The sequence below is a fragment of the Schistocerca cancellata genome, chromosome 6 (genome assembly GCF_023864275.1).
Source record: "Schistocerca cancellata isolate TAMUIC-IGC-003103 chromosome 6, iqSchCanc2.1, whole genome shotgun sequence".
Taxonomy (NCBI): Eukaryota; Metazoa; Arthropoda; class Insecta; order Orthoptera; family Acrididae; genus Schistocerca; species Schistocerca cancellata.
The window spans coordinates 195,967,872-196,039,960 of NC_064631.1; positions in this window are offsets into that span (position 1 = coordinate 195,967,872).

Here is a 72,089-nt window from a genome sequence, read left to right on the forward strand (position 1 = left end):
ACCGCGGCATTATACACTCCTGGAAATTGAAATAAGAACACCGTGAATTCATTGTCCCAGGAAGGGGAAACTTTATTGACACATTCCTGGGGTCAGATACATCACATGATCACACTGACAGAACCACAGGCACATAGACACAGGCAACAGAGCATGCACAATGTCGGCACTAGTACAGTGTATATCCACCTTTCGCAGCAATGCAGGCTGCTATTCTCTCATGGAGACGATCGTAGAGATGCTGGATGTAGTCCTGTGGAACGGCTTGCCATGCCATTTCCACCTGGCGCCTCAGTTGGACCAGCGTTCGTGCTGGACGTGCAGACCGCGTGAGACGACGCTTCATCCAGTCCCAAACATGCTCAATGGGGGACAGATCCGGAGATCTTGCTGGCCAGGGTAGTTGACTTACACCTTCTAGAGCACGTTGGGTGGCACGGGATACATGCGGACGTGCATTGTCCTGTTGGAACAGCAAGTTCCCTTGCCGGTCTAGGAATGGTAGAACGATGGGTTCGATGACGGTTTGGATGTACCGTGCACTATTCAGTGGCCCCTCGACGATCACCAGTGGTGTACAGCCAGTGTAGGAGATCGCTCCCCACACCATGATGCCGGGTTTTGGCCCTGTGTGCCTCGGTCGTATGCAGTCCTGATTGTGGCGCTCACCTGCACGGCGCCAAACACGCATACGACCATCATTGGCACCAAGGCAGAAGCGACTCTCATCGCTGAAGACGACACGTCTCCATTCGTCCCTCCATTCACGCCTGTCGCGACACCACTGGAGGCGGGCTGCACGATGTTGGGGCGTGAGCGGAAGACGGCCTAACGGTGTGCGGGACCGTAGCCCAGCTTCATGGAGACGGTTGCGAATGGTCCTCGCCGATACCCCAGGACCAAAAGTGTCCCTAATTTGCTGGGAAGTGGCGGTGCGGTCCCCTACGGCACTGCGTAGGATCCTACGGTCTTGGCGTGCATCCGTGCGTCGCTGCAGTCCGGTCCCAGGTCGACGGGCACGTGCACCTTCCGCCGACCACTGGCGACAACATCGATGTACTGTGGAGACCTCACGCCCACGTGTTGAGCAATTCGGCGGTACGTCCACCCGGCCTCCCGCATGCCCACTATACGCCCTCGCTCAAAGTCCGTCAACTGCACATACGGTTCACGTCCACGCTGTCGCGGCATGCTACCAGTGTTAAAGACTGCGATGGAGCTCCGTATGCCACGGCAAACTGGCTGACACTGACGGCGGCGGTGCACAAATGCTGCGCAGCTAGCGCCATTCGACGGCCAACACCGCGGTTCCTGGTGTGTCCGCTGTGCCGTGCGTGTGATCATTGCTTGTACAGCCCTCTCGCAGTGTCCGGAGCAAGTATGGTGGGTCTGACACACCGGTGTCAATGTGTTCTTTTTTCCATTTCCAGTAGTGTATATAAGAACGCTGCGCGAGAGAAAGAAGGCCCCAGTTCTCTCCAGACGGTGAATAGCACACCACCTGTGCCGGAAGTCGCGTCGCGTCGGTATCATTGCTATAAACATCCTCGGATGCCGTAATAAGTTACTCGGGATACGCGTAACCATGAAATAGTTTTCGAGTGAAGTGTTAATTCTGGGATGACTTTAATGATCTATCTTCAGTTTGCGTGTGTCGCACTTTCACGTGCCGCTGCGGGACAGACGTTCTACCATTATATAGCGTGGCGTTTGATGAATATTATCATCAAATTATGGCGAGCATTCACTTAAACATTTAATTTGAACAGTTATAGTTGCATCAGCGCATTAGACCCTGAACTGTTCTAGTAGTTGGATTGTGTGAATTATTTTTGGTCTGTGACTTTCAGAATATAGTGAACCTTTTATAGAGAATCGTTTTTGATTATGAATCCCAGACAATCTCCTAATTCCTCAGAGCTGTAAGCTGTAGCTATAAGTGTATTTCTCAGATGAAGTGGGCACTAGGAATTCTAATTACAGGCTTCACGTTTTGCTAATCACTTTCTGGTTGCCAATGTTGTAGTTAGAGAGCCAGTGTCTATTATATCTCTTAAAAGAAAAAAATAATGTTATGTTGTTTATTTAGTTGAAACACTCTCCTAGTAAATTTGTTTGAAAATACAAAAGAGATATAATAAGCAAAATAATGAATTTCGTAGGTTGCCAATTACGTATTATATCTGGTTTTATCGAGCGCCAGGCTCCCTACAAATTACTGTAAATGCAATAGCGTAGTAGTATTCAGCTCTGAAATTATTACTATCACAGAAAATAGACAAGTTTTAATAAAATTATTTCACTGGATTACTTCAATTAATCTCACAGAATATTTTTACATAATTTCTTCCGCTCCGGCTATTACATATAGTGCTGTGAAAAAAATATTTTTAAATGTACCGCGTAATGACGGCTAATTATTAACAGTCAGAGGATTACTGTTACTCGCTCCGCAGCAGCTGGAAACATGCTAAATAATTTTCATTAAATATTCTTTTCATAAGATAAATGTGGCGTAGGTTCTTGAAATAACACACGGAGATCACTTTATACTAATATATTCTTACTAAGACACAGTTTACACCATTAAATATCTGCAATTACGTTACGACAGAAACAAATGCTAGCGCTGCACAATAGCTTGCGTACCTTATTCCAGATCACACCAGAACGAACAGAACAAAACAGACTAGACAGAAGAATGAGCATTGCATTGTATTTTATACTCTATCAAAGATAATCACATTATACTCTCATACAATAAAAATAATGTCTTTTCTGCATTTATCGATATATATATTGTATATTTTTACAGTTAAATCAATGTTTGCAATTAATTTTGCGTCACATACTGTCTGTTTTATTTATGTTTCACCTTGATAAGGGTGAATATCGCAAAAGGGACACTACACGGCCCCCTGGGCTACAAGGAACACACTACTTAATGTTTGGTCCTTGTAGACCACGAGTGTCACTTTTCTTTCGTTCGTTGATCACTTTCAGTTCGCTTTACCGTGTATTAGTTCATAGGTACACATTCATTTTGAGTCTTTTTACATAACATGGCTGGGGACAGTTACAATATAACAAGCTCTACCATTTGGACGAGGGCCGCAGGGAAACCCCAGAAAAACCTCGGCAGAGCTGATAGATTTAACCCTTTGTGTTACTTACATAAGTTGGTTCTACATGTTTTGGTACTACAAGTATTTACATCAAATATAAAATTTTCTGAAAGAGAAACAAACATATAGTTTTTATATGAAAGTGCTCATCACATTTTTTTATTGTGTTGGTAATATTTTGAGTTTTTTTTATTTTTGTCGGCGCATTTCTAGTCGTGTGGTGTGGATGAAGCTGTATGTCGCTACCGCGATGCCTCGTGCCCGTTGCCATGGAGCGTCGGCTGGAAACTGTTGTCTTCTTTCTTGTCCGTAGGCGGCGGTCAGGATGTGGAGTACGGAACGACATTATTTTGTCTGCGTGGTGCGTCTGCATTGTTGCGCACCGCTCGTTAAGGTTTTCAGCACGGGAGAGGATGTTGACTCGTGCAAATCATGAAACAAATGCACATATGTTATAGAACGGATTTTGTAAGATGTTATGGCTGTGGGTAAGAATTGATTAGTCAACATTATTGCATCATCGAGGCACAGGCTCAGTTACTTGGTATTTTCGTGTTCGTTTGCACGTACTGGTGCTGAACGATGCAGGAGATATGATGCTGAAGTAAGCACTGCACATCCCTGTTGTCATCCCTTCGTATGGAATATTTATGTTTCACTATTTTTGTTTGACGGCGTTCCACCGTAGTTGCCATTGCAGTAACGTCCTACTACGTGGTCCGTGACGTCATATTAATTGTTGGCGCACAGGAGGTAGCGTCCAAACTGAAAATGTTGTCTGTACAGTTTCGAACACACACTGATCACAGTTTTGTGTTTTCGGTCACTGCACACAGATATGTTTTGTTAATGTTTGTACCTCGCGTTTTTTCAGTCGTACAGCACATAAGTGTTCACTGTCCAAGTTGATCACTAATACAGTTCTCAAAGTTCACACTTCCTCCGCGCATACCAACACACTATTATAGTTCCTGTTAGTATTGCTTACAGCATGACTTTGATACAATTGTATTACATGATTACTGGTTTTTTTTATATCACATAGTGACACAGATGTCTGTTCGTTTACACAATATGTTACAATGAAATTTCACAGATCAAAAGCACTTTTGTTCTGTTATTGCATACAATTAAGTGTTACATCATACATGCAACGGATTCTGGCCCGACTTGCAATATTTTTATATTTAAGCATTAATAAATTTGTCATAGGGTATATTCATTTGGGGATTAGGACCGCTGCGCATGTGCTAGCTCCATAAGCTGTTAGCGTAATCACGTATCCTATAAAAGGTTTGCAACTGTCAAAAACAGGCTCTAAAGTAGAGCTCTTATTTAATCTCAAATATTGTGGCTAGATGCTTATACTTTCTCTTTTACGGTCAAAGCACAGCATCACAGATGTCACATGGTATGTGCACAGTCTTTTGCATATACCATTTCTATTCATTTTTCATGTGACAGATTAGAATATTTAGTGCATTCTTTAAATAAACATTTATCACACAGCATAATAAAATTTATAGTTACTAGCTCTGATAACCACTGAAAAACATCTTACACTTACTGATTATGTTTCTAAACAAATACTATCATTGGACTGATGGTCCTTTAGCTTCTTTTTACTCATTTTTGAAGGCTGATGTGTAAATCATTCCTTGACATAAAGACAAAACATCTTACATACTAAGCACAAACAAAACATCAAATTCTTACAACTACACAAAAATATATATTGAAGTCTGTGCAAAACCTACATATTACATAAAAATATGGTAAACCATTCATGTCCTATTGTCAGGTACCACAAATTTCTTTAAGTCCTTATAGGGATACAATCCTTTGATCTTCCCGCTCATCACATCAGCTATAAGGTAGCTACAACCGTGCGGTATTTGTATAATTTTAAAAGGTCCATTATACAGCATTTGCCATTTCTTGTTCTTCTTTGCTATGAGTGGCGACTTAGGATGGTTTCTTACCAAAACTAAGTCGTTTATCTGATATGGGACTGTCCGTTTTATTGACTTGTCATATCGACTCTTTCGTTCGGATTCAGTTAGATAACATGATTCTTGTGCTTTATTGTTAAGGGATTCGGTCCATTGAAGCGTTTCGTTGTGAGTTGTGTCCGAATAATATTCTCCCTGGCCCCTTAAATTGCTGCTTAATTGAAATATGGGCATCTCTTCGCTTTTTACCCGTACGCTCGGGCAATCTTTACCGGGTGTACTTACTGTTCGTGTTAAATCCAGTACAATCTGCTTATTTTCATTCAGTAGGGAGATCTTCCCGCGGGAGAAATCAATTTTTGCTTTTTTCTCGCTCAGGAAACCTCCCCCTAGGATGCAGGTTACTCTCAATCCTTTGACTACGAGAAAGATACATTTTACGTTATCCTCTCCCAGGCATAAATCTACCAGCACCTGATACTGAACTTTCTGTGCTTGTGCTCCCATGGCTCCAATGACACAGCAGTTTTGTACAGGAAATGTCGGTAAGTTGCGGTTTTGGCTCAAGGTTTTGAATAGATCATAGCTCATAACATTAGTAGTGGCACCTGTATCTATGTATATTTCTACTGGCAATTCATTAATTCTAGCTTTTATGATGGTTTGTACTTCAGTTATTTCTTTTTTGTTACATTGGTTTGAATCCATAAGTAAATCATGTTGTGTACTGTTTCCATCTTGGTACCTCAGTAATAATACATTATCTTGTGTATTGTTTCTAGCAGTGCCCCCTGTTTTTTCGCCGGCCATCAATTGGGAGCTTATTGTGGCCGTTGTTCGTTTGACGGTCTTGAACTATGGTGGTTTCCGTCCGTGGGCATTTCTACTATCCTTACGTTGCTATTCGAGTCTGTCCATGTTTGTGGTATTGCATTAGTATTCTGCATAGAATTCCTATTGTCACACTGGTACTGGTTACCGTTAGGAGGCGGAGGTGGTGGAATAGAAGTTTGCATCCACTGCACCGGGTAAGTGCGGTTGTTGGCACTACTGCTTTGTTGTGGCCATTGACCTTCATTTCGACGTTTGTTATTGTAACTATTATTACTGTTACTGTAGCCGGGATGTCCTCTATCTTCCCACCTACGTTTTTGATTGTAAGATGGTTGACCGTTTCCGTTCTTCCTGTTTTGTTCTGCGGATTGATCTTCCTTTCCATTTCCGTGGCTTCCAAAATTGGAATTGTTGTTGCCATTTTTAAACTTGCGTGGTGAACCTGTGGTGTCACCGCCAGACACCACACTTGCTAGGTGGTAGCTTAAATCGGCCGCGGTCCATTAGTACATGTCGGACCCGCGTGTCGCCACTGTCAGTACTTGCAGACCTAGCGCCACCACATGGCAGGCCTAGAAAGACGGACTAGCACTCGCCCCAGTTGTACGACGACTTTGCTAGCGACTACACTGACGAAGCCTTGCTCTCATTTGCCGAGAGACAGTTAGAATAGCCTTCAGCTAAGTCCATGGCTACGACCTAGCCAGGCGCCATTATCCTTACAGTGATTGTAATTAACCGTATCTGGAGATAGTCTCATTTGTATCGTCAATAGCGATGTACCACAAGGATGAATTAAAGTTAAGTATTCAAGGAGCTGCATACTTTTCTTATAGCATTAATTAAGTATCCTGTTCCAGAACTCACGCCAGCCGGCGTGTGTGTACGCGTGCCTTTCGGCTACCTCATAGTGGCGTGGCTATTTTGCTACGCCACAACAGAACCATTACTGTTCTCCCGGTCTTTATTTATCCTATTTTCTTCCTGGGAGAGATCGATATCGTCCAGCACAGACAAGTACCGTTCCAGGTCATTTTCGGGTACATTTATTAATTTGTCTCGTATATGACCGGGCAATCGTAATTTTAAGATTCTGATCACATCACGGGCTGATATGGGGTCATCCCAATATCTAGTTTTGTTGATATATTTTTCAAAATATTTACGGAGTGTACCCTGTTTGTGATTGTACATTTGCGGGCTGTATACTTCAGTCCTCAGGCGTTCTTGAATAGCCTTAGACCAGTATCTGTCTAGAAAAGATTTTTAAAATTGTGCCAGGCTATGGCAATTTTCTATGACTTCATTTGCCCATAAGGCAGCGTCGCCTTGTATATGTGCGATTATGAACTGAATTTTTTGGCATTCATTCCAGGCACTCGGTAATACATTTCGGAATCCTTTTATGAAGATTACCGGATGTACTGTCTTCTTTTCCGCGTTAAATACTTGGAATTGTCTGTGTTTTATTAAGCTTTCATCAATGTTATTGCTTGTGGAAGTGGAAGCTGCCCCCACGGGGTTATGAATAGGAATGCTTCCTGTAAATTGTGTTTTCTCTTTCCGAATCGCTTTTTTGTTGGTATAAACTGTACGTAATATTCTCATTACCGTACACGTTCGTAACAGGCGTGCCACAGTTGTTAAGCATTTGCAAATGTGCACGCTCGATTTTGGCAATCTTGTGTGTCTTTACTTGTTACCATTTTTTATTATTTTAAATGGACTTGTTACCACAGCAGTACTGACAATTTGTATCTCGCTTCGCTTTTTTCACCTGCGAGTGGTAGCGTGTCTACTGTGGGTTGTTTACATACAGCTGCTCCGTTAGTTAATTTTTGCAGAGCAGACTGTATTTTGCTTTCTACACGTTTTGAGATCTGGCTTTCTTTTTCAGTGAGCCAGTCATGGAACTCTTTTTCTACTTTCTGGGCTTGATCATTTAAATGCGTTTCTATGGTTTCTTTTTGTGTCATCTTTAAATTGTCCATTCGGTTCGCAAGCTGTTCTACTTCGTCCCGGATGACTGTGTGTGCCGTCTGAAGCGTTTGCACATCTTGTGCTATGTTGCTTACAATGTTAGGCAGTTCGGCTTGGGCTTTCTTTATTTCTGTCATTTCTGAATATATCTGTTCGAACATTGTACCTATACTTTCTATTAAGACCTTTTCTATTTCTTCGCTTTGTTCTCTTATCTGATTGACTAGCTGTTCGTTCTTTTTCTCTAATTTCCGTAAACATTCAGCAAATGGATCCGGTATTGGTGAGCATACCGGTGTGGTAGTTGTTCTAATCATTGGAAAATTATCACTAGCCCTGCTAGTAGCACCTATCGGTTTTACTGTTTTCGTCTGCTGGCTACTTCCTGGCATATCACCGGAAACTACATTGTTTACATTTTCTCCCCCTCGATCACTATTAATATTTAGTAAGTCAGTGTCACTATCCATATCGCTCAATAATTGCACATTATTTGTAACATTGGACACATTATCTGGTTGCAAATCTAACACACGTCCAACTTTTCCCATAATGACGATAACTTTCACTGGGCTAAATACAAAAATTGTTCCTAACTACAAATGCGGACTAAGTTCAAAAGTCAAACTGCTCATTGTTTCCAAAATCACACAATATTAATATCTACAACACTGTACACCATGTACCATCTATGATACTATACTTTGATGATACGGGCCTATGTAGCAAGCTTTTATGCATAGTGGCCCTTACCTTGATTTCTTTTTTCTTTTCTTTTCTTTTTGCTATCTTGTCCTCCCTGGGTCTATACAGTTCTTCTCCGCTTTCCTCGTTCAAGTTTATACATGAAATGGAATTTGATAGACATTAGAATACATACAATACATGTTAACAATTACATACATACAAACCCTAAAAAAAATATTTTATCTCTTCGAGCCCCACGTAACAGGGCGCTATTTAATATATCTCTTAAAAGAAAAAATAATGTTATGTTGTTTATTTAGTTGAAACACTCTCCTAGTAAATTTGTTTGAAAATACAAAAGAGATATAATAAGCAAAATAATGAATTTCGTAGGTTGCCAATTACGTATTATATCTGGTTTTATCGAGCGCCAGGCTCCCTACAAATTACTGTAAATGCAATAGCGTAGTAGTACTCAGCTCTGAAATTATTACTATCACAGAAAATAGACAAGTTTTAATAAAATTATTTCACTGGATTACTTCAATTAATCTCACAGAATATTTTTACATAATTTCTTCCGCTCCGGCTATTAGATATTGTGCTGTGAAAAAAAAATATTTTAAAATGTACCGCGTAATGGCGGCTAATTGTTAACAGTCAGAGATTACTGTTACTCGCTCCGCAGCAGCTGGAAACATGCTAAATAATTTTCATTAAATATTCTTTTCATAAGATAAATGTGGCGTAGGTTCTTGAAATAACACACGGAGATCACTTTATACTAATATATTCTTACTAAGACACAGTTTACACCATTAAATATCTGCAATTACGTTACGACAGAAACAAATGCTAGCGCAGCACAATAGCTTGCGTACCTTATTCCAGCTCACACCAGAACGAACAGAACAAAACAGACTAGACAGAAGAATGAGCATTGCATTGTATTTTATACTCTAACAAAGATAATCACATTATACTCTCATACAATAAAAATAATGTCTTTTCTGCATTTATCGATATATATATTGTATATTTTTACAGTTAAATCAATGTTTGCAATTAATTTTGCGTCACATACTGTCTGTTTTATTTATGTTTCACCTTGATAAGGGTGAATATCGCAAAAGGGACACTACATGTCGAGAACGGCAAAAGACTGCATAAATAATAGGAACATTTTTATAACAATTAATTCCACCCGCCGCCCCACATATGGTTAATCGGCCGGGGAATGCATCTTTTCTACATAACATTCCTAAACCAATTAATTCCACCCGCCGCCCCGCACATGTTGCTAATCGGCCGGGAAATGCATCTTTTCTACATAACATTCTACTTATATTAACAATTTGATTCCACCTGCCGCCCCACAACTAGTTTCGCTAGGAAGTGTTTGATCACCCACAATATAGCCCTTAATTGGCTCTGTCTGCCCACATGAACCGCTGGCAGTCGAGACAAAATTTTGGTACAGACAACTAGCTGTACACAGGCGTAGACAAATGGCGGAAAGCACAGGCTGCCTTCTATGACAAGGGTAATGGAAAGTTGGTACAACGCTACGCAAATGTCTACGTCGGAGCGGCGATTATGTAGAGAAGTATCTGGAAAGTGTAGCTAACACTTTCAAATAAAACATTTTGGATTTTCACAGTGGTTTCCATTTCGCGACCGATCGTTGCTTTCGGAATACGATCAGTGGTTTCCATTTCGCGACCGATCGGCCCTTGCTTTCAGAATACGATACTGCAGTGCCTGTGTTACTCTGAACAACGATGCATAGTTCCTTTGGACACTGATGTATGTCCAAAGTAACTTTGTATCTCACTTCAAAGTAACACAGACACTGCAATATTGTATTTATCCGCCGACACCGGGCAAGCGACTTTCAAGTAAAATGTCTTACCTCTATGAGAATATACACAACGGATGCACGAGTACAGGTTGTAGACGCATTGTTCAGGACATTTGTGTGTGGCAGTGAGTTGTGCACGGATAGCCGCGACAAGCGAGAAATACAGGTTCTTCATTCCATTATACGGCTGACATTTAATGTATTAAACAGCCCTCGTATACTGCATGGGGAAGATACTGATTTCTCTCTCGCTTGTTGATTACAACCGGTAGGGCTGGTTTAAGGGCCAAGCGACCCAAGTCGCTGCTTGGAGCGTCAGGCTGAAAGGGACGGCAGGAACGCCACAACTACACTACTGGCCATTAAAATTGCTACACCACGAAGATGACGTGCTACAGACCTCTTGTTCGCATTGACGGCACTTGACGAAACCCTACATTTCAGCAGGATAATGTACGACCGCATGTTGCATGTCCTGTACGGGCCTTTCTGGATACAGAAAATGTTCGACTGCTACCCTGGCCAGCACATTCCCCAGATATTCCGCCAATTGAAAACGTCTGGTCAATGGTGGCCGAGCAACTGGCTCGTCACAATACGCCAGTCACTACTCTTGATGAACTGCGGTATCGGTTTGAACCTGCATGGGCAGATGTACCTGTACACGCCATCCAAGCTCTGTTTGACTCAATGCCCAGGCGTATCAAGGCCGTTATTACGGCCAGAGGTGGTTGTTCTGGGTACTGATTTCTCAGGATCTATGCACCATAATTGCGGGAAAATGTAATCACATGTCAGTTCTAGTATAATACATTTGTCCAATGAATACCCGTTTATCATCTGCATTTCTTCTTGGTGTAGCAATTTTAATGGCCAGTGGTATACATTCTTAATGTTAGACAATATTAATACAAACAAATTTAATTCTCGCAGCTAGTAAATGGTTTTTTGTCAAAAGACTGGCGAAATGTATTGCGGTAACTTTCTACAAGGACCGGTTGACTGTTCCTCTCATTAATTTACGTCCTCGTTGGGTCACATCAGTTACCTGTGCATCCCTGGCCGAAGACTCAGGAACAGTATCATCTGCCCGTGCCATCGGGTGAGTGGTAAGGTCTTCTGTCATTTCCTCAATGAGACTTGGCGACTGCGGGGATGCTTCGCATGAGACAGGACGTCGTTCGTCGTGTTGCTCAGCGGAGGCCAGCCCAGGGGGAGGACATGCGTGGAGGCGTGCATAGGAAGTTCATCGTGGTACTGAGAGATCACATTGGCTTGCGAATATGGCGCACCGGTTAAGGCGCCTCTTATGCCTCTTTGGGGGTCGCTGTTTCAGAGTGGCCATCTCTGTGTCAAATAATGGGAGTGGATCACTACGTCCAGGCAGGAAGGCAGCCATATGCACAACCATCACATGAACATACCACCATTCAGCTTATCTTCAGATCCTTCTAAAGCCGACGGAGCGAGAGGGGAGAAGGTGTTAAGGTATCAGCAGCCTCTCCTTATCCCATCTTGACATCACCAGTAGCGGGAGGTCCTATAGGGGGTCAGGCCTATGCATCTGATTGGGATTCATCCACAGCGCCAGTACATATGTGAGAGGTACAGATGCTAGGGTGATGGAAGGCATCAGATCCGTAGCCCAGAGTTGGGCCACCCATCACTGTAGACACTTTGAATGAACATGGCCCCCTTCTCCGTGACCCGATCAAATCTTTGGCCGACCGTCATATGTCACCTCTCTGCATATCCCGATGTAAAGATAGTATCGAACATGCTTACTGAGTTCGATGTGTATCTGTCACACTCCATTCAGTACAGGTTAGGTGGTGAATTGTGACCAATTCCCCAAACGTGGCTGTGAATTGTTCAATAGGGCCTGAGTGCTCCTGTCACATCGTCTGCTGGCATTTCGAATGGGAGTTCGAATACGTAGGTCGCCCTGAGACCGAGTTTCGCACAATACACAATCATTGCACCGATGTTGCTGCCCAGTGTCAGTTCATAAGCCCATCCCTCGTCCTCTCTAAAATTACGTCTCATGCAACCTCAGTTACTAGTTTAATGTAAACAACTCTGCTCATAGTGGCGTGGTGAATTTTAACAAGATCAGTATAGGGGATCTCCACATCGTCTTGAAAAAATCGTTCTTCTCCAGTGCTTTGGGACATGTATATTGCCGTGTTGACTTCTGAGATGAATTGGCCATTATTTCGAAAGACATTCACTCACGCAAAAGCCACTGAAGCACATGCACAACTCTGCAGCCAAAGGCAGAGTGTCTGGTTTGGCTGTACGAGCATGACGAACGACCAGACCCAAATTTTCATACGTCGTCCATGTATCATACCTGTACTCGTAAACCGCATCACTGTCTTTGCCGTGAGGTGGAGTCATCCAGCTAATGTCCATCAAACTTGCTACACCAAGAAGAAATGCAGATGATAAACGGGTATTCATTGGACAAATATATTATACTAGAACTGACATGTGATTACATTTTCACGCAATTTGGGTGCATAGATCCTGAGAAACCAGTACCCAGAACAACCACCTCTGGCCGTAATAACGGCCTTGATTCGCCTGGGCATTGAGTCAAACGGAGCTAGGATGCCGTGTACAGGTACAGCTGCCCATGCACCTTCAACACGATACCACAGTTTATAAAGAGTTGTGACTGGCGTATTGCGATCACCCAGTTGCTCGGCCATCATTCACCAGACGTTTTCAATTGGTGAGAGATCTGGAGAATGTGCTGGCCAGGGCAGCAGTCTAATATTTTACGTATCCAGAAAGGCACGTACAGGACCTGCAACACGCGGTCGTGCATTATCCTGCTGAAATGTATGGTTTCGCAGGGATCGAATCAAGGGTAGACCCACGGATCGTAACACATCTGAAATGTAATGTCCACTGTTCAAAGTGCGTCAATGCGAACAAGAGGTGACCGAGACGTGTAACCAATGGCACCCCATATCATCACGCCGGGTGATACGCCAGTATCGCGATGACGAATACACGCTTACAATGTGCGTTCACCGCGATGTCGCAAACACGGATGCGGCCATCATGATGCTTTAAACAGAACCTGGATTCATCCGAATAAATGAAGTGTTGCCATTCGTGCACCCAGGTTCGTCGTTGAGTACACCATCGCAGGCGCTCCTGTCTGTGATGCAGCGTCAAGGGTAACCGCAGCCACGCTCTCCGAGCTAATAGTCCATGCTGCTGCAAACGTCGCCGAACTGTTCGTGCAGATGATTGTTGTGTTGCAAACGTCCGCATCTGTTGACTCAGGGATCGAGACGTGGCTGCACCATCCGTTACAGCCATGCGGATAAGATGCCTGTCAGCTCGACTGCTAGTGATACGAGGCCGTTGGAATCCAGCACGGCGTTCCGTATTACCCTCCTGAACCCACCGGTTCCATATTCTGCTAATAGTCATCGGATCTCGACCAACGCAAGAAGCAATTTCGCGATACGATAAACCGCAATCGCGATAGGCTACAATCCGACCATTATCAAAGTCGGAAACGTGATGGTACGCATTTCTCCTCCTTACACGAGGCATCATAACAACGTTTCACCAGGCTACGCCGTTCATCTGCTGTTTGTGTATGAGAAATCGGTTGTAAACTTTCCTCATATCAGCACGTTGTAGGTGTCGCCACAGGCGCCAACCTTGTGTGAATGCTCTGAAAAACTAATCATTTGCATATCACAGCACATTCTTCCTGTCGGTTAAATTTCGCGTCTGTAGCACGTCATCTTCGTGGTGTAGCAATTTTAATGGCCAGTAGTGTATTATTTGTAAGTCACAAGTCCAGTATCGGCCGATAAATTCGTAAGTGCAGTGTCTGTCTTGTGGAGAACAACGATGCGTTGTTTCTTTGTACATGTAAGCATTTCTGAAGGAGAACTGCATCGTACTTCTTCACAACACAGGTACTGCAGTTTCATATTCGAAACTATTCTAAACGTGCTTGCATTGAGCTTCGTTCATATTTTGCGTTTCTTCAACGCCAGTAACCTCCCACCTCCGATTCTTAAAAGAATCGATCTCCCACTTGTAGAACAGCTCTAAACGTTTTTTCAGGTTTCACGAATCTCAACGTTGATAACGCTGTATCATAGAATGACATAGTTTTACAAATACGTTCAGTGGTATATGTGGATGCTGTCTGTAAAACTGTTGACAACAGAGTCACTAGTAGAGGAATAGTGAATTCAAACGTCATGCCTGTTGCTGAAGTTCTACTGCACTAAGAGCGAAAATGTAGTAAGCCACGAACTTGTGCCCTTCCATTATTTTGTGGTGCTGGCAGCAATAAATATTTGGAAATTATGTTTGAAATTTGTTGAAAGTCGCTAAGTGTTCTCATTCTCAAATACTGGATGAATATAGTCTGCGTAATTTATGTGCTGCCCCAATACATGTTTCTAATTTTTATACTTGTCTTGTTGCCGCGCGGGATTAGTCGAGCGGTGTAAAGCGCTGCAGTCATGGACTGTGCGGCTGGTGTGTGTGTGTTTGTCCTTAGGATAATTTAGGTTAAGTAGTGTGTAAGCTTAGGGACTGATGACCTTAGCAGTTAAGTCCCATAAGATTTCACACACATATACCTCTAATAATATAAGGCCATATTAAATTTTGTATGAAATACTGAAAACGTTTTTGTCGCCCCTGGAAGCCGTTTGATAGTCAACAAGAAACTTGGATTATGTGAGCGATTTAGTCGTTTATTACCGTAATATAGATGACAACACCTGTAGCAACCGAAACTACTTCCTGTGTGGGCAGCGTTCTGTAGCTGGGAAGTTGTATAGCAACACGCCGACAGGCGGCAGTGCACCTACCGTGAGCGGGTCGTGGGCCCTATGAAACAGAAGGACGGTAGCGAGAAGCGGTTCGCTGCATCCAGATGCCATGCTGCTGTGCAGAGGGGGCCTTAGCCACTGCATGGTAACAAGGGCGTTATAGGACTGCCTGTGTGACAGCGACAGGGTCTGATATGGGCACAAAACAAAATTATTTCTTGGCGTGGCCCTATTTTAGGTCATCGCATGTTGTGAGTTTTAGGCCTAGTGTGGTGTATAGATGGTTCCACGATATTTAGAACGAGTTAACTGCCTAGAATTCAGAATCGCAGCCGGCAGCTGTGACCGTTGGTTCTAGGCGCTTCAGTCCGGAACCGCGCTGCTGCTACGGTCGTAGGTTCGAATCCTGCCTCGGGCATGGATTTGTGTGACGTCCTTATGTTAGTTAGGTTTAAGTAATTCTAACTCTAGGGGACTGATGACCTCAGATGTTAAGTTCCATAGTGCTCAGAGCCATTTTTGAACCAGAATCGCAAACAGAGTCCTGCAGGCAAACTTTCGTAATACGCTTGATAACTGTTGATGTGGCGCTTAATAGGGTCACATATCGGTCTCTGCAGTACATCATTCCTGGGTGTACCGTTACGTTAGTCTTCTAAAGAACGAGGGACACCATAGGCTATCAAACGCTCCAGATACACTGAAGAGCCAAACAAACTGGTACACTTGCCTAATATCGTGTAGGGTCTCCGCGAGCACACCAAGTGCCGCAATACGACGTGGTATGGACTCGATTAACGTCTGTAGTAGTGCTGCAGGAATTGACACCATGAATCCTGCAGGGCTGTCCATAACTTCATAACTTCGTAAGAGCATGAGGGGGCAGAGATCTCTTCTGAACAGCACGTTGTAAGGCATCCCAGATATGCTCAGTAATGTTCATGTCTTGGGGGGGGGGGGGGGGGTTGGTGGACAGTGGAAGTGTTTGAACTCAGAAGAGTGTTCCTGGAGCCACACTGTAGCAATTCTGGACATGAGGGGTGCCGAAGGGTTACACTTCTGTCACGTTGAAATAATTCTCTTCGGCCGTCGTTGGTCCCGTTCTTGTAGGATCTTTTTCCGGCCGCAGCGATGTCGGACGTTTGATGTTTTACCGAATTCCTGATACTGACGGTACACTAGTGAAGCGGTCATACGGGAAAATCCACACTTCGTTGCTACCTCGGAGATAAGGTATCCCATCGCTCGTGCACCACTTTCAAACTCATTTAAATCTTGACAACCTGCCACTGCAGCAGCAGTAACAGATCTAGCAACTGCGCCTAACACTTGCATTAAGCTTAGTTTACACGACGACACTAGGTTGCAGGCAACTGCACTACCTGTCACTGCGCATGCGCGCCGCGCGTTTGCGCAACTCACTACTGCAACTAAACACTTTCGGCGTGTTCCAATATTGGCGACACTAGTTGCATGAGTTTTCAGGTTGTGTGTATTCGTAGAGTGTTGACAAACTGAAATATGAAGTGGGGAACGGAGAATAATGTTCGCTTTTTGGATATCTATGCTTTGCATACGTGTTTGTGGGATTTCAGTGATGCTGATTACAAAAATAGGCAACATATTGCTGCCTCTGAGACCATCATGTGCGATCATAACATAGATGGTTTGACAGTATCTGAGCTGGAGGGCAAACTTTATTGAGTTACGAGCACATATACAACTGAATTAAGAAAAATACAAGCAAGTGTAATTCTTTCTAGCTGTGGCAATGATCTCGTCTAAAAGACTAAAATCCCATCGTTCGAGTTGGCCAACTCTTTGTTAAGGAATATTGTTGACAGGAGGGAAGACTATACTAAATCAGGAAGCTGCATTCCTTATTCAATAATTATCTGTTTAAATCGTCGCTGCAGTGCTCCCCATTCACATACACTCCTGGAAATTGAAATAAGAACACCGTGAATTCATTGTCCCAGGAAGGGGAAACTTTATTGACCATGCACAATGTCGGCACTAGTACAGTGTATATCCACCTTTCGCAGCAATGCAGGCCGCTATTCTCCCATGGAGACGATCGTAGAGATGCTGGATGTAGTCCTGTGGAACGGCTTGCCATGCCATTTCCACCTGGCGCCTCAGTTGGACCAGCGTTCGTGCTGGACGTGCAGACCGCGTGAGACGACGCTTCATCCAGTCCCAAACATGCTCAATGGGGGACAGATTCGGAGATCTTGCTGGCCAGGGTAGTTGACTTACACCTTCTAGAGCACGTTGGGTGGCACGGGATACATGCGGACGTGCATTGTCCTGTTGGAACAGAAAGTTCCCTTGCCGGTCTAGGAATGGTAGAACGATGGGTTCGATGACGGTCTGGATGTACCGTGCACTATTCAGTGTCCCCTCGACGATCACCAGTGGTGTACGGCCAGTGTAGGAGATCGCTCCCCACACCATGATGCCGGGTGTTGGCCCTGTGTGCCTCGGTCGTATGCAGTCCTGATTGTGGCGCTCACCTGCACGGCGCCAAACACGCATACGACCATCATTGGCACCAAGGCAGAAGCGACTCTCATCGCTGAAGACGACACGTCTCCATTCGTCCCTCCATTCACGCCTGTCGCGACACCACTGGAGGCGGGCTGCACGATGTTGGGGCGTGAGCGGAAGACGGCCTAACGGTGTGCGGGACCGTAGCCCAGCTTCATGGAGACGGTTGCGAATGGTCCTCGCCGATACCCCAGGAGCAACAGTGTCCCTAATTTGCTGGGAAGTGGCGGTGCGGTCCCCTACGGCACTGCGTAGGATCCTACGGTCTTGGCGTGCATCCGTGCGTCGCTGCGGTCCGGTCCCAGGTCGACGGGCACGTGCACCTTCCGCCGACCACTGGCGACAACATCGATGTACTGTGGAGACCTCACGCCCCACGTGTTGAGCAATTCGGCGGTACGTCCACTCGGCCTCCCGCATGCCCACTATACGCCCTCGCTCAAAGTCCGTCAACTGCACATACGGTTCACGTCCACGCTGTCGCGGCATGCTACCAGTGTTAAAGACTGCGATGGAGCTCCGTATGCCACGGCAAACTGGCTGACACTGACGGCGGCGGTGCACAAATGCTGCGCAGCTAGCGCCATTCGACGGCCAACACCGCGGTTCCTGGTGTGTCCGCTGTGCGTGCGTGTGATCATTGCTTGTACAGCCCTCTCGCAGTGTCCGGAGCAAGTATGGTGGGTCTGACACACCGGTGTCAATGTGTTCTTTTTTCCATTTCCAGGAGTGTATGTTAGAATTTTGAAATATTGCCACTGTACGGCTCTATCTTCAAGAGAGTAGTTTACAAACCATTCTCTTCTTAATTCGGCCTGTTTCGAATTATTATTGTTCCTAATGTTAATAATTATTAATGTTAATGTTAATAATTATTGGTGTTAATGAAATAGCGTCATCACCAACTAAAACCGTATCTTGTAGCATGACGAGTGTTCTCGATTGTAATGCACGCAATTATATGTAATTTCAGTTCTGACGACAATGCTTCATGCATTATAGTACCTTTATTCCTTATCTCATGATTAACTCTGTTTAAAAGAGACGTGAACAATTCTGGAGATATTCTAAGATAATTAAAAGAACTTCTTGGAACTTCCGTTATAAATTATTTCAGCAAGGATGCTGAGCAACCGAGTTGACGTCTTTTCTTCATCCAGTGACGAATCGAGACACATTTCTCATTTTTTTTCTTATGCAGCGATTCCACGCAACAAGATTGAACTACATCACAAGTCGTGCGACGTGGAGCTGCCAAAATTTTCATTTGAGACACGACTCAGGGACCCACAAAACGACGGGACTGAAGTATATACTGGTGTCGCCGTGTCTACAGTCATACATGAAACCACTTGCATGCGACTCATTCCATGCAACGAGTGGCGCAACCCAATGCCGTCGTGTAAACTAGGCTTTATATAGACGTTGCCGACCGCAGTACCGTGTTCTAGTTGTTTACATACACTCAGTCGCAAAAGTATTCGGACAGTGGGTAGTTTCGCAATGAGTACTCGAGAAACACTGACTATGAAACCCAAACATATTTATTAGCAATATATATGCGTAACAACATTAATTACAAAAGAATTATTGCATTATTTCGTTTCCAAAACATAAATAACAGAGAAATTAACAACAAAAATGAAACTTCCTCCACACCCTGCTGCTACAAAAGTATTCGGACATAATAAATGTTCATAAGTTGTACGACGCAAATGTCAATACCTTGTGGGTCCACCTTTCATTTTTAATACCTCCTCCAATTTACTAGGCATACTTTCCACGAGATTTTTCGTGAAATCTGGGCCTATATTTACCCATTCTTGACGCAGTTTCTCTTTCAAGGTCTCCTCGTATAGATGTTGTCCGCGCGGAGGGTCCGTTTCAATTTACCCCACAAATGTTCGATTGGGTTAAGGTCTGGTGATTGGGGAGGGGGGTGCAATACTTTCGGGAAATTGAAGAGCAACCAAATTTGTACAATATGCACGGAATGCTTGGGATCATTATCCTGATAAAAATGAAAGTTGTCCGCAATACCTAGATGTCGTGCACTCTGCTTCGAATGTCCTCGCAGTATATTCAAATACGCTTTCTTGTTCATCGTATCATCCATGAACACTAAATCACCCACACCATTGCCGGACATGCATCCCCGCACCATGATGTTCCCACCTCCAAACTTTACTGTAGCTTTGAGGTTCCTGGGATTCAGCTCTTCATTGGTCTTTCGCCACACGTTTGCCTTTCCGTCGCTTTACCATAATGTAAATTTACATTTGTCGCAAAATATCACCCGATTCCACCAAGCCTGATCGTATTCGGCGTATTCCCTCGCAAACTGCATACGTTTCTTCTGGTTCACTGCATTTATGAATGGCTTTCGCCGTGCCACTGCGATCGTCGTAGTACTCTCCGCACGGTTTCGGGATGAACTTTTATACCAAGGTCTCCCTCCACCTCACTTGCAATTCGTGAGGCAGATATTTTCGGATTCTGTTGTACCTTTCGCACAATCACACGTCCATCTCTCTGTGAAAATGTCCGTGCCGTCCTGTACTGCAAGGGAATTCCAATCGGTCTTCTTTCTCGAACCGTTTAATAATGTCGTGAACTGTACTTTTCTTCATGTTGACTATTGCGGCAACTTCCCTGCAGGTTTTCCCCTTCGCGTGATGATAAACGACAAGTTGCCTTTGCTCGAACGTAGAACACTTCCCTCTGCGTCCCATCGCCGACCTGCACAGGCTCGCGATACGTGTTTACTTATCATCGCTATCGTCTCGCGGAAATGTCGGACACACTGCAGTCGCTTCACCCTCTGTGCGTCTCGGAATGAACTATTCTCTCACGTTGTCCGCCTTTGTCCGAATACTTTTGTTGCACCTTCCCATGCCGTTTTCAGGAAATATTACGCAACAGACACATGTCCGACAACAATTTTTCGTATTTGACGCGTGTTTCACGTTGCGATATCGTACCCAGAGTCCCAAATACATTACAAAGTGTAATTTCTGTATTTGTTCGTGCGGCAAACTGGAAAATTATGCGCCGTTACGTGCTGTCCGAATACTTTTGCGACTGAGTGTATCTCTGTATTTGAATAGGCAGGCCTGTACCAATTTCTTTGGCACTTCAGTGTTGTTGTTGTTGTTGTTGTGGTCTTCAGTCCTGAGACTGGTTTGATGCAGCTCTCCATTCTACTCTATCCTGTGCAAGCTTCTTCATCTCCCAGTACCTACTGCAACCTACATCCTTCTGAATGTGCTTGGTGTATTCATCACTTGGTCTCCCTCTACGATTTTTACCCTCCACGCTGCCCTCCAATACTAAATTGGTGATCCCTTGACGCCTTAGAATATGTCCTACCAACCGATCCCTTCTTCTAGTCAAGTTGTGCCACAAACTTCTCTTCTCTCCAATTCTATTCAGTAGCTCCTCATCAGTTTGCCGATGACATTGTAATTGTGTCAGAGACAACAAAGGACTTGGAAGAGCAGTTGAACGGAATGGATAGTGTCTTGGAAGGAGGATCAACAAAAGCAAAACAAGAATAACGGAATGTACTCGAATTAAGTCGGGTGATTCTGAGGTATGTATGTCTACCATGTATGTATGTCTACCATGTATGTGTACCATTATACCTATAAGATGTTTTGTGGCTCCAGCATGTGTTAGTTTCCTCGAGTCATTAAGTGCATCGTCGGTACATTTCTGCTTACTGACTGAATCAATACTGAGCACGATGGAAGACAGCCACAGCACGGATGACGTAGTGCGCAGCTTGTGCCACGGCTGCGCTCAGTGGCTGCTTTCGTTGCCACGCTCGGTTTGATTCGGCGGGCTGTCTTGAAGCAGTAGAGCTTTTGGCACCGAGCCAGAAGAATTTTTCGGAGGGCCCGCACGATCCGTTCGCCCGGTCGCCCTCCCCAGGCGCGGACTTGGGGAAACATGAGGGCATAATTGGCCGGGAGGCAATTTCGGCGGCGCGGCCAAGTCTGCGGGCGCCCCACCTGCAGAGCTGAATCTGAAGTGGCCGGGCGTTTTTTGCCGGCGCCAGCGCCAGCGCCAGCGCCGCCGCCGCCTGCGGTCCGCTTTCGCGGCGCCATTAATCTCTGGGCCCGCCACCGCCACTCTAGGGCTGGCGGCGCCTGTACACGGCGAGGCGCGGAGACAAATTGGCTCGGGCTAAATACCGCCCTGATGAATTCCGGTCGCCTCCTTCGGATGATGAGGGTGACGTGACCGCCGGGCCACCTCCTCTTTTTTTTTTTTTTTTTTTTTTGCCTCCTCCCCTTGCGGCTCAGAGCGGAGACATATTGGCAGTATTTCTCCGCAGAGGGCCAGCCGCTCCTCCGGCTTTCTAATGGGGCGCGTGCCCGCCGCCCGCGCCGCCCGGGCCAAATTAGAATCTGTCTCCCTGGCCGAGCCTCCGCCTCTCGCGCCTGGACCGCAGCGCGGCCGAGAGACACTCGGGGAGCGGTCCAGGAGTGCGCCACAACCGAGAGCTAGTATCGAAACTCGTTTCATTAATACGTTTTTTACACTACTGGCCATTAAAATTGCTACACCACGAAGATGACGTGCTACAGACGCGAAATTTAACCGACAGGAAGAATACTTTGTGATATGCAAATGATTAGCTTTCCAGAGCATTCACACAAGGTTGGCGCCGGTGGCGACACCTGCAACGTGCTGACATGAGGAAAGTTTCCAACCGATTTCTCAAACACAAACAGCACTTGACCGGCGTTCCCTGGTGAAACGTTGTTGTGATGCCTCGTGTAAGGAGGAGAAATGCGTACCATCGCGTTTCCGACTTTGATGAAAATCGCATTGTAGCCTGTCGCGAGTGCGGTTTATGGTATCGAACATTCCTGCTCGCGTTGGTCGAGATCCAATGACTGTTAGCAGAATATGGAATCGATGGGTTCAGGAGGGTAATACGCAACGCCGTGCTGCATCCCAATGGCCTCGTATCACTAGCAGTCGAGATGACGGCATCTTATCCGCATGGCTGTAACGGATGGTGCAGCCACTTCTCGATCCCAGAGTCAACAGATGCGGACGTTTGCAACACAACAATCATCTGCACAAACAGTTGGACGACGTTTCCAGCAGCATGGACTATCAGCTCGGAGACCATGGCTGCGGTTACCACTGACGCTGCATCACAGACAGGAGTGCCTGCGAAGGTGTACTCAACGACGAACCTGGGTGCACGAATGGCAGAACGTCATTTTCTCGGATGAATGCCGCTTCTGTTTACAGCATCATGATGGTCGCATCCGTGTTTGGGGACATCGCTGTGAACGCACATTGTAAGCGTCTATTCGTCATCGCCATACTGGCGTATCATCCGACGTGATGGTATGGGGTGCCATGGATTACACGTCTCGGTCACCTCTTGTTCGCACTGACGGCACTTTGAACAGTGGACGTTACGTTTCAGATGTGTTTCGACCCGTGGCTCTACCCATCATTCGATCCCTGCGAATCCCTACATTTCAGAAGGATAACACAGCTCTACAAAATAATTTTTTTTTTCGTTGCCAGGGAAGTTTGAACGAAAATGGGATATTGTTATGATACTCATTCCGAGTATATTTGTACTTTTTCCAAATTGGCTCTGGTTTTTGAGATATAGGTTATTTGTGGAAATGAGAGTTTCATGTGGATAATATCGACTGCAGGGTCCATATATGGTGTAATGTATTTGCTACCTGTTTTTTAATTAGTGATATTGTACTATCTTTATTAAACAATTGTGCTCAGGGAGTGCATCTGTGTGGTTGAGGATTACATCATGCAAACATCACACTGTCAGCATGTGTTCAGTCCTCTTGTGCGGTGCGTGTGTTGAAGATATTGAGGGTTGTGCAGATTTGAATTCGGCGGTACTCGACATTCATTTGTTGGCCGAGGTAATCCCCGCGACAGCCGATAGGTAGCGTTCAGTGTAAACAAGAAAAATGGCGATGGTCGAAAGTCACACACATGTGCAGTGCAGCTTCAAGGAGATAGAACCTTTTCATCGTGACGTAGCAAATAAGAGGTGAGTATTCATTTCACACAAAACAATTAATGATGTTTGTTGGATGTGATTGACATGCAAATACAAGAAAGTTCTGCATAATATGTAGTATTTGTGCAATTTTGTTTTAGGAAAACATGAGTTCTTCACGCCGTCTTTGCGTGAACCATCCAGATGAGTTCTGCTACATTTGTGGTGAATACGTTCTTCAAAAGAACAGGAAGAATATCACTCCTTTTGTGAAGGAAGCGTATCTGGCATATTTCGGAATTAAACTTGGAGATCAAGACAAGGCGTGGGCACCCCATAAAGTTTGTAAATGCTGTGTGGAGTGCTTACGGTAGTGGACAAAACGAAAAAGGAAAAGCTTAAACTTCGGAGTGCCTATGGTATGGCGAGAGCAGAACCATACAGATGATTGCTATTTTTGCATTGTTAATGTGAAAGATTTTAATAGGTTCAAAAAACGAAAGTGGGAATATCCCGATTTGGAGTCAGCAAGAAGACCGGTGGTGCACAGCAACGATGTTCCTGTACCAACCTTCACAACATTACCCACGCTAACATCATCAGATGACGAGGTGCACGGCGAGGAATGTACAAGTAGTGGTTCGGAATACGAAGGACGTGAGACACAACCCCAGCAGTTCGACCAGAAGGAGCTCAGTGACTTGATACGAGAACTCAATCTTTCAAAGCAAGCATCAGAAGTCTTAGCATCCAGGCTTAAGGAAAAGAACTTTCATCCAAGTGTTAAAATAACAGCTTACCGGACGAGAGAAGAAAACCTTCTTCCATACTTCAACCAAGAAGAGGTTATAGTGTATTGCAGCATATACCTGGACTTTTACTTGAATTGGGGCTGCCGGAATATAGACCAGAGGACTGGCGTCTCTTCATAGACAGTTCCACTAGAAGTTTAAAATGTGTTCTCCTACACAATGGCAATCGTTACGCATCTATTCCAATTGCCCACTCAACAAAACTTTGTGAAGCATATGCTAACATCAAGATGGTTCTGCAGAAAATTCAGTATATGCAGCACCAGTGGTTGATTTGTGTTGATTTGAAAATGGTGAACTTCTTGCTTGGACAACAAAGTGGATACACAAAGCACCCATGTTTTATCTGCATGTGGGATAGTAGGGCAAAGCACGAACATTGGAAGCAGAAAACATGGCCTCCAAGGGAACATATGGCTGTTGGTGAAGCAAACATCATTAATGAACCTCTGGTTAGTAGGGACAAGATTTTTCTTCCACCATTACATATTAAGTCAGGACTAATGAAGCAATTCACCAAAGCTTTAGACAGAAATGGTAATTGCTTCACATACATCTGCAATACGTTCCCTGGACTCAGTAGTGAAAAACTTAAGGCAGGAATATTTGATGGTCCTCAAATTCGCAGGCTCATCAACGATACCAATTTTACAAGTGTCATGACTGTCACTGAAGCATCGGCCTGGAACAGTTTTGTCGCTGTTGTAAAATGTTTTTTGGGCAATCATAAAGCTCCAAATTACGAGGAACTGGTCAAAAACATGCTCACTAACATTCAAAACTTAGGAGCTAACATGAGCATAAAATTTCACTTCCTTCACAGCCACTTGGATCGATTTCCTCGTAATCTAGGTGATTTCAGTGAGGAACAAGGAGAGCGGTTCCATCAAGATATGAAAGGAATAGAGGAAAGATATAAAGGAAGATGGGACAGGCATATGATGGCAGATTATTGCTGGAATCTGCAACGTGACTGTTCTGAAGAGACCTATAAAAGGAAAGCGTGCAGGAAGCGGTTCGTCATGGACGGAAAATGATATACTTATAGAGAAACTTTTCAATTATGTTTTATACGTGGACAAATGCCTATCAGGTTTTCATAGAAGCTATTTATAAAGATTATTTTCTTTTTTCATTGTAGTTTGTAGCGCTCGAGTTCAGTATTAGCAATTTTTTCTAATTTTTTGAATAAATCATGCATTATCTCAAAAATTAGAGCCAAACTGCATAAATGGTTGCTATATTCGTCCTCAGCACCACTAACCCATCCTAAAGCCACTCAAATATCCTTGGCAAGAAAATGAGTGTTGACCAGTGTAATGCATGACCGCATGTTGCACGTTCTGTACTGGCCTTTCTGGATACAAAAAATGTTCGATTGCTGCCCTGGGCAGCACATTCTCCAGATCTCTCACCAACTGGAAACGTCTGGCCAATGGTGGCCGAGCAACTGGCTCGTCACAATACGCCAGTCACTACTCTTGATGAAATATGGTATCGTGTTGAAGCTGCATGGGCAGCTGTACCTGTACACGCCATCCAAGCTATGTTTGACTCAATGCCCAGGCGTATCAACTCCGTTATTGCGGCCAGAGGTGGTTGTTCTGGGTACTGATTTCTCAGGATCCACGCACCCAAATTGCGTGAAAATGTAATCACGTGTCAGTTCTAGTATAAAATATTTGTCCAATGAATACCCGTTTATCATCTGCATTTCTTCTTGGTGTAGCAATTTTAATGGCCAGTAGTGTGTTACTACTCTGTTTCCTCCACAGAGGCACGTAGCTGAGACGCGTTGTTATAGCTGACAGTCCGTTCGCATCTCCACACGATGCACACCTTTGCGTTAAGGTGTCCCGCTAGACAGCGAGGCACTGAAGTTACCACAGAGAACTCGTGAGTTTTACGAGAAGGAGAAAGAACATGCAAGTACTCATGGGCACCAATAAGTTCCTGCCGCTAAATTTGTCGAAAGAACATCAAAAAATCTTTCAATTAGTGCAAGGACAGTAGTAAGCGAGGGAATGGTATTGGAAAAGTTAAAAGATGTAGATGTGAGGCGTAATAATTCCCAGCCGTCTGGATGAGATACTATATTTTTAGCGACTCCTGAACAGAAGAAAAAGCAGCCCCATCCTATCATCGACTTGGATTCTTTCAAGACTGGTGCATTTCGCAGTCATATTTACGAGGTGCAACAATAAAGTAATGAGACTCCAGAATGAGATACAGAATGAGATTTTCACTCTGCAGCAATGATACGCCAGCTGAAAACTTAAAGTTCAATGTTTAACTTAGATCGTTAGAATTTTAAAAGTTTTGTCTGATGGGTCATGTAGACCGTGGAATCTCATTTGCTGTAAATGATTTCGAGCATCACTCAAAAGCGTCCCAAATGTTTATACAGGGTGTCGGTCAACATTCCGGGATGTGGCAGGAATGATCATTCGAAACAAAAGATTCAAGTAAACATGGGGTCTAAGTCGCATACCTTAAGAGCTATGAGTAAATCTTGATCTTCGATCCTGTGAAATAGATCTCTTATACGGCAAGCTCTTTGCTTTTCACATGTTGGGAAATGGTAGTACGAACCAAAACAAGAAAAAGTGTCCAGTAAACGTTTGCTCTAAAATGCAAACCTTATAAGCAACGAGCACTTGTTCGTCTTCGCTACTTTGAAACACAACACTTATAATGAACAGGTCCTCATAACTTTTAAGTTATACATTTTAGAGAACATGTTTACTGGACTTTTTTTCTTGTTTTGGTCCATACTACCATTTCTCAACATATGAAAAGCAAAGAGCTTGTAGTAGAAGAGATTTATTTCACAGTATCGAAGATTAAGAATTGCTCATAGCTCGTAAGGTATGCGTTTTAGAGACCATGTGTGCTTTTTTGTTTCGAATGATCATTCGTGCCATACCCCTGAATACTGACCATCATTTTTGAAACGCCCTGTATAACCCATTTTATTTCCTTGTGCTCTGTCGTCCAAACAAGACATAGCCAGGGCAAAAGCACCGCAGGCACAATTATGCGAGCTGGTGCCAGTGACACAGAGACTCGACACTTGCGCGAGCTCCACTAGTGCCAGGGATGGCGCTGATGATGATGATATCGACTTCGCCTCGGCCAATAGCCGGCCGAGTACAATCCGCCAACGACCGGACGACAACGGACAGAAGCCTACTCGGAAACAGAAGAGAAGCTGTCGCCCACTTGTTTACACATCATCATCCAGGGCTGACTTCGACAGGGAACGATGTTAAGTGAACTCTTAGAACTAAACAGACAATTGTTGTACTTGCATTTGCTACGTACTGTGAAGTTTACCTACGATTATTTGCACAGCCATTGAGGGCCTTTTTTGTGTGTTTTATTACAAGCAGTGTTGCAGACTTCATTATTCAATAAGTCACAAAGATAAGTAAACCTTTTAACTCATTTCCAGAATGAGATTTTCACTCTGCAGCGGAGTGTGCACTAATATGAAACTTCCTGGCAGATTAAAACTGCATGCCGTACGGAGACTCGAACTCGGGACTTTTGCCTTTCGCAGGCGAGTGCTCTACCATCTCAGCTACTCAAGCATGACTCACGCCCTGTTCTCACAGCTTTACTACTGCCAGTACCTCGTCTACTACCTTCGAAACTTTACAGAAGCTCTCCTGCGAACCAGGTAGGACTAGCACTCCTGAAAGCAAGGATAATGCAGAGACATGGCCTAGGGGATGTTTCCAGAATGAGATTTTCACTCTGCAGCGGAGAGCGCGCTGATATGAAACTTCCTCGCAGATTAAAACTGTGTGCCGGATCGAGACTCGAACTCGGGACCTTTGCCCTTCGCTAGAGCACTTGCCAGCAGGGCACTGTTAAAGCTGCTGGAGGCTCTGTAATGGTGTGAAGCGTGTGCAGTTGGAGTGATATGGAACCGCTGATAGGTCTAGATACGACTCTGACAGGTAACACGTTCGTAAGCATCCTGCCTGATCGCCTGCATCCATTCGTATCTATTGTGCATTCCGACGGATTTGGGCAATTCCAGCAGGACAATGCGACACCCCACACTTGCAGAATTGCTTCAGAGTGGCTCCAGGAACACTCTTCTGAGTTTAATCACTTCCGCTGGCGAACAAACCCTCAGACATGATGATTATTGAGCATATCGGGGATGTCTCGCAACGTGCTGTTCAGAAGAGAACTCCACCCCCTCGTTATGGACAGCCCTGCAGGATTCATGGTGTCAATTCCCTCTACTACTTCTGACAATAGTCGAGCCCATGCCGCGTCGTGCTTCTGCGTGCTCGCGGGGCCCTACACTATATTAGGCAAGTGTAGTTTCTTTCGCTCTTCAGTGTATGTACGAGGGTGAGTCAAATGAAAACATTAAATTTTTTTAAAAATATTATTTATTGTGCAGAAGTGGTACAGAGCTGTATCACTTTTCAACAGAATTTCCGCCACGCTCAATGCAAGTCCTCCAGCGCTTACAAAGTGCATAAATTCCTTTAGAAAAAAATTCTTTTGGTATTCCTCGCAACCATTCATGCACCGTGTGGCGTACGTCTTCATAAGAACGGAAATTCTTTCCTCCAATTGCGTCTTTGAGTGGTCCAAACATATGGAAATCACTTGGGGCAAAGTCTGGTAAGTATGGTGGATGAGGAAGACACTCTAAATGCAGGTCTGCGCTTGTTGCAACTGTTGTACGGGCAGTATAGGGCCTTGCATTGTCATGTTACAAAAGGACACCTGCTGACAGCAGTCCACGTCGCTTTGATTTGATTGCGGGCCACAGATGATTTTTTAGGAGATCTGTGTATGATGCACTGGTGACAGTGGTCCCTCTAGACATGTAATGCTCCAAAATGACGCCTTTTTCGTACCAAAAGAGAGTCAGCATAACCTTCCCTGAAGATGGTTCTGTTCGAAACTTCTTTGGTTTTGGTGATAAAGAATGGCGCCATTTCTTGCTCGCTCTCTTCATTTCCGACTGGTGGAAGTAAACCCAGGTTTCGTCCCCAGTAACGATTCTTGAAAGGAAGCCATCACCTTCTCGTTCAATGCGCCGAAGAAGTTCTTCGCAAACATCAGTACGTCGTTGTCTCATTTCAGGAGCCAGCTGCCGTGGCATCCACCTTGCAGACACTTTGTGAAACTGGAGCACATCATGCACAATGTGGTGAGCTGACCCATGACTAATCTGTAAGTATGCGGGAATGTCATTCAGTGTCACTCGGCGGTTTTCCTTCACTATAGCTTCAACTGCTGCAATGTTCTGTGGAGTCGCAACTCGTTGTGCCTGACCTGGACGAGGAGCATCTTGCACTGAAGTCACACCATTTGCGAACTTCCTACTCCATTCGTAGACTTCCTGCTGTGACAAACATGCATCACCTTACTGCACCTTCATTCGTCGATGAATTTCAATAGGTTTCACACCTTCACTACGCAAAAACCGAATAACAGAACGCTGTCCTTCCCTGGTGCAAGTCGCAAGTGGGGGCGGCCATCTTTATACTGATACTGCCATTCTGCACGCTGTTTGTAGCACGCTTACCAACCTACAGGATAACGGTGCGAAATTTCGATTTGTTATTACAAATTTAAGGTTTTCATTTGTCTCACCCTCGTACATTATGAAACGTCCCGGAACCGAATCGGCAGATGCAACTGAGTCAATTTTAGCTTGCAAGGTGTCGTGATTTTCATGTACAATAGTTTGGAGTTCTTTTATGGCTGCTTCGTGATTCTGTAATGCATTTTCATGCCGCGAAAAAATAGGTTGAAAATGCTCACAAATTTGTGGTTTTACATCATTACAGACTTTTTGACATTTCGATTCAATGTTATGTAGCTCAGTAGTTAAATCTTCACGAGTTTGTTCAAGCTTATGTACCACTGAGTCTAACTTTTGAAGCTTTTGTTCCATTGTGTCTAACGTTTGAAGATTTTGTTCCATTGTGTCTAACTGTTGCTGTGTTTGTCTCTGATTTTGTTCCATTATGTCTAACTTTTGAAGCTTTTGTCCCATTTGTTGCATTAATTGTAATAACAATGCACTGGTGACACACAATATTTTTTAGCGCAACGCAGTCTGACTTTCAGAAATCCCTACAAACGAATGGCCCTGACTAACATTAACCTGTACCTTTCACAAATCACTTACTTCACCAAAAATCTTCGTTACTCGAACTACTGCAATACAGCGAGCTCCACTACTGCCAGCTAAATAAAAGATTCAAACTACTGAAGGCACTAACTACTTATAGGCATAGTTAGCAAATGAAAGATTTTAATAGAGAGCAAACAATGTATTTACCTTAATAATCATAATATATATGCCATCCAGTCTTAAAATTTCAAATCTCCGCCATTTCTCTCCCCACATCCACCACTGCTGGCGGCTCACCTCCAACTGCGCAACGCTACGCGCTGTTCACATCCAGCTGCCCAACACTACAATGGCAGACAACAATGCAAACTAGCCGCAGACTGCACACAGCACAGCCAGCGATTTTCATACAGAGCGCTACGTAACGTTGCCAGTAAGAAAACATAAACAGCCTACTTACAATTGTTATGCGGTTGTGTACTTGCTGTAACTGTGATAGCAAGACAAAAACGATGTCTTATATATATACTGTTATTGCACAGTAGCTTATACTTACAAGACGTAAAAGAAAACAATATCGTCCGCTATATGTATAGAGGCTGCTGTTTGCAAGATGGCTATTGCAGTATAGCCAACCTAACTTGATGTAATGCGAACTGTCAAGTGCAGCGTTTCTCCGACGCAGGTGCAGTGCGCGACCCAGCACAGGCTACCCGACTCAGTCACCTCCTCCGCTGGGAACGAGGCGCGCCTGTGAGCTCTGCTGCACTGCAGTGCATGCCCGGCTGGCGTGCGTGTTCGCACGGGGTACTACACTCTCGCGGCTGGGCCCCCTGCCCAGAGCGATGACGCAGTCTCTGGCAGCGCCGCGCGGGCCCCGTCCACCGGCTACCGGCTACTGGCCGGGCCAGCTCAGCGCCTGCAGCCGTGTTTCGGGAAACGCAGGGCTCCCCCGGGGGCGGGGCGCCCCGGGGCTATGATTTCCGCCGCTCGCCGCCTGGGGGCCGCTTTAATTGAATTTTTGACGAAGGCTGGCCTTGCCCGCGGGACCCGAGCGCCGCCGCCGCCGCTGCCGCTACCGTGCCGTGCCAGTGCAACTGCTATCCAGCCAGCTACCGAGCAACACTGCTCTGCACAGAGCCGCAGGTGCCGGCGCGCTAATTAACAGCCGCGTCCGGCGGACTGAGGGCAGGTAGCCGCAATCGCCGGTCCCGCATTAATCTTGCCGCTCGTTCTGCTCTCTCTTCACACGAGCAGCTTGGGATTTGCGGAAAGCAAAATAAAAAAAAAAAAGTAGACAAGTGAGTTTCCGCCTTCCTCGGTGGCCATTCGGTGCTCTAACATCCTCCCCCTCCCCGTCCCTCCCCCCATCCGCCTTGATATTCATTAGCATCCGACGCTGTTTGCGAGTTTAATTCCCCTTCCACTGGCGCTGTACTAAACAAATGAAGGGCCTAGTGCCGGACGGGGGTACCCTGCGCGGATCTGAATCTGAGAAAAACGAGCTTTTTCTGAACATTGTTGACCCAAAAATTGAAAACATCCCGCCCACATCTAAAACGAATACTCAGCCAACACAAGAATTATAATAAGAATGCAGTTTGCACCACTGACGGTTTTAATAAAAATTTGAAAGAAACACGAATGGTGTAATATTTTATGAAATCATTTGGCTGAAGGTTTTGTAAACTCTCGTCGCCAGTTTTGTAAAGGCCTCTTCGCTACTGCTGTGGGGGCCGAATTGCCACTGTTGTTACGGTAGGCAGAGTTTATGGGTTCGTGAAACGGCTTCTGCCGGCCGCAGTGGCCGAGCAGTTGTAGGCGCCTCAATCTGGAACCACGCGACCGCTACAGTCGCAGGTTCGAATCCTGCCTCGGGCATGGATGTGTGTGATGTCCTTAGGTTCATTAGGTTTAAGTAGTTCTAAGTTCTAGGCGACTGATGACCTCAGATGTTAAGTCCCATAGTGCTCAGAGACACTTGAACCATTTTGAAACGGCTTCTGGCGCAGTACACCGCCAATAAAACTTCTCCCTGCAACTATTACACAGCTATGTCCCAGTGTCAGGTAACAGGATAGGAGGACGTAGGTTATACAATACTCCAACAAATGAGTAACAAAGGCAAACAAATGAGTTCAAAGTACATCGTCTCCTACCTACCAAACTTCACAGAAGCTCTGGTAGAGCACTTGCCCGCGAAAGGCAAAGGTCCCGAGTTCGAGTCTCTGTCCGGCAGGAAGTTTCATATCAGCGCACACTCCACTGCAGAGTGAAAATCTCATTCTGGAAATATCCCCTAGGCTGTGGCTAAGCCATGTCTCCGCAGTATCCTTTCTTCCAGTAATTCTAGTTCTACAAAGTTCACAGAAGAGCTTCTCTGAAGCTTGGAAGGTAGGAGACGAGGTACTGGCAGAATTGAAGCTGTGAGGACGGGTCGTGAGTAGTGCTTGGGTAGCTCAGTTGGTAGAGCACTTGGCCGCGAAAGGCAAAGGTCCCGAGTTCGAATCTCGGTCCGGCATACAGTTTTAATCTGTCAGGAAGTTTCATATCAGTGCACACTCCGCTGCAGAGTGAAAATCTCATTCTGGAAATGAGTTGAAAGGTTTACTTATCTTTGTGACTTATTGATTAATCAAGTCTGCAACACTGCTTGTAATACAACACACAAAAAAGGCCCTCAATGGCCAAGTGCAAATAATCGTAGGTAAACTTCACAGTACACAGCAAATGCAATTACAACAATTGTCTGTTTAGTTCTAAGAGTTCACTTAACGGCGTTCCCTGTCGAAGTCAGCCCTGGATGATGATCTGCAACCAAGTGGGCGACAGCTTCTCTTCTGTTTCCGAGTAGGCTTCTGTCCGTTGTCGCCCGGTCATTGGCGGATACTACTCGGCCGGCTATTGGCCGAGGCGAAGTCGATATGCCGGCCGGAGTGGCCGAGCGGTTCTAGGCGCTACAGTCTGGAACCGCGCGACCGCCACGGTCGCAGGTTCGAATCCTGCCTCGGTCATGGATGTGCGTCATGTCCTAGGGTTAGTTAGGTTTAAGTGGTTCTAAGTTCTATGGGACTGATGACCTCAGACGTTAAGTCCCATAGTGCTCAGAGGCATTTGTACCATTTTTTGAAGTCGATATCTTCATCTTCAGCGCTGCCCCTGGCGCTAGTGGAACTCGCGCAAGTGGCGAGTGTATATGGCTCTGGCACCAGCTCACATCTTTGTTGCCTGTGGTGCGTTTGCCCTGGCTATGTCTTGTTCGGACGACAGCACATAGAAATAAAATGGATTATACAGGGCGTTTCAGAAATGATGGTCAGTATTCAGGGGTATGACAGGAATGATCACTCGAAACAAAAAAGTCACGTACACATGGTCTCTCAAACGCATGCCTTAAGGGGGGTAGGACGTCAAACGGGACGACTTGGAGCAGGAGAGGCATTACAGGACATTAATTTCCACTGTCTATACCTTTACAAATAAATTTATAAAACTTTTGCAGCATGACCAGGAAGGACTAGCGGTGGAAGTTGAAAAACTAAACAAAATATTTTTTTTATATCTGAAATTTCATCAGTTTTTCACTTATTATTGGCTGCATTTGTTCCTATAGGTACACTTTTCTTCATAACTAGGAGAGATTCTTCGATGAAATTTGCACAGCATACAAACTATAGTTACAGGTGTATGAAACTCTAGAATTTTCCAAATATATTAAAAACTGTGGTAAAAATTGAGATAATTAACTATAAAATTTGAGTTTGTTCTAAACATGAAGTTCAAAATGTAACAGCTTATTCATTTTTTCATAAATTAAATAAATTCTAGAGTTTCATACACCTGTAAGTATGGTTTGTATGCTGTGCAAAATTCATCGAGGAGTCTCTCCTACTTACGAAGAAAAGTGTAACTATAGCAACAAATTCTGCCACCAGTAACTGAAAAATTTATTGTTTCATGTTTGTGAACTTCCACTGCTATGAGTGTGAATCCTGAATCCTTCCTGGTCATGCTGACAAAGTTTTATAAATTTGTTGGTGAAAGTATAGGCAGTGGAAATTAAAATGTCCTGTGGTGCCTCTCCTGCTCCAAGTCGTCCCGTTTGACGTCCTACCCCCCTTAAGAGCTATGAGCAATTCTTAATCTTCGATACTGTGAAACAAATCTCTTCTACTGCAAGCTCTTTGCATTTCAAATGTTGGGAAATGGTAGTATGGACCAAAACAAGAAAAAAATGTAAACATCTACTCTAAAATGTATAACTTAAAAGTTATGAGGACTTGTTCATTAGAAGAGTTGTGTTTCAAAGTAATGAAGATGAACAAGTGCTCTTTGCTCTTAAGGTATGCATTTTAGAGCGAATGTTTACTGGACATATTTTCTTGTTTTGGTCCGTACTACCATTTCCCAACATGTGGAAAGCAAAGAGATTTATTTCACACTATCGAAGATCAAGATTTGCTCATAGTTCTTACGGTATGCGATTCAGAGCCCATGTTTACTTGACCTTTTTGTTTCAAATGATCTCAATATAGTTTTTGGTAGAAAATCCATGACTGACCTGTTGATCTGGCAGACCGACACCTTCGCCTGATAAGCGGAAAGAGACCAAGGAAAGCTAAAAATAAAAGCTCTGAAAATACCCCTTTTAGCGCAGCGCATGGTCTAGCATGGCCCAAATGTGAATAATGATAAGAATGTGATATTCATATTCAATTTTTTGTGTTCATTATGTTCTTCACGTATTAGAGATATTAACTATTAACTATTTTTCGTAATACATACAGACATACCTTTGTCGTTCTGACTTGCTGAAATTAACTATTGTCGTTCTTATAGACATACGGGGCGTCCCACATAAAACCAGTTCATCTCGCGTAGCGGTTAATCATCGCTAGTCGAACTGCTTGTGAAGTGGCAACACTGCCAGAAAAGTTGGCTACACTGCATTTTACTGGAAAGCTGAGTGCAGTCGTGTGTTTGTGCGTCAGCTGTTGTGAGAAGCTCGTATCGTTGAATTGTTACAGAGTTTGCATTATAACAGTGTATTAATATTGTGGAGCAGGCTCCATAAAGGAATGTAAAGAAATGTTTCAAGGGAAATATCAAACTAGTCGCGCTGCACAGTTGACATATGCAGAGAATATCTCTAATACGTGAAGAACATAATGAACACAAAAAATTGAATATGAATATCACATTCTTATCATTATTCACATTTGGGCCATGCTAGACCATGCGCTGCGCTACAAGGGGTATTTTCAGAGATTTTTTTTTTTAGCTTTCCTTGGTCTCTTTCCGCTTATCAGGCGAAGGTGTCGGTCTGCCAGATCAACAGGTCAGTCATGGATTTTCTACCAAAAACTATATTCCTGTCTGGTACATCACGTTGTGCTATTCTTGGTTGCTTTAGGTCTTCGTTTCGCTCACCGCTCGATTTTACTGTTCCAATTTTAGCTTTACTGCCAGTGTCGAAGAACTCCACATCGTGTGTAGTTAATCCGGCTGGTTCCATTCTCTGAATATGCTCATGATATTTTAGCCAGCGATTTTTATGTATCTGATCAAATACTTGCCGTATGCTTTTCAATTTCTTTACTTGCGGATATGTATGCTCATTCACCTGCAGCTGTGGCCGAGCGGTTCTAGGCGCTTCACTCCGGAACCGCGCTGCTGCTGCGGTCGCAGGTTTGAATCCTGCATGGGCCATGGATGTATGTGACGTCTTTAGGTTAGCTAGGTTTAAGTAGTTCTAAGTCTAGGGGACTGATGACCTCAGATGTTAAGTCCCATAGTGCTTAGAGCCATTTTTTATGCTCATTCTCTTATAATTTGACCTTATCTTTTCCTAGTTACTCTTCGCTCTCTTTTTTCGATCTTTTAAATATCTCTCTTTCCGTTTGGAATGAGTGTTTAAGTCCCAAAAGCCACTGTTTTGATGACCGTTATGCAGTATCATATATATATTTCAGATATATTTTGCCATGCATTCATTTTGTTAAGAGTATGTTTTGTAAGCAGATCTTAAAAGGAACACTACCAGAGATACTAACAACATCATGCCTGCAGAATTACACCGTGTTGCTGACAACATCATCACACAAAGTCCGCGATGTTAGGATGCCCATGGCCACCACTTCCAACATCTTTTTTAAACAGGAAAAGTTTTCTTAACTTTACGATTATCTATTCTTTTTTAGTTAGTTCATTGTTACTTGAATCACGGGTGTGAGGCGTACACGTTATATGTGAGACACGTTGTAACGATATTCCTGCAAAGCTCGTGGTTTCTTTCAAGAGAAGGATAGTAACACCAAGAGCTGAACAGAAATGCGTTGCTCCATGTTTCATAGTGCCGTGATGGGGACTCGTAGCCTATTTCAGTGGTCTAAACGACGTCATTTATATCTACGTCTATATACATACTCCGCAAGCAACCTTCCTCTTCCACTCCCAAATAGAGAGAGGGAAAAGCGACTGCCTACACGCCTCCGTAAGAGTCCTAATTTCTCTTATCTTATGTATGTGATCCTTAGGCGAAATACAAGTGGCCGACAGTAGATTCGTTCTGCTGTCAGCTGCAGATGACGGTTCTCTCAGTTTTCTCATTAGCGTTTCGCGAGAAGAACGTCACCTTCGCTCCAGAGATTCCCGCCGGAGTTCGCGAAGCATCTTGTGAGGTAACGGGCGAGTCGTGGCGCCCTGAAAATATTCTAAATTAGGAGCTGGCGTGGCCGAGCTGGGGCCTCTCAGCGGTTCGCGGCCCAGCAGCAACCACGTTACCTACGTTAGCTTAGCAACCGCGTGATGCCGCACAACGGCCGGTCCAGCCGCGTGGCTGGGAACTCCACGGTGATGCTGTGTTGATGAAGGAGACACGCCGGGAGTGCCAAAGATGGCGGACATTTCACAGTTCGTATATAAATTAATAGTAGCCAGATGAATCATGATACCTCAAAAAGAAACATGTACATTACCATTTTTTGCACGACAATTCTGATGGTGTAATCAGATTTTCGTTATATTTATTTGTTTAAAGTTTAGTATCTGACTGTAAATTATACAAGTAACACACAGCAACGAATTTCCAAAATCTAAACAGATCATTCGATTTCTTTGATCTACGTCTCTTTAGGAAGCTATTAGTGTAAACCTAAATTGGTATGAATTACAGGCATGTAACTTGAATATTACACGATGAAAGACGTCGCGGTCTCCTGACCCTCATTGCTTACATGTTCCGCCTCCACTATCATATTCCGCACATCAAGACGCTTCATTCGAACCCAAACTCGATAAGATAAAGTCAATGTTGTATGAATTCATGTAAACGATATGCAATTGACAAGTGAGCGCACCGTGGTTGAAATACTCGAGGCTGGCGTGCACACATACATTCCAGACACGACGGTCACAGAGGCTTTTAGTTCGGGAGAAAAGCTGCACAGCGGCACGCCAGGCCCTTCAGAGGACGACCCAGCCCATGTCGGCCGGTGACCGCCCGTCTAGTGGACAGCGTGGGCCCGAGTGAAAAGGGAACGACCCCGTGTTCGGCTTAAAAGCAAATTCCGCTACAGTGTGTAGGAGCGGCCAGCCTACGCATTCTTTACACATAGCACGCAGTTTCAGAGATTTTCACAGGGAGACAGCAAACGCCAAACGCCAAAGGTATAGGTTTCCGAATTGGTCGCCTTAAACGAAACGTCATTCTCCGGTTTTAGAAGAGCAATGCTGATTGGCAGACGATATTTCTGACGCCTTGAGCTCAAGGAATAATGAAAGAGACCGAAAGATATACCCCTTCACGTCTGGCGTGGAGAGGCGTGGTTCCGTTGTCGCTCTTGGAACGAGAACACGTAACGAGGGCGTGCGCGCTCGTACGTGTACTCGAAAGAGCGAGGAACAAGTCTCTCCTCAGTACTTCACTGGGAGAGCACCTCTGTCGAGAGCGAATCATAGGGCGACTCTATATTGAGTCCTTGCGATTAAGCGTTGTTCACTGTGTTGGCCGACACACTTATTGTGCGGTGTGAACGGACCGAGTTATAGTTAAACGCCTGCGAGCGAATTTTTGAGTGGCATCGTTGTGGACTGGTTATCTGACCGGTGTACCACGCAAATAGTTAGACTAGGGGCGAATAGGAATCCTTGACTTCATCAAGGCATAGGGAGAGCTTGATTGGCGAAGGTCAATCCAGATAGAACGAGAGTTATCTTATTTGTCAGCAGCGAGCGGCGCAGACAGCAGTCATCGCAGCTTACGGTATTGTGCGCTACAGCTATTGCGAGCCCCATATTTCCTCCACAACAGTACACTTCACTGCATTTCACACGCGACAGCCTCAACCGTACCTAACAACATTCTAAAGGATCATTATTCAATATGAGTAGGCGCGCTTTTCAGCTATTCTGCCAAGGCAACAAGCATCTTAAACTTTGTATAGAAATTTCATTAGCGAATACTATCCTTGAAAGGTAACTTCACATTCCGAAAAGAACCATGATATAACTTCTTCAATTCGTAACTAAAAGTGTCATTGTGATTTCTCAGACTTTTTGCAAAATGAATAATAACTTTCGTTAGTTTCATGTTTTTCTTACACCAACTAGCACTACTCCAGTACCCAAGTATCCCACTAGTTACGTAAGAAATTTTGTGAAATTTTGTGTCATTTCCTTACAGCGGACGACTCCAGAAGATATTTATTGCTGAAAGTTTTTCAGGCATTTCTCTTTAGAACGTTAGGAGCGTCTGTCTGACTTCTGTAGTAGTGTGGGGTGGAAATTGCATCTTGCAGGAGCCACAGGGTAAAGGGTACATCTCAGATTAATCCGTTGCGCAGAATAACAGAATCATAGATCAAACCCACGCGCTCAGAATGAGTTATTAGAAGTCAAAGTGGACGATTACTACTAATCGCGTCTGGCCATAAGTACGCCACAGTTACACGATAAAACGGAAGCAGCATGCTTATAAATATATTTATTCGTCGATGTCTTTGTTTATATCCGATATATACTATTCAAGAAATTCATATTGGTTCTGAGCACTATGGGACTTAAAATCTGAGGTCAACAGTTCCCTTCAACTAAAAACTACTTAAACCTAACTAACCTAAGGACGTCACACACATCCATGCCCGAGGCAGGATTCGAACCTGCAACTGAAGCGCCTAGAACCGGTCGGCTACACCGGCCGGCCAAGAAGAAATTTGTTAAATATTTACTGTGTTTTAGAAAGCATAAGGCATTAGGCTACTGGCCTACCTTTTGTCCTGTTCCTTTGATATTTGTTTGCTTAATTTGTTTATGTATTTAAGAATGGGTGTTAGAGCGCGTCTATGGTCCAGCCGTAGGAATATTTATTTAATTTCGAGTTATTTAAATGTAAATCCACTATTTCGTATGTGTTTCAATATGTTTGTGAGTGTCCGTTAGCTGGGACACATGGAGGGAGAGATCTAGCCAATCACAGCGCTCGTTACTAAGAGAGACGTATGGGGGTTGTGGAGGAGCATCGTTTCCAGAGAGGACACGAGGGAGTTCTGAGACGAGTTCTGGACAGCACGGCACAGCACACGGGAAGTGCTGGACGCGGCGAAAGACTTGGACAGTGGAGCAGTTTGCGCGTGGTCGCGGAGGATAGAAATATTTTGGAGTACTGACCTGTGCTCTTGTGTGATTTCCGTGGCTTCTGCAGTGAAGACGTTGTATGCTTTCAGAAGTGAATATCTCGCGAGCTATGTTGTTGTTCATAACTTAAGTGTTTTGCAGAAATATACCGCATTCTCAAAAGTAGTTCTACTATCGTACTCATCGTTAAGATAGTACCTGCAGATTTTATTTAATTTTAATCTTTCATTTATAAATTTATATGTTACATTCATAATTCGCAATTGCCGAGTGATAGAAACCTTCTACCGTTCGATTCATGTGTGTATTCTTATCGTATACTGTAGACTCAGCAGTATTTGGCCTGTTATACGGCAACTACGTATCCCAGCCCGCAGACAACTAAACCAGCCAAATTTTTAAAAGTTCAACGTTGAGTCGGAGGGTGCGTAGTCGAGGGCCACCTCATTGCATTCATTTTCTATTTTAAAGCCCGCAATCTCCATAATAGTCATATGTCCATCGGAGATACCGTTAACAAACCTAGCAACCCGTCTCTGAATTTCTTCGATGTCTTCCTATAATCTGACCTGCTGGAGATCCCAAACACTCGAGCAGAACTCAGGGATGGGTTGCTCAATTGTTCTATACAAGGACTCCTTTACAAATGAACAACATTTTCCTTAAATTCTCCCTATTAACGCAAGTCGACCATTCGTCTTCCCTACTATGTTCCTTATGTGCTCATTCCGTTCCATATCGCTCTGAAACCTTTACACTCAGATAGTTAATCGACGTGAGTCCGTAGCACTCTATTGTTGTTGGATTCGAATATTACGCGATTTTTTTTTCCTACGCATTTGAACTAACTTATGTTTTTCTACATTTAGGGCAGGCATCCATTTGTCACACTGACTAGAAATTTTGTCTAAGTCATCTTGTATCCCCCTACAGTCACTTAACGACAACATCTTCCAGCAAAGCACAGCATCACCAGCTGATCACCCTGTTAGTCACATCATTTATGTGCTAGAGAATAAGGGCCTTTCCTTTGTCTTTGGTGAACACTCACATGTCGGGGAATCTATTCCATATCCTCGTACATTCGTCAACAGTCTGCAGTTGGGCACCTTGTCAAACGATTTTAGGAAATGTGCGAATATGGAATCTGCCTGTTGCCCTTTCTCCGTTGTTTGCGGAATATCAGGTGAGAAAACGGAAAGCTCAGTTTTGCACGAGCGATGATTTCTAAATCCGTGCTGATTTGTCAACAGAAGCTCTTCCGTCTCTAGGACGTCTATTATATTCGAATTGAATATGATAAAAATTTCTGCAGCAGACCGACGTTAGTGTTTTTGGTCTGTAATTTTGCTAGTCTCTCGCTTCACCTATCTTATACACAGGAGTAAGCTGGGCTTGTCCTCCCCCGGTAGCTGAGTGGTGCCGGCACGGTAGCTCAGCGTGTTCAGTCAGAGGGTTAGCTGCCCTCTGTAATAGAAAAATTGAGTTAATCGATCAACAGGGAACTTAAACGGATGTCTTACGACGTCCGCCTCGAGCAGATGCAACGAAAAACATCGAACAAAAAGCCGTCACGGTAGCTCAGCGTGTTCGGTCAGAGGGTTTAGCTACCCTCTGTAATAAAAAAAACTGAACGGATCAACGAACAATCTGAACGGGTGTCATCGAACGTCCGCCACGAACAAATTCAACGAACAATAAAAACACAATGACATAAATAAAAAGAAAGCGGTCAGCGCGACAGACTGTCAACCCAAAGGGCCCGGGTTCGGTTCCCGGCTGGGTCGGAGATTTTCTCCGCTCAGGGACTGGGTGTTGTGTTGTAATCATCATCATTTCATCCCCATCGACGCGCAAGTCGCCGAAGTGGCGTAAAATCGAAAGACTTGCACCAGGCGAGCGCTCCATCAGACGGGAGGCCCTCGTCACACTCCATTTCATTTCATTTCAGCTGGGCCTTATTGCAGTCGCTTGAGGCTTTGCACTTGGCAAGAGATTCGAAATAAATGCATGCTATATAAGGGGGAAATGCAGGAGAGTACTACTCTTAATTAAAACCGAACTGGGATTCCGTCCGGATCTGGCATCTTATTTGTTTTTAACTCTATCAGTTCCTTTTCTATGCCAGGGACGCCCATACGGGACTGCGCGACGCTCAAAAGACGGTATTGCCCGCTTCTGGTAGCAGAAAATTTCATTTTCGGTATTACTCCACTGGCAATGCAGCAACAGACATAGAGTACAACGTATCACGAAAATACGTTTGGGACACAACGATAGCATGAACAGCAAATTTGGAAGCCTGTCAACGTGCACGTAGTTACAAGTATTCGAAGTCATGCCAGGGCATAGATATAGCTATAAATACTGTTACTTGTAACTTACTTGACGCAACAGCAATATAACAAGTTAAACAACTACCACAACATAATAAGCATAATAGCAACAGCAAACCGTAGTACTTCTATGTAACGGCATTTTTTCCAACATTATACCCATGACGACAGCCTGGTCGTTGTTTGTTGCTATAGTAAGCTAGAACTCGGTATATTCAGTCCTTTTTGCCTATAGAGAGCATAAAGAAATGTTATTTTCTATAAAACGCTATAGTAGCAGCAAAACTAAGGAAAAAACTTTTAAGGTAGGATATACATTAATTTACCTAATTTCTTAACGTCATTTGTGGATCTAGATTAGTTTGTAGTTGGTTTCTCGACTGTTTCGTCGGAAACTTACGTTGAAGTGAGACATTGCTGTTGATTTTGCTGTTTTTCTCGTCAATTACAAATGCAATAATAATTTTCCTACTAATGTACAAAATCAAATTACCCGAAAGATTGTGTGACATGTGTCTTTCGTAAGGTATTGACAACAAAAGCGGAAAACTACCGAGAAACTGTACAGACATGACCTCTTAAGCAGGCAACTTCATTCATATAACAATAAATGCGTTTGCATCTGAAACTGTGGCGGACTCCACCATAGGTATTATTTAGGAGTATCAACACCGTAAGTAAACCTATCAGAGTCTCGTTCGTACTTTCAAAACCAATACAGCAAACACCTGATGATCAGCTATACCAGAAACTTGTAACGGCGAACACATCTCGTTACACAAAATACTTGCATCGGTTTTCAAGATACATTAGCTAGAACACAGACATACTACGTTTTATGGTTTCGGATGCCGGTTCTCTGCTGACACGTTTAATCATTCTCATGTGTGCTTTATTAAGGTTTCACATTTTGGAGCCTCATGGGTACGCCTAATGTGTGTTCTTGGAACGCGAGACACTCGTTTCGTTTCAACACCAGCCTCATATGTCGTCCGTGATGTCACGTAACACGCCCTGACCCTAATGACCCTCGCTCCATTAGAAGTTGGGAACGTAGCTCAATATTCACGTGAGGAATGTGTCTATAACAAACACTCCAGAGGCACCTACCATTGGCTGATTCCGCAGGTAATTCCGAACAAGCCAGTGCCACGTCTTAGAGTAAAGAAGCGTCTATTATAGATGATTAGCAAAAAAACAGAAATGTGTATTCTATAGTAGCGGTTGCCAACGATGAAGTAAGCAACCACTAAGGTTCGATAAACAACAACGTTAGTACTGAACTCGCAGTCGCAAACTCTTATCCACAGTTTGAATTCAGGTTCTTTGTCACTACGCCAAGTGAGATGAATCTAAAGTTAAGCTAAAGCAAAATACTGTAAATGCTTCTCTCTGGGCACTCCATGTGTAATTTATCGTAGTTGTAGAACTTGCTAATGTATCGCTGTAAATTTTGCTCCTGTTAGTGCAAGGACATTAATCTCTGCTGCTAGTGTCATACACTGAAGACTGGATTGTTGTCGTTATTCGGATAATCCAAAATACAGTTAAGTGAATGTGTCGTACAGAGAAGACCGGATTAATTGTTCCCGTTATTCGCATAATCCATCATCCGGATAACTGAATAATGAAGAAAAGCGATCTTCGTGTTCCGTGTATGGTTATCTTCAAGGTATGTTGTCATATGGTTATCTTTGTAGGATTAATACATTGAGTAAGATGTGTATTTAGAAGAATGAAAATGAATTAAACTTCTTGAGATCAGTGTTTATTCAACAGATTAGTCGTATTTTCGTACGTATTTTCTTAAAATTACGAAAATACTGCAACCTTAATCATGGAATACCTAAAAGAAAGTCACATAGGAGAGTCACTGTAGTTTAATTTTGTTTAAAATATTTGACCATTGTCACCTGACGTAAATAAATTCTTCTCTTCATTGCTGCTACGTTAAGAATTCGTTTTCACTGTGGTATACTTACGGTATCATAATCTGTCTGTTTTTAGAACAATTTGAAAGACGTTATCAGGGCTTGAAATGCATCTGCATGAGATGGTCCTGCATTATTTTCTGTATTAAGTTTTCTTCTGTTTTATATTCCTGCATTTCCTGCTGTTTACTTGCTGCAATATGTTTCCAATAATTTTGTCATCCGACATGATCTGAAAAACTTGATCATAACTGTCTCAGCTGCGCCACTCTTTCACATTCCTGGCATTTTTGTATGTATGTCGTTAGCTCATTTGTATCCTCCAAAACAGAATCATCAGCATCAATGACTGAATTTTCGTACTACCGTTTTGATGTTCTGTTCCAAGCGTTGTCCAGAGTGCTCCTTTGCCTCAAATCCCAAGCATCTGCACCCATGTAGCAACACACCATTGAATTCATTTGTTTGAAAAACGCAAAACGACTTCTACGTTATCTTCTTCAACAGATATCAACCTACATAAGCGTCGCTTTCTATAAAGTCGTTTTAATGTTTCAGTAACACTTTGATTGATTGGTTGTAGCGAGAATGTTCATTAGCAGGCAAAAATTTTACTGTAAACATTCCATTTTTTCTCTCCAACAGTACAATAATAAAAGTGGAACTTTTCCTTGTTTAGCAAGTCTCGTTTTGATTTTTTTTTACTTCTGCGATAAAAAAGTGTTGTCATACCAGTCAATGATTATTTTGGCATTCATCCACGCACTTTTATGGGTTTTATAGGTTGAGGGAACCCTGACATTTTAGAAGCAGCAGGAGTTTTTGGGTTTTCCTATGAGGAGCAAACGCATTTTAAGGGTCCCGGTAGCGCTTGCTTGTTACTCGCTGTTTAATAGTTTTATATCCTGGAGCTGAACACTCTCGCCGAAACGTTAAAACATTTAGACGGTAGCGATTTCTAATTTCACCCGGTTTCATCAGCGTTGTAAACAAATCCCAAATCATCGTGATTTATGCGAATTCTTTTTTTTTTTCTAATCATATTTCAAAAAATTTCCTGCATCTGCATCAGCTGACATTTTTTCACCATGTTTACCAATTCGCAAATTCCTTGACAAGACGTAAACCAGTACTACTATCCGTTACTTGCCACAAACGATTCATTGGCCCTATTTCTTTATTTTACTGTAACGCCCTTTAACAGAGCAAAGGACTAGATACTGGTTTCAACTGATCGTTTTTCTAAAAACCAAAAGTACAAAATATCTTTTAAAAGTTAATTTTTCGGTTCCTTCAGAACTTTTCGATATTCATTCCCGTCTTCACTATCAAGATTGCAGGTGTACTTCAAAGTTGAATTGGTATTCTTCTTAATCCCGCCATCGTAGCAGTATCTGTACTACATTGATCGGCTAACTTACGACCAGTTTCTCCTCTTTTAATGAATCAATAATGCTTATTTTACCTTTAAGCGATGACACCACTCTGTTGTGCTTTAACATTTGTAAGGACAAACGCGACACGGCGCAGCGATTGGCATATGTTTTATCTCAACCAATAATGAAACGACCGTGTCAGAAATTGTGCGTGGTGCTGGTGGGTTGTGCCAGTGCGACGTGTCCGAGCACGTACGGACTACACTATAAAGATATTTTCTCGTGGTTGACAATCCAGACAATCGCTAATCCGCGTAACTGAGGTGCATATAATAGAGTCTCTATTCCTAAAATAGACGAATTCGATGGCATTTCACTCCTCAAAATCCGACCACCAGTTTCGGATTAATTACACTGAAGTCCAAAATTACAGCAACAAACGAAAATTTTTCAAGGTTGCCTTTATTTTGCCACAAAACGGTATAAACCGGCAACAATAAAGTAGAAACAATATAAAGTATACATAACGTAAACAACTGCAACATGCATAACAGTAGACAAAAATGTTCGTTTTTTCCAACTTAACGGATTTGCACACGCGTTTCGACAACTGGTTAGTGTGCCCAGCATGCGGTGTGACCACCTATGGCAGAAATACAGGTCTGACAATGACGGGGCATGCTGTGAATGATGTCATCAATATCATGTTGAGACAGTAACAGCCATTCTTCCTGCGCAGCTGCACGCAAGTCTTAGAGAGTGGTTGGTGGATGCTGACGTATTGCAAACCGTCGCCCCAATGCATTGCAGACATCCTGTATGGGATTATAATCGGAAGAGCGAGCAGGCGACGCTATGCGTGCAAGATCTTCCGTCTCCAAGAAAACATCACCCACCTGTGCTCTATGAGATTGAGCATCATCGTCCATCAGTACGAAGTCTGGGCGCACAGCACCACGCAACTACCTCAGATTAGGTCCCACGATCTCGTCATGACACCTGACAGCAGTTAAACCTTGCCAGTTCACCCATACAGTTTCATGAAAATGTCTTTGTGCACTCAGCATAATCCCTGCCCACACCATTAGGGACCCTCTTCGATATTGGCTTCTTTCCATAATGTTTGGATCCTGAAATTGTGTTCCACGGTCCCTCCAGATGCGAATCCGTCGAGACTCACTCTGCGGACGAAATCGGAACTCATTTGCGACAAGAGCATTGGCCCATTGTTCGACCGTCCAGGTGGTATGTTGACCATTCTAGATGTTTCCTTCTGTGAAGATACAGGGTGTTTCAAAAATGACCGGTATATTTGAAACGGCAATAAAAACTAAACGAGCAGCGATAGACATACACCGTTTGTTGCGATATGCTTGGGACAACAGTACATTTTCAGGCGGACAAACTTTCGAAATTACAGTAGTTACAATTTTCAACAACAGATGGCGTTGCAAGTGATGTGAACGATATAGTCTGTGGGTGCGCCATTCTGTACGTCGTCTTTCTGCTGTAAGCGTGTGCTGTTCACAACGTGCAAGTGTGCTGTACACAACATGGTTTATTCCTTAGAACAGAGGATTTTTCTGGTGTTGGAATTCCACCGCCTAGAACACAGTGTTGTTGCAACAAGACAAAGTTTTCAACGGAGGTTTAATGTAACCAAAGGACCGAAAAGCGATACAATAAAGGATCTGTTTGAACAATTTCAACGGACTGGGAACGTGACGGATGAACGTGCTGGAAAGGTAGGGCGACCGCGTACGGCAACCACAGAGGGCAACGCGCAGCTAGTGCAGCAGGTGATCCAACAGCGGCCTCGGGTTTCCGTTCGCCGTGTTGCAGCTGCGTTCCAAATGACGCCAACGTCCACATATCGTCTCATGCGCCAGAGTTTACACCTCTATCCATACAAAATTCAAACGCGGCAACCCCTCAGCGCCGCTACCATTGCTGCACGAGAGACATTCGCTAACGATATAGTGCACAGGACTGATGACGGCGATATGCATGTGGGCGGCATTTGGTTTACTGACGAAGCTTATTTTTACCTGGACGGCTTCGTCAATAAACAGAACTGGCGCATATGGGGAACCGAAAAGCCCCATGTTGCAGTCCCATCGTCCCTGCATCCTCAAAAAGTACTGGTCTGGGCCGCCATTTCTTCCAAAGGAATCATTGGCCCATTTTTCAGATCCGAAACGATTACTGCATCACGCTATCTGGACATTCTTCGTGAATTTGTGGCGGCACAAACTGCCTTAGACGACACTGCGAACACCTTGTGGTTTATGCAAGATGGTGCCCGGCCACATCGCACGGCCGACGTCTTTAATTTCCTGAATGAATATTTCGATGATCGTGTGACTGCTTTGGGCTATCCGAAACATACAGGAGGCGGCGTGGATTGGCCTCCCTATTCGCCAGACATGAACCCCTGTGACTTCTTTCTGTGGGGACACCTGAAAGACCAGGTGTACCGCCAGAATCCAGAAACAATTGAACAGCTGAAGCAGTACATCTCATCTGCATGTGAAGCCATTCCGCCAGACACGTTGTCAAAGGTTTCGGGTAATTTCATTCAGAGACTACGCCATATTATTGCTACGCATGGTGGATATGTGGAAAATATCGTACTATAGAGTTTCCCAGACCGCAGCGCCATCTGTTGTTGAAAATTGTAACTACTGTAATTTCGAAAGTTTGTCTGCCTGAAAATGTACTGTTGTCCCAAGCATATTGCAACAAACGGTGTATTTCTATCGCTGCTCGTTTAGTTTTTATTGCCGTTTCAAATATACCGGTCATTTTTGAAACACCCTGTACGTCAGACGTACACATGCAGCAGGTCTCCGACAATAAAGGCCACTCTGCCGGAGTCTTTGTACATCGTTTGCCTCAATAGAAAACGTCCAGTGGATCTGCGAGATCAGATACCAGCTGCCGTGAAGTACTAAGGCGGTACGGTCCTGACTTTACAGTCAAATAACGGTCCTCGCTTTCTGATGTCACAAGTGTTCGAACCTACCCTGATTTTCCGGATACAGTCTCGGTCTCTATAAGCTGTCGCCACTCCCGAGGAACAATAGAACGATTCACATTAAGCCATCGGGCCACATCAGTTCGCGATTGTCCTGCTTCCGTTCTTCCCAGGCTCTCCACCGCGGAAAGACTGGTAGGCGTCTTCTCTGTGCCAGTTGCACCGGCTGTGACTGTGTACACAGCGACAGTGGATATGGGAGTAACAGGAAGCACTACCCCGTTTGATAGGTGCCCTGACGTCATCGTTGGCGTGGTTGGACGTTGCCCGGACTGCCATTTTCCGTCCAGAACACGATCGTAAGGACATCTGCTGACAGTTTGTATGATTATATCGTGAATTGAGACACAGGACGGGGAAATAACAGTTTGTCGCTTTAATTTTGGACACCAACGTATAATATTTAGAAATTAGGATTTATCTGTTGTCGACATCTATATCTACAATACTAGTTTGCAATTCACACTTAAGTGCCTGGCAGAGCATTCGTCGAACCACTTTCACTCTATTTCTCTACTGTTCCATACCCGACAGCAGCCGAAAAGAAAAAAAGAGTGAACACTTAAATTGTTTCCGTGCGTGCTCTGCTTTCTTTTGTTTTATTACGATAATCGTTTCTCCGTATGTAGGTGGGTATCAACAAAATATTTTCGCATTTGTAGGAGAACGCCGCAAATTAGAAATTTCGTGAAAAGACTACGCCACAACGGAAAACACGTGCATCATATGCGTCGCGCTCTCTTCCCAGTTTCGCGATAGTACAAAACGAACTGCCCTTCTCTGAACTTTTTAAAAGTCCTCTATCAGTCCTACTTGCTAGCGATCGCATACCTCACAGCAGTACTCTAGCACAAGACGGGCATGTGTTGTGTAGGCAGTCTCTTTAGTAGACTGTTATGTCAATAGAACGCAGTCTTTAGTTTGCCTTTCCCACAATGTTATCTATGTGATCTATCCACTTTAAGTTGTTCATAACTCCAGTCTCTAGGCATTTAGCCGGCCGCGGTGGTCTAGCGGTTCTAGGCGCTCAGTCCGGAGCTGCGCGACTGCTACGGTCGCAGGTTCGAATCCTGCCTCGGGCATGGATGTGTGTGACGTCCTTAGGTTAGTTAGGTTTAAGAAGTTCTAAGTTCTAGGGGACTGATGACCATAGATGTTAAGTCCCATAGTGCTCAGAGCCATTTGAACCATTTTGATCTAGGCATTTAGTTGAACTGGCAGCCTTTAGATTTGTGTGATTTATCGGGTAACCCAAATTTAGCGGATTCGACTGGAATACTCTCTTTCAAATTCTATAGGTGGCAGGGGTAAAATACAGGGAGTGAAAGACTATTTACAATTTGTACAGAAACCAGATGGCAGTTATAAGAGTCAAGAGATATGAAAGGTTGGTTGGTTGGTTTGGGGAAGGAGACCAGACAGCGTGGTCATCGGTCTCATCGGATTAGGGAAGGATTGGGAAGGAAGACGGCCGTGCCCTTTCAGAGGAACCATCCCGGCATTTGCCTGGAGTGATTTAGGGAAGTCACGGAAAACCTAAATCAGGATGGCCGAACGCGGAATTGAACCGTCGTCCTCCCGAATGCGAGTCCAGTGTCTAACCACTGCGCCACCCCGCTCGGTGACATGAAAGGGAAGCAGTGGTTGGGAAGGGAGTGAGACATTGCTGTAGCCTATTCCCGATGTTATTCAATCTGTATATTGAGCAAGTAGTAAAGGAAACAAAAGAAAAATTCGGAGTAGGTATTAAAATCCATGGAGAAGAAATAAGAACTTTGAGGTTCGCCGATGACATTGTAATTCTGCCAGAGACAGCAAAGGACTTGGAAGAGCAGTTGAACGGAACGGACAGCGTCTTGAAAGGAGGATATAAGATGAACACCAACAAAAGCAAAACGAGGATAATGGAATGTAGTCGAATTAAATCGAGCGATGCTGAGGGAATTAGATTAGGAAATGGGACACTTAAAGTAGTATAGGAATTTTTGTATTTGGGGAGCAAAATAACTGATGATGGTCGGAGTAGAGAGGATATAAAAGTAGACTGGCAATGGCAAGGAAAGCGTTTCTGAAGAAGAGAAATTTGTTAACATCGAGTATAGATTTGAGTGTAAGGAAGTTGTTTCTGAAAGTATTTGTATGGAGTGTAGCCATGTATGGAAGTGAAACGTGGACGATAAATAGTTTGGACATGAAGGAATAGAAGCTTTCGAAATCTGGTGCTACAGAAGAATGCTGAAGATTAGATGGGTGGATCACATAACTAATGAGGAGGTATTGAGTAGAATTGGGGAGAACAGGAGTGTGTGGCACAACTTGACTAGAAGAAGGGATCGGTTGGTAGGACATATTCTGAGGCATCAAGGGATCACCAATTTAGTATGGGAGGGCAGCGTGGAGGGTAAAAATCGTAGAGGGAGACCGAGAGATGAATACACTAAGCAGATTCAGAAGGATGTAGGTTGCAGTAGGTACTGGAAGATGAAGAAGTTTACACAGGATATAGTAGCGTGGAGAGCTGCATCAAACCAGTCTCAGGACTTAGCACCACAACAACTACAATTTAACTTGAACTATCTTACGCTAAGGTCAACATACACACCCATGCCCGAGGGAGGACTCGATCCTCCGACGGGGGAAGCCGCACGGTCCGTGGCAATGCGCCTTACACCGCGCTGCTATTTAGGATCAATTGCCACTTTTCGCACCATACAGATACCTTGTCTAAATGATTTTGCGATTGGTTTTGATCTTTGCATGACTTTACTAGACGGTAAATGACTGTGTCATCTGCAAACGATCTAAGATGTTGAGTTGTTCGAACAAAGCTATCCCAACAGATTGTGTCCGACAAGAATGACAATTTACGACTGTGCAAAAAATTGTTCTCGGAAGATCACTGGAATACTACGCAGAAGCTAAGGAGCAAACTTACAACGAGCAGAGCGAACATAATAAATATTCTGGAAGCTGTTGCTCATAATCCAGACGTTCGCACCTAACAAACTGCAAATGCCGCTAGAATAAATGAACCCGGTGTTGTTTGCATTTTGCGAGCAAACAAATTACTTCTGTACGTATGTCAGTTCACCAGCAAATCAACCAGAGGGACGGGAGAAATGGAAATTCTATCGTTCAAATGGTTCTGAGCACTATGGGACGTAACATCTATGGTCATCAGTCCCCTAGAACTTAGAACTACTTAAACCTAACTAACCTAAGGACATCACACAACACCCAGCCATCACGAGGCAGAGAAAATCCCTGACCCCGCCGGGAATCGAACCCGGGAACCCGGGCGCGGGAAGCGAGAACGCTACCGCACGACCACGAGCTGCAGGCGAAATTCTATCGCTCGGATCTGTTGCAACATCAGGACTCCAAATAATTTCTTTAAAGAATTTGAAACGAATTCGTAATTATTTTAAACTCATGTACATTTGTAATCGTTGTTTGTCCTGTTGAAAGACGTACGGAAATATGTGACGTTGCATCTCCGACAATAATAGAATTATGACTGAGAACAAAAAGGAAAAGAACTACTCTTCCTACCAATCCGAAAATCAGTTCTCAAGTACCTAACTGCGAGTTTTAAAATATTCTCTAACAACTTCTAACCACTGTTCGGCAATGTTCCTCTACGCAACAGACAACTTACCTCGTCTTGCCGCTGCATCTGCGTGATCAACAACATGCTAAAAACATTTCAAAAGCAATATTGCAATCCATGCAGACTACAATGCATGCTCATAATAATTGCAACATCTACTGCCATATTCCTTTATATACAGAAATTGAATGATCAGGAGGGCTTTGGTCAACTAGCCGTAAACGGTGTAAATAATAATGAAAGAAACCAGTAAAAACTTTAATTTACTATACTCGCAAAACAGAGGATTTAAACACTGACAAACTTTACACAGATTTAATTTTTCCACAATGTCTGTAGTTAATAAACACGTTTGTGGCCACAACAAAGACACGAGTACTATTCTCAGTGCATGCATACACAAATCTGGCAAAATCCATCCATTTCCCAAGAAAGCAACAACTACGTGCAACAAAAAGGCAAATTACCAAAAAATCTTCAACTAATATTGAAGTCTCCTCCGGCGCCAATAGTACGATCACGACAGGCTACGACCTCTCGTGTCGCGCGGATTCCCCCACCGCAGGCTGCGTCCGACCACTTCCGACTCCTCTCAACAACTTTTCGCTCGCTGCTGCTCGCCATAATAATATCTCTGGCTCAGGATTTGTGTGTGCACGCCACAGCAGAACCATTGGTTAACTTTGCAAAGCAGTATTAACGTCCAACTTTCAAATTCACTTTTCCGGCCGGCCTAGGTGGCCGAGCGTTTCTGGGCGCTACAGTCTGGAACCGCGCGACCGCTACGGTCGCATGTTCGAATCCTGCCTCGGGCATGGATGTGTGTGATGTCCTTAGGTTAGTTAGGTTTAAGTAGTTCTAAATTCTAGAGGACTGATGACCTCAGCAGTTAAGTCCGGTAGTGCTCAGAGCCATTTGAACCATCACTTTTCCGATGGAGCTACGTTTACAAATCATGGAAGGCTGAATTTAAGAAATATGCATTACTACGCTGCTAAAGATCCGCTCTGGCTAACGCACGTTTAACATCAGAGACAGTGGAGTGTTGACGATTGGTGCAGGACTTATGGAGGGTACGTAATAATTATATCTATAAGTGACTGAATATAAACATCTTGTTCATCCTTAAGGCAAGTTATGAAGCCGTACTAAAATAGATTCATTTTCATCTGCACTGATGTCTTGAAAGCACTTGAACCTCTTGCACCTGAAAACATAAAAGAATCCTATATAGAAACATATTCTCAATTGACTGCTATACTAGCAGAGGCGGAACCAAAATGTGCGCAGTGAAAGAGAGCAGCGTCATGGACGATCCATAATAAAGTTTAGCCCAAACACTAGTTACAGTGTTCAAAAAACTGTCAGTAACATCGACTATAATTAAAAATTACTTGCAGTCACATCCTTTAATTTTAGCTGGTATGCGTTGTCCTTTATAGTTAATATATTCTTGACCTTTTAGCTTTGCTGTTTTTGAAATATTCCTCTTCCATGTTGAAGGATTCCTTTTCCTTTTATTTCCTTGTCTACTTTCTTCCTGTCGTTATACAGTGACGCCTTCCATCGCTTTCGGAAATAAAACTGGAAATATTGTCAACAAACGAATGTGTAGATTAACAACGTACAGTTTCAGCTGTTTCTCTCCACTGAATAAGTTGTGCAGGTTAGCCAACATGCTCTGCACGTTGAAGGTAACATTTCCGTGTGAAGTGTCCAACTTCGTGGCTGAAATGCAGTTGCTTAGCAAGAAGGGCTTCAGTCCTGGATTGAATTCCTTTCTGCATATAACTCAAAACAAGAAGCTTCAGTTTGGGTATTTCCAAGCACTGAACGGAATACATTTTTGCTCAGAATGATGGTAACAGCCATAAAGATAAGATTTCCATCATAATCTCATTTTCACAATTTTGTGACTGAAGCCCTTTCTGCATGGAGCGATTCAATTGGTTTTCACTTCATTGAAGAAACCTTAACGGGAAAAAGATCCCCACAATTTTTTGCCGAAGTAGTTACTAGCTCTTCTTGGGTAAGTCGCAGATGAAATATGTAATACGGGAAGAACAAGAACACCACAGTCAAAGTTTCAGAGCTGATTGTACGTACTAAAATAAGGAAAATATGTCTAGTGCATACCTTAAGACCTAAAAGTACATGTTCATCTTCGCTACTGTGAGACACATCTCATGTACCGAAAGCCGGGTAATACGGACCAAAACAAGACAAACGTGTCCAACAAACATGGGCAATAAAGTCCATAAGTTAAGGGCTATGAGCAATCGTTAATGATCGCTAGTGTAATACGTATCTCTTCTAGTAAGAGATGCTTGCGTCCCATGTTTTCAGAGCAGGAAGTATGCACCAAAAAAATGGTTCAAATGGCTCTGAGCACTATGGGACTCAACATCTTAGGTCATAAGTCCCCTAGAACTTAGAACTACTTAAACCTAACTAACCTAAGGACATCACACACACCCATGCCCGAGGCAGGATTCGAACCTGCGACCGTAGCAGTCCCGCGGTTCCGGACTGCAGCGCCAGAACCGCTAGACCACCGCGGCCGGCATATGCACCAAAACAAGAGAAAAAATGTCCAGCAAATAGGGGCACTAAAGTGCATGACTTAGAGCTATGAACACCTGTTCATCTTCACTACTGTGAAACACATTTCTTGTACTAAAAAGGTAGCTGTAACATTTTTGGATCCCACGCTTACTCGATTTTTTTCTTTTGTTTTGGTCCATACTAACTCCTCCCAGTACACAGAAATCAAGGGCTTGTAGTAAAAGAGGTGTCTTTTACAGCATCTAAAATGAACAAGTGACCATAGATCGTAAGGTATGCATTTTAGAGCCCATGTTTAAAAATGGTTCAAATGACTCTGAGCACTATGGGACTTAACTGCTGAGGTCATCAGTCCCCTATAATCTAGAACTACTTAAACCTAACTGACCTAAGGACATCAAATACATCCATGCCCGAGGCAGGATTCGAACCTGCGACCGTAGCGATCTCGCGGTTCCATGCTAAAGCGCCTAGAACTGCTCGGCCACAGCGGCCGGCCAGTGATAGTTGTCGCCTCGCACCTTATCCAGCTGTAAAGGAACGATAGACAATGTTTATACTTGTGGACACGGACAAGATTCAAGAATTAGTATATCATCATTGAAGTTAAGTACTCAGTTGGTTCCTGTAATAAAGTATATTTTAATCGCGTGTGCATTTTGAATTGTAGTGAGAGGAAAACGGCCATCCACCTATCATACCACGCTTTCCTCATCCAGCCAGGAACCACAAAACATTACAGGAGGGCACAGCCACAACACCTTAGATACCACGTCCTTTGCCTTCAAGTTGGACTGTCGGTCAAATTACATGTAGCCAAACATCAATTTTAAATTAAACTTTTCTCCACTGTTCCGTTTTTGTATAAGGGGGAGTGAAACGAAAAAGAGACATATGGGAAAAAGAAAGTAAATAATTAATAATTTCAAAAATAATAGCCAAAACTGTTAATACACTTATCCCTCTATGAAACAAGACAGTCAGCGCCTTCATGGGAAAATGTTTGCTAGCGCCTCTTCGTCCGAAGCAAATCGACGACTTTTAATATCCTTCTTCAGGGTTCCAAAAATATGGAAATCGTCAGTGGGAGAGATCGGAATTGTACGGAAGACGTGTAAGATCTTCCCAGCGTTGTGGAGACATCCACGGCGACAGCGGGCGGACATTATCCTGCGACAGAGCGATGCCGTCCGTCAACATTTCTGGAATTGGGACGTGACTGCGCGCTTCAGTTTTTGCAAAGTGCCGACAAACGGCTGGGTGTTAACACTATGCCGTCCGGCGACACCACAGCGGTGTCGTGCGCGAAGTAGCGGTCAGCGGCCGGCGACACCACAGTGGTGTCGTGAGCATAGTATCACGCAGTGGCCGGCGACAGCAGTTTAATATCTTTTTCGTTCTGTTGGTGTTTTGTTTGGGTAACAATAAGTTACACACGACAACAAGTATTTTTGTTTTTATAAGTAACTGTGCCCTTTCATCGTATCGAACGAAAGAGACAATAGGATTATTTACGATACGATGAATGCGCGGACGTCTTGTCTGACGTTCCGGACGACTTGGCCGGTTGGGAAGAAGACATTTGATATCAAGAAAATGAAAGTGAAACAGTATCGTAGGAAGATAGTGAAATACGACCAAGAAGAATTCGGCGAACGCTACGGTTGCCAATTGATTCGGCTGAAGCAGACGAAGAGGGCAGTGCACAGTGGTTCAAATGGCTCTGAGCACTATGGGACTCAACTGCTGTGGTCATAAGTCCCCTAGAACTTAGAACTACTTAAACCTAACTAACCTAAATACATCACACACATCCATGCCCGAGGCAGGATTCGAACCTGCGACCGTAGCGATCGCGCGGTTCCAGACTGTAGCGCCCAGAACCGCTCGGCCACTCCGGCCGGCACAGTGCACAGTGGTCAGACTTTGATTTACGGAGGACCAATAATAAATTTGAAGGATCCCCGGGTCGAAACACATTTCCCAAAGATACACAGAGTGTCGAGGATATCGTAGAATTATGTTTTGGGAACGATCTAATTCAATATATTAGCAACGAAACCAACAAGTATTACAGTTAAAATTGTAATAGAAGGAAACTGAATTTAAAAAATGCCAAATTTGTCGACGTTACGGGACCAGAACTTAGAAAATGGTTTGGGCTTGCTATCCGTATGAGAATTTTAAAGAAACCATGGATCGATGATTTTAGTCAACGAATCCGTTGACAAACACACCAATATTTCGCAAAACGATGTCCCGCAACCGATTCAGACAAATATTATCATTTTCACATTTTTCCGACAACACCAATAAACTAGATAATGCCGACCGACTTGTCAAAGTGCAATTCGTAATTGATTATTTTTCCAAAAAGTTTAAAGAAACGTTTAAGTCAAAACATCTGAAATTGAAGGAATGATACCGTGGCGTGGACGGTTAAATTTTATAGTTTATAATCCGTCGGAAATTACTAAATGCGGCATACACATTCGGATGCTGTGTGATTCTAGTACGGAATACATTTTCTCATTCAAGATATATTCCGGAGCTGGACAGCCTTTACCAAAAACAGTGATGGAACTATTGACACCTTGTGATGGAAAGTGGCATTACCTCCGCATGGATGATTATTATAACAGTGTAGAACTTGCAGAGAAATGACATGAAAAGAAAATTCGAGTTTGTGGAACGATACGGCAAAATAGAGGATTTCAGTAAAATTAATGCGCGCAAAAGTCAATGTGTTTGAAGCTTTTCATCAACGGAAAGGTGACAAGCGGTCGGCGACAAGGCAAGCAATCCGACTTAGCGCTGCCGGTGCCAAGCGAATAAATTTGTACGAGGCCTGCGGACGGCAAAGTGTTAATTGCGGTGCCGTGCTCCACACAGTCAATGAGCAGCGGGCCCAGGCAGTCAAAGAAAAACATCGTCATGATTTTTCCCCGCCGCTGGCGAGCCTGCTGTTTCGACAACGCTCCAGACGTTCTGTTATTTACAAAGGAGAACCCTACAGTACTGTCGCATTTTACCAGTGGCGATCAAAAAGTTTTCGTTTTAGGGCCACACTTACCTCTTGGGTGCATGTCGGGCCTATATGCCAGCATAGGAGTCGCGCTGTGTTGCATGTACGCTGCAGCAGCGCACTGAAACGGAAACATTTAGATCGACCTTTGTAAATCTCGTACCATTAAAAAGATGAGTGCAATAGATTCAAGTGTCAGTCTCGTTGAGGAACAGCTGAAATTGTGAAAACTGAACAAATTTCAGAGACTCGATGGTAATACTATTGCGGATGATTTAGTCCTTCGGCTCGCTACAAATTTCCGTAGATTACCCGAACGAAAAACCGTGCCCAGTTGTTGAGAAGAAAGGCGTGTCACACCCGTCTACAAGAAGGGAACAGAAGTGATTCACCAAACTACAGTTCAATATCCTTTACGTCTTCCTGTCGTAGAATCTTAGAACATATTCTCTGCTCAAACGTAATGAGGTATCTGGAACAGGATGAGCTCCTTCCTGCAACCAGCATGAATTCTGAAAATAATGATCGTGTGAAACACAACTCACTCGTTTCTGACACGACATACTCAAAGCCTTGGATCAAGGCATTCAGCTAGCTGCAGTAATACTCGATTTCCGAAAAGCGTCTAACTCAGTACCAGATCTACGCTCATTATCAAAACTACGATCGTATAGGGTATCAAGCGTAATTGGTGTATGGATTGAGGATTTTCTTTGATAGGAAAGATGTATCACGTTGTCTTGGATGGAGACTTATCGACAGACGTAGCAGTAACTTCGGGCGTGCCCCAGGGAAGTGTGTTGGGGCCGATGCTGTTCTTGTTGTGTATTAGTAACCTTGCTGACAGTATTAATATAAATCTCAGACATTTTGAAGATGCTACTGTTTTGTTTAATGATGTGGTGCGTGAGCGAAGGCACACAAATACTCACGCCTTGATAAGGTTTCAACCTGGTACAAAGATTGGCAACTTGCTTTCAGTTTTCAGAAATGTAAAATTATGCACTTTACGAAACGAAGAAATCCTGTGACTATAACATCAATGAGTTACATCTACATCTACATTTATACTCTACAAACCACGCAACGGTGTGTGGCGGAGGGCACTTTACGTGCCACTGTCATTACCTCCCTTCCTGTTCCAGTCGCGCATGGTTCGCGGGAAGAATGTCTGCCGGAAACCGTCCGTGCGCTCTCGAATCTCTCTAATTTTACATTCGGGATCTCCTCGGGAGTTATAAGTAGGGAGAAGCAATATATTCGATACCTCATCCAGAAACGCACCCTCTCGAAACCTAGACAGCAAGCTACACCGCGATGCAGAGCGCCTCTCTTGCAGAGTCTGCCACTTGAGTTTGCAAAATATCTCCGTAACGCTAACACGCTTACCAAATAACCCTGTGACGAAACGCTCTTCTTTGGATCTTCTCTGTCTCCTCCGTCAACCCGACCTGGTACGGATCCCACACATCTGGGTCGGTCAGTTCATTCATGTATCTGAGTGTAACAGTTTGTAGGCCTATCAAATGGAACGATCACATAATCTCGTAAATGGTAAAGTAGCTGGCAGATGGCTGTTCATTGGTAAAATAATAGGGCAACGCAGTCAATCTAATAAGGAGATTGCAAACAACACACTCGTCCGGCCCATCTCAGAATGTTGCTCAAGTGTTTGGGACCAATGCCAAAAAGGACTACCACGTAATACTGAACGATTACAATGAAGGGCAGCACATACAGTAACAGTTTTGTTTGAACTCTTGGAAAGTGCCACGTAGATGTTGAAAGAAGTAAATTGGCTGACGCTTGATAATAAATGCAGATTATCCCGTCAAAATCGACTTGTCAAGTTTCAAGAACCAACTCTGAGTCATGGATATACGAATATATTGCAACTCCCTATCACTTCCACAGGGACCTAACACAAGATCAGACTAATTACATCACGCACAGAGGCATTTAAGCAATCGTTCTTCCCTTGTTACAAGGGTAGATGGAACGTGAGAAAACCCTAAAAACTGCTACAATAGGACACACCCTCTGCCATGCACTTGATAGTGGTTTGCCGATTACATTTGTATGTGTAGATAATCTTATGCTTTGGTTCCGTCACGATCCTGAATTTATGCATGATCTTTTTAGAGGATGTGAACAGCGTTCTCCCGAGGATCACAACTCACTTAGGACAGCAATAGCCAGTACTTACATACGCTACAACAAGCAAATCAAAGAACATGCAAATAAGCGACCGAAGCAGAGACTATCAATAAGAAGGTGTACTGTACCTTGTAACTCTTCCCACACTTTCGCCTCTAGGTTGATATATTTTCTTTTTCCATTTTCAGTTAACTTCTTGTGTGCACAATCTTTTTGTAAATTATAAAATTTATTCGGGGAAAGTAAGGCTTTCTGAAATGCGAAAAAAATGTTTGAAGGTAAAACGCGGTCATGTTACTAGGAACAAAATCTTCTAAAGAAATCTAAAACTGTTGCAATCGAAAAAGATCTTATAAATATTTTATTTAATAGTCTATCTACTACATTATTATCTATTACATGATGAATAAGTGAAATCGAAATAAGTACAAGTATTACCGAAAAAAGAAATTAAAAAGACTTTTAAACAGAAGCTATTGAAAACCAATACAACAATGAATTTTCAGGTCAAGCATAATTGTTAGGGCATTAAAGAATCCTAGTTCATTTGCAATTATCGCATGTTGCACGTTGGTACACGTTTCAAGGTACAAGGTGGTGCACGGCTGATGAAGTATTTCTTAAGTGTCCACATGTTAATTAACTATTTTTAACAATATGACATATTTTACTCACCATAATATTATGTGACTAAAGAATTAGCAGTATCTCCCAAATATCTCTAATGCATTATACAGCAATGTGGAACAAAAAAAGTATTAACAAACTCATGCCTGAAACATGTTCGAGGTTGCAAATACACTCCTGGAAATTGAAATAAGAACACCGTGAATTCATTGTCCCAGGAAGGGGAAACTTTATTGACACATTCCTGGGGTCAGATACATCACATGATCACACTGACAGAACCACAGGCACATAGACACAGGCAACAGAGCATGCACAATGTCGGCACTAGTACAGTGTATATCCAACTTTCGCAGCAATGCAGACTGCTATTCTCCCATGGAGACGATCGTAGAGATGCTGGATGTAGTCCTGTGGAACGGCTTGCCATGCCATTTCCACCTGGCGCCTCAGTTGGACCAGCGTTCGTGCTGGACGTGCAGACCGCGTGAGACGACGCTTCATCCAGTCCCAAACATGCTCAATGGGGGACAGATCCGGAGATCTTGCTGGCCAGGGTAGTTGACTTACACCTTCTAGAGCACGTTGGGTGGCACGGGATACATGCGGACGTGCATTGTCCTGTTGGAACAGCAAGTTCCCTTGCCGGTCTAGGAATGGTAGAACGATGGGTTCGATGACGGTTTGGATGTACCGTGCACTATTCAGTGTCCCCTCGACGATCACCAGTGGTGTACGGCCAGTGTAGGAGATCGCTCCCCACACCATGATGCCGGGTGTTGGCCCTGTGTGCCTCGGTCGTATGCAGTCCTGATTGTGGCGCTCACCTGCACGGCGCCAAACACGCATACGACCATCATTGGCACCAAGGCAGAAGCGACTCTCATCGCTGAAGACGACACGTCTCCATTCGTCCCTCCATTCACGCCTGTCGCGACACCACTGGAGGCGGGCTGCACGATGTTGGGGCGTGAGCGGAAGACGGCCTAACGGTGTGCGGGACCGTAGCCCAGCTTCATGGAGACGGTTGCGAATGGTCCTCGCCGATACCCAAGGAGCAACAGTGTCCCTAATTTGCTGGGAAGTGGCGGTGCGGTCCCCTACGGCACTGCGTAGGATCCTACGGTCTTGGCGTGCATCCGTGCGTCGCTGCGGTCCGGTCCCAGGTCGACGGGCACGTGCACCTTCCGCCGACCACTGGCGACAACATCGATGTACTGTGGAGACCTCACACCCCACGTGTTGAGCAATTCGGCGGTACGTCCACCCGGCCTCCCGCATGCCCACTATACGCCCTCGCTCAAAGTCCGTCAACTGCACATACGGTTCACCGTCCACGCTGTCGCGGCATGCTACCAGTGTTAAAGACTGCGATGGAGCTCCGTATGCCACGGCAAACTGGCTGACACTGACGGCGGCGGTGCACAAATGCTGCGCAGCTAGCGCCATTCGACGGCCAACACCGCCGTTCCTGGTGTGTCCGCTGTGCCGTGCGTGTGATCATTGCTTGTACAGCCCTCTCGCAGTGTACGGAGCAAGTATGGTGGGTCTGACACACCGGTGTCAATGTGTTCTTTTTTCCATTTCCAGGAGTGTATGTACAGCCATCAGCAGTATAATGGAACGACGGCAATGATAATTTGTCCCGAACCGGGACTCCAACCTGGATTTCAAGTGTATCGCGAGCGTTCAACATACCATATTTCTTTTTAGTTTTGTTCGTTTATGATCGTTGTGTTTGGTCGTTGCGGACGTCACATGACATCCGGTCAACTTCGTATGTTGATCTTTCCACTCAGTTTTTTATTAGAGGCCAACCAGCTCTCTGAATGAACACGCTGAGCTACCGTGCCGGTAGCGAACACGCCTCATAGCCATACTCAAACTTGCATATGTCGTCAACAATGTGACTATAACCCACTCTCGTACAACTGAAAGGTATGTGCTAAGGTCTGATCAGGTTAGCACCAGAAAATAAAGTCGGTAGTTGAGAATCGCAAGATGGAACGAGTATAATATCTTTGAGTAGGAAGATCTCTGATGATTAAGAGAGCCGGGCGCGCGCAGTAATAAACCGGGGAGTCGCAGGTAGGTGCGCGGAGGAAGCAGACGTGTGCAGACAGCTGTAAGGGAGGACTCGCAGCTAGGTGCGTGGAGGAAGCAGGCGCATGGTGACAGCATTAAGGTAGGTCGCTGCCCCTGACCGAACTGTAGCACGTAAATGAGAGAAGATATATAATCATTTCAAATTTGTTTTTGTTAGATAATGTTCAGTTAGGATTTGTATGTCCAAGGTTTGACGCAGTAAGCGTTTTGTAAAAAGTTTTGTAAGAAAATGTTTGAAATAATAGGTTTTGTGTATGACTTAAAATTTTAACAATATATATATTGAGATCAACATTGTGTTTAAATCTAACAGCCTGAATCATAATCCACATTGAATATGAAAATGAGTAGTAAACTAAAGTTACTCACCAAGGAAAGAACCAAGTAAACATCAGGGCCAAAAGTTAATTTTCCAGTACCATCTTAATGCCATTGCACAAACTGTATTATTCTCTTAAACTTGATTGCTGATTCAAATACACGTTGCATTTCCGGCAAAATGGAGGAGTGCAAGAAACAAGTTCACAGACGCAGTCAGATGCAGATTTGCCGAATAATTAATTTAGAACAATCTTATCGCTGATGCTTTCAGAGAATAAAAGGACACAATTTTGGTTAGATACTTTCACAACCATTATATATAGTTCTGTGTACGGGAGACATACTAATTGAAAGTCGCTCGCCCGGTGTCGGCGGATAAATATGATATTGCAGTGTCTGTGTTATTCGTAAGTACGATGCAATATTCGCTTGGACACGCATGCAATATCGTATTTATCAGCCGACATCACGTAAGCAAGTTTCAATTAAAATGTCTTCTCTTTATGGGAATATACGTAATGGATGTACCAGTGCAGGTTGTGGACACATGGTTGACGACATACGGAAGTTCGGCTGTGGCTATGAAGTCTGCTCGGGTAGCCTAATTGTAAGGCGACCGCTTGCGATAGCCGTGAAATACAGACTCGATTCTCGGTCCGGCACAAATTCTCATTGTCGCCATTCCATTATACAGCTAACTGTTGTACTCGCACCTGCGTATACGTTTCATTTATTTCATCACGGCTATATTCAACACAGTGCCTGGTCCTTCGGACATGCATGGATGTCCGACGGAACCTTGCATCGTGGTTATGAAAAACACAGATGTTGCAATATCGTAAATTCGCCTGTAAAACTGCTCCTGGCTGTCTCGAGTGCGCACTCTATGTCGTCCTAAAATCGGTCACGCGATACAAGCATCGGCCAAGAAATGTCACGGGCTCCTAGGTACACCACTCTCCCCTACACTGTTACAAAGAGCACAGAACAACGCATGAACAAGTGACGACAATTATGGCGCCAGAGGGGTACAAGACAGAACAAGAAAATGCTCCAGAATGTATTGAAATCACCACATCACATAGCAACCTATCAAGATCTTCCAGAAGATATTAATAAATATAGTTTACACCGTTAAAAGAGGTATCATATGAGACACACACCCAAAATACTGAACGATACAAGCGGGGATAATGTGTCCACCACAAAATTCGCGAACGTGGGAAGTAATATGCGTTCTACCCTGCTGTTTTCCGTTGCATAGTGTGATTTCCTAGTTTGTGGCTCTAAGCACTATGGGACTTAACATCTGAGGTCATCAGTCCCCTAGACTTAGAACTACTCAAACCTAACTAAGCTAAGGACATCACACACATCCATGCCCGAGGCAGGATTCGAACCTGCGACCGTAGCGGCAGCGCGGTTCCGGACTAAAGCGCCTAGAACCGCTCGGTCACAGAGGCCGGCCCTCGTTTGTGCCACTATGTTCAGCGCCAAAGGTCTCCATAACAAAACGGCAACAAAGTATTTTTGTATCTTTAAACGGAGCACTGGCAAGGGAACGTTCCGAAGTGTCAATAAACGATCTTGATGAATTCCACATTCAGAAAGCCATCGCTGAGAAAAAAAACATATGATAAACGAACAAACACACATCAGTAAAGGCTCCCTACTACACTTAATAAAAGAAATGATAAGATAGAAATCCTCCCTCTCTCACAAGCAGCAACAAAAACAGGTGACCAAAACAATTATTATTTCACACGAAGACAAACATACACACACACACATACATATGTATACACAAACAGATCATAGATATCTCAGCAATTACACTTGAAAGTTAGCCATAACATTCGATCTTTGGCAATAACATCCGAAAGTTGGCAACACAAACATAAACACCTGCATCGGAACGAGTGTTCATTTCCTAGTGCTGTGAAATGTGAGAATAACCACAAGTGGCAATTATAAGAAGAGGACCGGAACCAAACATAGAACAGAAACATAATATTTAGAAAATCGTCCACGCAACCTGTAAGTAGAATTTAAAATATGATTGCGTCATTGCGGAAACCAACCACCAGAACTGCTTGTAACCCATAAGTACCTTGCCCCAAAATGTAAACTAAATAGTAAATTATGTACATATTCCAGGTCACTGAAGATGCCTTGCAGAGAATAAAGCGGAAACGTGTATGGCACGAAAACTATGTTTCATTCACTGTGCAAAAAGTAAAAATTATCAGTATACCGTAATATTACACGCAACTGAGGAAGATAGGACTACAAAAGTTGAAGATATTGACAAAATTTAGCGGATGTGGAGATGGGGCAAATTTGTGCAATATGTATTGTTTTGTTCGTCCCCAATTTCACTTTTAAGTAGCAAAACACACCTCGAAAGATAGTTTCGCATTTTAGGTTTATGGAGAATATCTTCGAAACCACGATATATAAAAAATGTTTTTCGTATAAAAGTTGATATTTAATTAATGTTCTTGAAAACTGGATGATCATCTTTTGTAATAATTTGAAATTTTGCAAAATACCCCACCACGATTTATCAATAGAGAAAAATGAAAACTTTTGTAACAACGTAAATTGAAGACGCTTTCAAGCCACATACATCTCCTTCTAATAAAGCTGCTTTCTGAAATACCAGTTCTGGAAATTAAACTGTACGCAATAAACTGTCGGAGTATTTTCAATATATCGAATTAAAATATCTAAACATTCATTACTGTTCTTATTATTTATTTTACTTATATTTGTTTTATGTTTTAAGTTGTTATTTTACGTTTTACAATCAGGTTTTTTTCTTTATTTAGTTTGGCATTACACATGTGTATTTTGTTAATTGAAAATAGTAATTAACTTATTATTATGATGAAAAATATTACAGTGATGATAACCTGACAGAGAATATAAAACATAATTCATCAGGATTTTTAGTTGTCACGGTTGAGCCTCAAAATGGTTCAATTCTTGTCATGATACTTCGGTACTTTGCTAAGCCTTGCCGAAGGGGATTGATTGTGTGTAATGACCGCAGCTTGATTATATTGTTTCTCAAGTGGGGAATAACTTCATAATCATTCAACAGAAATATACTGGAAACTCTTCTCACAAAGCTCTTCCAACTATTTTGCCCCTCTACACACCCGACAAGTTTCATCACAATCATTTATTAACACTAGCGAATGTTCCCTTGCTAGTAGTTTTCAAACTCTGGATTACAATGAAGAACAGTATCAAAGAATGTAAATAGTGATATAGTGAATGAATTTCAGCTAAGGTATAAGTCGTACTTCAGGTATCTTTGCTTTTGTATCAACAAACAATTAAGATGGTATAGCAGTAGTGAAATGACTTCAGTTTTAAAGACAAAATGGCGTAATATTTCCAAAAAGACAAATCTTCGATAGACTCTCCCAACTTACGTAGTTGCAAACAGTAGGGATAGATACGTATGGCTACCCAAGAAAATAGTGAACAACAATACGAGAGTAAAGGACAGATATAAACGACCAAGGAAACGATGGATGTGGATTTCGTGAAGATCTAACAGGTGGATGCCTAATCCATTTGCTTGGGACGCCGCCGATAACAAATGCTTTAGAACTGATCAGGTGTTTCACACAACGTGGTTTCGTCCTGTCATTTTTTCTGTAATATATTGCGCCTGCCTTGTCTTACTTCCTAATACCGTGCTTGAAAATCCAATAAAATCGACGACTACTTCCTTCTCTCACAGATTTGAGTGGATCCTTTCTTAAAAAAAACTCCTCTCGAGCAGGCCATGAAGGCCCAAAAGTACCTACCGGCCGTCGTGTCATCCTCAGCCCATAGGCGTCACTGGATGCGGATATGGAGGGCCATGTGGTCAGCACATCGCTCTCCCGGCCGTATATCAGTTACCGAGACCGGAGCCCCTACTTCTCAATCAAGTAGCTCCTCAGTTTGCCTGACAAGGGCTGAGTGCACCCCGCTTGCAAACAGCGCTGCTCGGCAGACCAGATGTTCACTCATCCAAGTGCTAGCCCAGCCCGACAGCGCTTAACTTCGGTGGTCTGGCGGGAACCGGTGTTACCACTGCGGCAAGGCCGTTGGCTCATTTCTTAAAGATCTAGACAAAATACTTTCTTTGGAGAGTTTAGGTATGATGTTCTTCCAGTTCCACGGCGATTTGTCTTAAAAATAGGATCCTCTGTTGCATTTAACCAGACGTTCTTAGAGAGCTGCACAGTATACGTATGAGTTGTACATTAACACTGGGTGGCTTGAGGTAAATACCACATTTTTATTTTGCTACCTTGCTAAGATGTATACGTGCTCGCGTCAGCTACAACGTCTAATCGGACGCACAAAGTATGATATTCAGTTCGGTATGAAACTTTGGGCAATGTAGGCGAGGACTGAGACAGCGGAGCAGTTCAGAGATCTGCAGAGCGTTGCAACTGTCCACCGCGCACTATTACATGGGAAAGGTCTCCATTTACTTGCTCCAGACCGAAGCACGATATCCACGTAAATAAAGGAGTGGCTTGAGAAGGGTTCTATAACCAATTTGAAGCGTACAGGGACTGAAATGACAGCTCGAACGCCGGATAATATCCAAAGAGATCGTGCAGCTCTGCAGCGAAGCTTACAGCTATCTGCCCGTCGCCATTCCTGAACATCAAAAATCTCCCGCACGGCTTTGGAGATGATAATGAAACAGCATTCAAAATTCGCCCTTTCTGGCTGCAATTGTCTCAACAACTACAGCATGGATATTACTGAACAGAATTGACAGTATGATGCGTTTCTGATAAATCTTACGATATGTGATGATGCAGCATTTGATGCGGATAAACTTGTCAGTGAACAATATTTCCGGTATTACTCCGACGCAGACCCACAGCACAGCCATGAAAAGGCCCAGACTAGCCAAAAGTACGTCGTCCGGTGTGCTGTTGGACGGTCCATCGGAATCGCTGGACCTTTACAATGAAATGAACACCCTTAGCTGCTTACAGGCGTTGACATACGTCAACGGGGATAGATGAAAATGTGTGCCCCGACCGGGACTCGAACCCGGGATCTCTTGCTTACATGGCAGACTCTCTATCCATCTTTTTTTTTTTTTTTTTTTTTTTTGTAGTAATCACTCCAAAAAAAGTGATGAAAACATAAGAGTTTTTCACATAAACTGAAAATAAAGTTAAAATTTTCGGTCAAGGGAAGATTTGAACCAAGGACCTCTCGTTCCGCAGCTGTTCACGCTAACCACGGGACCTTTTTTTTTTTTTTTTTTTTGGAAGACTTGAACCAAGGACCTCTTTTTTTTTTTTTTTTTTTTTCAGTAAACAAAAATGAGTCGCCTCTGTCTTATTGGCGAAGCAATCGTTTGGAACAAAAAAAGTTTCTCAAAGCCAAACTCAAATTGTGAGGAATAAATAAGGAAAGTTTTTTGTTTTTTTTTTTTCAAAAGAAAACAAAGACTCCAGTTATACTGGTTTCGCCTTCCAGTAAACAAAAATGAGTCTCCTTCATCTTGTTGGCGAAGACGCAATCTTTTGGAACAAAAAAAAGTTTCTCAAATTCAAAATCAAATTTCTTGTTCCTTTAAGAACAAACTATGAAGAATAAATAAGGAAAAGCGTTTTAAGTCGTCGTGCGACTTGTAGTTAAAGTCCAGTTCCTACCGGAGCTCCTGAAGTGTCCGCCTACAGCATGCCAGCTCGTCCAAACGTGTCTTCTCATGGCGTAGGCGTGGGTTCCGGGTAGCAGATCTATTCAGTTCGGTTCGTTTTATACAGTTTTCAGCTTCTCATGGCTTGGACGTTCCAGCTACTAGGTGGGTCATCGAAAGTGCTCCGTAAGAAATTGGAAAAATATTGTTTATAGCGTGGGTTGCGTATCATGACGCAGTGTCGTTCGTTGAGATAAGTCCAATATCCTAGCGTAGACTTGTCGCCAGAAGTAAAAAGATAGCGGATCGTGTGGCCACAGATCCAATTCACAGAGTTAGTTTTGGCGGAGGGGTAGAAAGTCTTATCGGGGTGCAAAAGCATGTGGACGTCGACCTGAGCCGGTGTCTGGCGAGTAAGAAACGCCAAAATTCGCCGCGCAAGTGTCCAGACGTCTAGCGCTGTGCCACAGTGGAACCGGTGGACATCCGTGTCATCCACTCCACAGTGGGTGCAGAGGGATGAATCGGCGAGATGGATGCGGTGCAGACGATCTCGGTTAACTTGTTTGCCATTCACGGTGATGTACCACGCTGATTGAACGTCTGATTCGAGAAAACGCGCATGGATCGCCTTCCATATGTGTCTCCACACGTACTGTGGATACTTACGTTCGATGGGGTTGGACGGGCGGCACTGTTGTAACAATTCGGAGACTGTTTTCGTGAGGTACAAACGTGTAAGTGGTAAGGACCGGTAGATATAACTGAACTCCAGGAAAAATCGTTGGATGTAATAAAAGGGGGTTGGAATGGTCGATACCAGTACTGGGGCGGACAAGGAGGCCGGTGCAAAGTTGTGAAGCAGGAGACTAGTAAGGCTCTGCGGGCAACGATGCCAAAGTTTTAGTTGGGAGCTGACGTATAGTGCCTTGACACGAGTCGGCACGTGGATGAGTCCCAAACCGCCACGATCTCGTGGCAGTGCAAGGGATTCATACTGCACCTTGAATAACATCCCCGAGCTGACGAAGGAGCCGAAAGCCATCAACAGTCGTCGCGCCAGGAGATTTGGGACTGGTAGTACTTGAGCCACGTGTGGTATACGGGAAGCATGATACATGTTCACGTATTGCGCGCGTTGGATAATGTCGAGAGCTCGTAGCCGGTGATCTGCGAGATTTGCTCTGATTGTCTGTAGCAAGCGTCTACCATTGATAGTCGCTGAGCGGCGCAGGTCTGCTGTGAAATCAAGTCCAAGACACCGTATGGTGGCGGAGACACTAAGCGGGGCAGCGCATCTCTCCGGCAAGCCCTCACCAATGAGCAGGACCTTGGATTTTGACACGTTGAGGCAGCTCCCCGACGCTTCGCCGTAAGTCGCCACCCATGCCAGTGCTGCTCGTACTTCATCTTCACTGCGCAGATATAGTACTATGTCGTCTGCGTAGGCTGTACAACAAAAACGGTGGCCTTGCACAGCCATGCCTTCCAAACGTTGGCGCATGCCCTGGAGCAGGGGTTCCAAGGCGAAAGCATACAAAATCGTGGAAAGAGGGCATCCTTGTCGTACAGATCGTGCGATGACCAGGGACGGTGTAAGACGACCATTGTACATGATTTTGGAGGTTGCACTACTCAACAGGCGCATAATCACCGTTACAATACCGCCAGGAAAACCCATATGCTGAAGAACTGTCCGTAAATAGAAGTGGTCAACACGGTCGAAAGCCTGGCTAAAGTCCAGTGAAGCCAAGGCGCCAGGGAGACGCTGATGATGCGCTAATGCTATCATGTCTCTGTAACGGCAAAGGGCCGTACGGATGTTGTTGTCGCCTCCTAGGGAAGTCTGGTCGCAGGATGTGACGTAACGTGCGACCTTCTTGAGACGCGATGCCAGTAGCCGTGTGAATATTTTCATGTCGCTGTTGAGCAAAGTAATTGGTCGATAGTCCTGGACCCTCGATAACCCACGCGGTTTATGTACGGGGATAATAATTCCTTCTAGAAAGGCGCTCGGGACCACTGTCATCGGTGACATCAGCTCTTGTGCGATTGCCGTCCACGTGGAAGCCAACAAATAGTGAAAACTTTTATAAAATTCGATGGGGATACCGTCAGGTCCAGGAGATCTGTTATCGGAACCCGCCTTGATAGCGTCTAGCACTTCATCGGTGGTTACGTCGTCTTGGAGGTCGTGCACTGCATCCTCTGGAAGAGTGGTCGTAGTAAGCTGAGCGACTTCTGTGATCAGTGCTGCAGAATGCGGTACGGCTGCGTATAGCCCGGCAAAATGAGCATGGAGAGCACGACCGATGCTTTGTTGGGTGTCGTGCCGGCGCCCTTCCACATCAGTGAGGACTTGGATCAGAGCTCGTCGTCGTCGTTGTCTTTCCTGAAGGAGGTGGTACATCGACGGACGTTCTTGAGGGATTCGATTAGAAGCTCGAGAACGGACTACAGTGCCTTCCAAGTTACGCCGCATGATCATGGAGATCTGCGCCTTCGTGCGATGGACCATCGACTGCCGGGCTGGCGAGAAAGGCATCGTCGTACAGTCACGTAGAATGGTGTAGTAGAAGTGCAGGGTATTAGTTTGCCACGCCTTTAATTCCTTCCCATAACTCATCAGAGTCTTCCGGAGGGTCGGCTTTGCACAGGCGATCCACCATGATAAGGTGGAGGCATAGGCTTCTCGACGATGGTGGCAGCGTGCCCACGCTTCTTCGACCATACGGCGACAGTCTGAGGAGGTCAGGTGAGCGACATTGAGTTTCCACAGACCACGACTATGCCACACTTGCTGTCGGGCGAGAGTGACGTCACAGATGTACGCATCATGGTCTGAAAAGGCCAAGGGCCAGATTTCCGCATGACGTGTGCCATCAGCAAGGGAGCGGGTAACGTAGATGCGATCTATGCGGCTTGACGAGTGAGAGGTGTAG